This window comes from Zootoca vivipara, chromosome 13 (genome assembly GCF_965207765.1).
Source record: "Zootoca vivipara chromosome 13, rZooViv2.hap1.1, whole genome shotgun sequence".
Classification (NCBI taxonomy): Eukaryota; Metazoa; Chordata; class Lepidosauria; order Squamata; family Lacertidae; genus Zootoca; species Zootoca vivipara.
Window position 1 is genome coordinate 24,997,035 of NC_142596.1, and position 72,089 is coordinate 25,069,123.

Genomic DNA, 72,089 nt, shown 5'->3' on the forward strand with positions numbered 1-72,089 from the left:
GTGAGTAGGGTGTGGCTCAGGGGTAAAGCACCTGCTTTGCCTGCAGGTTCAATACCTGGCACCTGCAGTTCAACTAATTTTTGTCCACTTTGGAGATGTCTCTATTGGGTGTGATCCACACTCAGTTCTGGCCACTCACTGGGAGCCTGTGCTAGGAAATCCCTTGCCTGGGCAATTAGGCAACCCATTCCTCATGCACACCCTCTTTTGCTTCCTATTCAAACAAGGCTTCCCACCTGCTCTTTGAGTTTCCCCAAATACATCCCTTTCTTTCCTCAGGATCAGTGTAACCCTTTAGGAATTCCCTGGATGTAGCCATAAACTACACCCTCACTCTTCAACTACTGTAATCCCAACCTCCTTAACCAACACTTTCAGCTACCTGCATAGCCGTACAGACTTGGAAGGGGAGAGAAAGTGCTTCTTGTTAGTCAATGTGCTTCCATAATCCTTCAAACCCAAATCTGTGATGCAGAAGAGGAAAGAACCAAAATACCATTCCATCATCATCTTCATCTCCACAGATGTTTGTTGAAATTTCCAATCGATACCAAGAATAGAAGGGAGGCCGCCCACTCAGTTAACGACGATATGTTTATTGGACAGAGCTGTATTATTTACCCATCTGTTCCAGCAGAATTAACAAGATTATTACCATTATTTGGAGGAATAGATGTGTCACCTTATATTGCGTAACTCTGATGTTTACTTTCAAGTACACATTCTAGAATGAGTCTGCCAAGCCAGCAAATGGGGTAATTTGCCAAATTAGCAGAAGATCAGACAAATTTGGCCTTCTTTTGTCAGCTGGGATGCAGGTGCACAGAAGTTATCCTTCCAAGAGGATATAGCCATAGCAAGTTTTGCTGATATTAACTGTCCCAGTTCCCCTGAGCAAAACGGGTAAACATCCAAAGCTATAGCACCAAAAAATATACAGTCCTATCTCGGGTTAAGTACGCTTCAGGTTGAGTAACCTATTAAGTACTTAACCTGAGGTACCACTGTACATTGATTATTACCTTCATTTTATGGATCAATGGTCTCATTAGACAGTAAAATTCATGTTAAATTGCTGTTTTAGAGGTTGTTTTTCCATCGTCTGGAACGGATTAATCCACTTTCCATTACTTTCAATGGGAAAGTTCGCTTCAGGTTAAGTACCGACTTCCGGAACCAATTAAGTACTTAACCTGAGGTACCACTGTATTTGAAAAAACCTTAAATATATGCCCCATTTGACTGTTCCTTTAAAGAGGAAAGAGAATGGTTTTAAAGCATCTTTTACTCTTGTTTCATACACAAGCTTCCTGAGAATAATGTTGTGGTTTGTTTGTTTTTTTTAAAGAAAGTGGGCTCCTAAAGTGGTAGAGCAGAACAAGGGAAGAGTGTAACCTTGCTGTGACTTGAGTTTCTTATGTAAAACACAATAACCAGTACGTGAGCTGCACGATGATGGAGCTCAGCGGTGACTCAGCACTTGTTTCGTATGCAGGAAGTCCCACGTTCAGTCCCTGGGGTCACCACTTAAAGAGACTTCAAACTGCAGAGACAGAGGTAGACCTTGGGGAGCCACTGCCAGTCTAGAAATGGAGAGGAAGATGGCCAGTGGTCCATCCAAAGGATAGGACCTATTCTCAACACTATCAGTTATTAGAATTCTGGTACAGATATCCATCTATCTATCTATCTATCTATCTATCTATCTATCTATCTATCTATCTATCTATCATCTATCTATCCATGTTGTGCTAGGTGGCTCTTCATCTGACCCAGCAAGGAATTCCTTAGCTTATTATGTTATTCAGAGCATACCCTCTTTAAAGAAATTAATGCCTTAAGAGTTACGCCTCAACATTAATCATCCTCCTTATAAGGACATCTTATTTGTAATCAAATAATTAAATACCATGTTCTTCATGAACAAAATGATGCCCTAACAACAACAACAAAATAAACGCACAAATCATAAAACAAGTATACTCAGCTGTTTCATAAAACTTAATGTACACCAGGGGACCACAGAAGTTCAGATATGCTAGGATTTAAAAAATGTTAGGCTGTGCCATGTTGAAGTCCCTGGCGGTAAATGACAATGGACTAGCCCAACCTTCCCACGAAGGCCATAATGGCTGGAGCTGATGGGGCACTGTGGCCCCAAATATCCAGAGAGTACCAAGCAGGTCAAAGGCTTAACTGGGGGGGGGGCAAGAGTCTGCCTGTATATTCAGGAGGCCCAGGACCAAAACGAGGCAAATTCAAATAGGTACTGGGGCACAACGGCCCTGAGAGATCCCACTACTAACTCCTGCTAACATTACTAAATAATAATAATATTTATTTCTTTTTAAAAAATGAACTTTGGGTTTGCCTCTAAGGCAGGCACCCCCAAACTTGGCCCTCCAGATGTTTTGGGACTACAACTCCCATCATCCCAAGCCAACAGGACCAGTGGCCAGGGATGATGGGAACTGTAGTCCCAAAACATCTGGGGGGCCGAGTTTGGGAATGCCTGCTCTAAGGTCTTAGAAATTGTCCTTGAGGATGAAAGCATCAGTGGCATTCATACTTACACATACACACACCACTCTGGAATGACTCAACCTTCAAAGCTGTTGGGGTATGGGACAAATCCAATATGATATCCAGAAGCCATTAGATGCTATAGTGCTAGGGGACAGGGTGGGGAATATAATGTTAATTAAAAACTCAGAGTAGGCATCAGGAGTGGGAGGCAGTCCCATAGGACAGCAGTTTGCCATGGGCCGCCTGAGCCCTGGAACCAACCCCAGTGCAAGGCATGGCTTTGCTTGCAATGGTTAAAAAGAAGAAGGAAACAGCAAGATAGCATGAAGCCAGGAGGAGAGAGAAGCTCTGCAATGCTTACCAGTAACAATGGCATAGACGTCAAACCAGAAAGGGTCCTCAACACTTGCACGACCACATTCCGTTCAGCAACCACCACAGCTTTTATATCTGGGTGCCAAGGCGGGTGGATGGAGAGAAGAATCACATTCCCATTCCCCCCCATATAGCAGAAAGAACCAGTAATGGGGAAATGGAATAACCTCCCTACAGAAGCACAACCTCAACGGAAGATGCTTATATGCTTGGACAGCGAGCAACACATGAGTCATAGTGCACTTATGACATTATCAAAACAAACTGACCAAAATAAATAAACAACAGGATAAAAACAGTAACAGATTTGCTGCTTCGTTGGCATTGTTCTCATCTCAGGATAGACAGGTGAAACCAAAAGATTTACCATAAGGTACTGTCCTCTTGGGACGTCTATGTAGGAAGGTTATGGAGAATCAAGGCTGTTTTTCTACTCACCGCTGGAACAATCTGGGCCCCCCCATCCAGGTTCACAGTGACACGTGTCGGGAGAAACACACCTTCCGTGGACACATTCTTCTGTGCAGAGAGCTGGAAACAGGGAAGGAAATCATATACTTGTTATGTTGCAATGTTAGGGAAGCTGAGGTATGATTTGTGGACATTACCAGCAGAGATTTTTTTTACTTGTCTGCATCCTTAAGGGTTTTATAACGTATGGCAATATATTTTTCACACACACACACACACACACACACACACACACACACACACACACACAAACCAATGAACCCAAATCATCTGGGCTGAGCCTCCACAGGGCACTGAGCATGCCTTGAATGAGGACTTCACCATCTCGCCTGGCTCTGCTCAAGAGCTATTAAGGCATAATGGTTTGTTTGGATGTAATGCTAAACCATGGTTTAGTGTTACCAGAATGAGCCTTAGCCCCTCCTTACAGCTGTGCTGGAAGGGGAGGGGATGTGTAAGTCTGAGGCTCCCTGCAGCTTGTTCTAGCAATATAAAACAATGGTTTAGTGTTATGTCCGAACTAGACTATATACTGGATTCAGATACAGCAGGGAGAGGTCAAACCCTGCAGGATCTGGAAGATAGATGTTGCTTTGATCAAGATCTAAGCTCAGAGTTAACCAGATGATGTGGCATTCATACTATCAGAAGACCTAATCTCTGTGAGGATCTTGATGCAGATTTAGAGGGCATTAACCCTACCACCACCACCGTACCAATCCAGGCTGGAAGTTCCAACCTACTATTTACATTGGAGTTGTATCGTTGTGCCACCAGAAGCTTTCCCCTCCTAGTGCAATTGTGGGTGGAAGGAGACTGGGATGAATCAGAATTGCAGTCTGGGGGAGAATTAAAGGGTTAAAGCCACAAACACCCCCACCATCATTACCAGGATCCCAGTCTGAATTTGGGGGCCCACATCTGCCATTTGAAAAAGAAAGTAATTCACAAAATTGCTAAATGTGTGAACAATATTTTGTTGCTTTGGTGCAACAAAAACAGCAAAACAGTGGAGTATTGTATTCAACCAAATTTGTAAGATACAGTATCAGAAAATAAGACATTTGTTACAGTGTCATTCCCACCTCCTCCTGATTGGAGAGCTATACAGATTCATGCAAAAGAGAGTACACACACACAAACTGTTATCCAAGTCAGTTATAATGGCTGGATTTTACAGTGCAGCATCATACTCTACCTAGCACTTAAAAATCTAAGTCTTATATTGTGCTTTTCTTAGCATTTAAAGAGGTTTGCAGACTTTATCTCAATAATCCTTAAAATATCTCTTGCACGGAAACCTGGGCATTAAAAAAGAAACATAAGAATATGGGAAGCTGCCTTATACAGACTCAGACCATTGGTCCATGCAGCTCAGTATTGTCTGCACTGACTGGCAGCAGCTCTATAACCAGTCTATCAGTCCAACCCAGACATTCTGCATGCAGAGTAGATGTTCTACCATTGAGTCCCATCCCTTCCTACAGCACAAGCCAGTGGTAGACAAGAGTTGGACCCAAGCAATTATGAAGAGGAAACTGAATTCTGAAAAGTCCTGACTTTACCCGATAATCTTGAGTGGCCTCAATTATTCTCGCTGCAAAATGGAAATAGAAAGACTTACTAGGCAGAGTACGGAAGACAAATGAGCTAGAGGGTTTGAAAGATGCTTTGCACCTCTGAAGAGAAGAAGTTTTGATTAGCTGCCTACACTGAAAATGGCAGCTTTGGGTTCACTACATCAAATCTACCCTCCCACTTGAAAATGGAGTTGTAGTTAGTGCAAGTTTCTATATCTGTCCCATGAATTAGTATTTTGGTTGGAGGTGGGGGTGGAAGAGAGAGAAACAGAGAAAAGAATGTGTCCTGCTGTAATCTTTAGCATTTAATTAATTTTTCATTCTATTAACATTCCACATAATAGGATAGTGGTCCCCACGGCACTCTTCCTAATGTACTTTTGCAAACGATCTCGCCATTTAATGGAACTATAAAAATTACTTGTACCAAAAGGTCAAGCTAAAATAAAGATGAGCCTGCGCTCTTAGGCACTGCCCTATTCTGCATACTGCCAAAGACCCCAGAGGTAAAGAAAACTCTCTCTTGCAAGCTTGCAAGCAAAGGTAACATCATTTTCACCACCCAGGGCAACAGCCATTCCTTCTTGTGAGCAGACTGTTCCACCACTTTTGCATCTCTCCCCCGCCCTGCCTCATCATGACGGACCATTTCACAAGAACAATCCAGCACCTCATTGATTAGTTTATTATTAGCATTCTTGGCATGAGTGGAAGATCAGTATGGAGTTGGATTCAGCCTGGTAATAAAACGACCTACATCAAAGCCCTGCCAAAACAGCCAACTTGGTTGCAAATGCGTTTAGCATGAGATATTGGGCCGCATTCAAGGTCATGCGGCAATCGTTCCTCAGCATGGAATTTGAAAAGGAAGGGGGAGGGAGGAAGCCTACAGATGGGAGCTGGGAAAACAGATCCACTCGATGTTTATCGCTACTTGCCTTTTTTAATTGCAGTCACCAGTTTGGCTCCAGCTCAAGCCACAGCGAAACATACCGACAGACTTAATCCAACTCTTAAACACATCTTAATCTCCAACCTTCCAAAGCCTGGTGCCAATTTTCAAATCCAAAGATTGCTAAAGCAACTGCTCGGAACAGGGTTTTCTGCAGGCCTGCATGAGTAGCTAAACACTTTGGTGGTCACAGGTACGATCCCCAGCAACTTGAGGTCTGAAATTCTGGGGAGCCACTGCTAGACAATACAGACAATGATGGGTGCTTGATATGATTTGGTGGAAAGCAGCTTCCAGTGTTCATGAGAAACATCCATAGCTAAGAGCACCTGATTTGTATGCAGTAGATCCCAGGCTTAATCCCCAGGTTCTCCAGGTGGGGCTTGGAGAGGCTCCCTGCCCAATACCCCAAAGAGCAGCTGCCAGTCAGTGAGCTAGATCAGGGGTCCCCAAACTAAGGCCCGGGGGCCAGATGTGGCCCAATCACCTTCTAAATCCGCCCCGCGGATGGTCCGGGAATCAGCATGTTTTTACATGAGTAGAATGTGTCGTTTTATTTCTCTAGGTTATTTGTGGGGCCTGCCTGGTGTTTTTACATGAGTGGAATGTGTCCTTTTATTTAAAATGCATCTCTAGGTTATTTGTGGGATATAGGAATTCGTTCATATTTTTTTTCAAAATATAGTCCGGCCCCCCACAAGGTCTGAGGGACAGTGGACCGGCCCCCTACTGAAAAAGTTTGCTGACCCCTGAGCTAGATGGACTTGCTTTGAAGCAACTTCTTAAACGTGGGGGGGGGGGCTGGAGAGCCAAGTGGTGGCATCATTATTAAGTATTTATATAGAGCAGGCATCCCCAAACTGCGGCCCTCCAGATGTTTTGGCCTACAACTCCCATGATCCCTAGCTAACAGGACCAGTCATCAGGGATGATGGGAATTGTAGTCCAAAACATCTGGAGGGCCAAAGTTTGGGGATGCTTGATATAGTGCTTTAAAGTGCTTCAAATATGATTATTTATCTATTACACAATCATTCACCTGAAGGTTCTGGGATGGGTTACAGCAGGCATTCCCAAACTCTGCCCTCCAGCTGTTTTGGGACTACAATTCCCATCATCCTTGACCTCTGGTCCTGTTAGCTAGGGATGATGGGAGTTGTAGTCCCAAAACAGCTGGAGGGCAGAGTTTGGGGACACCTGGGTTACAGCATTAAGGCACAATATTAAAAGCAGTTTGAAACAACTCTATGTACATACACATACAGCTGCGTAATCATAGTAATAATACTTAGCATGGGTGCAGAACTTTTAAATGTGAAAGTACACGTTGGGGCAAAGGCTCCTGCATTGCAGGGGGTTCAACTACATGACCCTTGTGGTCTCTTCCAATGGTACAATTCTATGAGTGTATGACTGGGCTGTCAAAAAGACACACAGTTCCAAATTATGAAAGGACAGAGTGGGGAATCGAATACAGACAAAGTGTGAAGGAACCACACACGCCAATTCCCTCATGTGCATAGCTACAACGCCTTGCTAATGACAAATTAAATGAGATATGCAAATAGCACAACTTTTGGATGTGAGCACAGCCAGGGTTCTAAGCCACTGGCTGAAAGAAGCAAAGAAAGGGGGGGGGATGATGCCATTCCAGCAAAAAAGCAAATCCCCTCCCTCTTCCGCAGGGAGACAGGCTCAATCAATCCTGCTAAATCAATAAAGTTAATACAATAACATTCCCCTTTATTATTCCCAGCCTTTAATATCCGCCAAGAGATGGCCAACTTACTGGCCACACGGCCCTAAACTGCCATTAGTACACTTAGCGATGAATTACGAACGTCTTCAATGGGATAATGCAGTTAACATACCTGCTGAATCAGCACAGCATGTGACTCAAGAATCCATGTGCTTAAACCTTTTCCTCTGTTCTATTCTTCCCCTGCAGTTCACCAATATTATCATTTACAAAGTTTTTCAGTCATTTCACTTCCTTTTGGAAGCAAAGCCTCATTCCTTATCCTGTTGTGTGCATGCGTATGCCAAGAGGCCATAAACTCCTTTGCAACAACTCTCCTAACTTTACTCTCCTCCTTCCAAGCCATGAGAACAGAACAGGAAATTATTAGTTTTAAAAGGATTCATCCACCTATGGAGGTGGTGCTGATGTAGGAAGTGGTGGGTAAGGCATTTGGCCCAAGTTTGCATTTTGATACCAAATTTGTACTTCCTGAACCAAAAGACAAAATTTCTCTGAAATTTACATTTCTCCAACCAATGAACAAGGTGCACCTTGTGAAAAGTGCACAAAAAGAAGTGTATATTAGCATGCAAAAATGCAATCTGTCAGGGGAAATTGCTTGCAAAAGTGCATATACTAGACAAAGTTGTGTATAAATTGCAAGAAATATGCACACAAATTATTATGGATGATATGTGGGTGGAATGCGCTGGATTATGGAGAAAGCTAGAGAGTTCCAGAAAAACGTCTACTTCTGCTTCATTGACTATGCAAAAGCCTTTGACTGTGTCGACCACAGCAAACTATGGCAAGTTCTTAAAGAAATGGGAGTGCCTGATCACCTCATCTGTCTCCTGAGAAATCTCTATGTGGGACAAGAAGCTACAGTTAGAACTGGATATGGAACAACTGAGTGGTTCAAAATTGGGAAAGGAGTACGACAAGGTTGTATATTGTCTCCCTGCTTATTTAACTTATATGCAGAATTCATCATGCGAAAGGCTGGACTAGATGAATCCCAAGCCGGAATTAAGATTGCCGGAAGAAATATCAACAACCTCAGATATGCAGATGACACAACCTTGATGGCAGAAAGCGAGGAGGAATTAAAGAACCTTTTAATGAGGGTGAAAGAGGAGAGCGCAAAATATGGTCTGAAGCTCAACATCAAAAAAACCAAGATCATGGCCACTGGTCCCATCACCTCCTGGCAAATAGAAGGGGAAGAAATGGAGGCAGTGAGAGATTTTACTTTCTTGGGCTCCTTGATCACTGCAGATGGTGACAGCAGTCACGAAATTAAAAGACGCCTGCTTCTTGGGAGAAAAGCAATGACAAACCTAGACAGCATCTTTAAAAGCAGAGACATCACCTTGCCGACAAAGGTCCGTATAGTTAAAGCTATGGTTTTCCCAGTAGTGATGTATGGAAGTGAGAGCTGGACCATAAAGAAGGCTGATCGCCAAAGAATTGATGCTTTTGAATTATGGTGCTGGAGGAGACTCTTGAGAGTCCCATGGACTGCTAGAAGATCAAACCTATCCGTTCTGAAGGAAATCAGCCCTGAGTGCTCCCTGGAAGGACAGATCGTGAAGCTGAGGCTCCAATACTTTGGCCACCTCATGAGAAGAGAAGAAACCTTGGAAAAGACCCTGATGTTGGGAAAGATTGAGGGCACTAGGAGAAGGGGACGACAGAGGACAAGATGGTTGGACGGTGTTCTCGAAGCTACGAACATGAGTTTGGCCAGGCTGCGGGAGGCAGTGCAGGACAGGGGTGCCTGGCGTGCTGTGGTCCATGGGGTCACGAAGAGTCGGACACGACTAAACGACTAAACAACAACAACATGTGGGTGGAAATGAGTACCAGTACAAATTTAAATGCAGACTTTAAAAAGAATTGCAAGTATTTGCAGATACGGCGCAAACTAAATTTAAAATTTTAAAAAGATGAAACTTGGAGAAAGCAATATTGACATACTCGTCCCTCTCCCTACCCCATCCTGGTGTCCTCTACAGTGGTACCTCAGGTTACAAACGCTTCAGGTTACAAACTCCGCTAACGCAGAAATAGTACCTCAGGTTAAGAACTTTGCTTCAGGATGAGAACAGAAATCTTGCTCTGGCAGCGCGGCAGCAGCAGAAGGCCCCATTAGCTAAAGAGGTACCTCAGGTTAAGAACAGTTTCAGGTTAAGACGGACCTCCAGAATGAATCAAGTTCTTAACCAGAGGTACCACTGTATATGCTTTAGACTACAGCTAATAGCCCCCTTCTGTATATGCTTTAGACTACAGCCACGCCCCCTTCTAAGATTACACAATCATGCTATTATTAAACAACTGGTGTCATTGAGCCCGTTAAATAAATGGGCGCTAGAACATATGTGAGAGGAGTGGCGGGGCCTTCTCTCCCTCTCTGCGCTCAGCCGTGGGGCGCGCCAGGAACGCAAGTAAACAAACTCGCTCTCCCGTCGTGCCCCGCGGCCGAGCGCAGAGGGGGGGGAGGCCGCGGCCGCGGCGCTCCTCTCAAGGGCCAGGGAGGGTTGTGAGGAGGAGGAGGAGGAGGAGGCAGCGGCAGACCAAGATGGAGCTCCCGCTACAAAAAAGCCAGGATTTCGAGGGGTCTGTCGGTGGGAGGAGAAAGAAGAAGAGGACGGGGGAAGTATGGAGGATGGGGGGGGAGGGAAGGAGGACTCCGGTCCCCGAGGCTCCGTTTGCAACCAGGCCCCTTTGTAGGAAGCAGGCGTCCCCCTCAACACGCTTCCGTGGCTGTCCGCGCTCTCTCTGCCCTCTCAGGAAAGGTAGGCCTGAGGGCTGGGAAGGGAGGGAGAAGCTCGAGCGGATCCGGCTGCCGCCGCCGCCTAACACTTCATTCGGCCGCCGCCATCTTGTCTGTCTCTCTCTTGCTCTCGTGCGCTCCAAGTGTCTCTGCGTTCCAAGTCCCAAAGGCTGCCTGTGGGGCACATGCGCAGTAGCGCAAACCCAGGGACACAGGGACTGGATGCACTTGGACTTTATTATATAGGATGGTAATAATTAGGGATATATTGCAATGGTCAGTGCAGATCTCCATGTGCTGCCTTTCAGCTAGAAGTACTCTTATTTGGGCACATATGTAGGCAAATGATTTGGGGTGCTCCAGTACCTTCCCTTTGAAGTGACTTAATTTGCCTTTTGCTTGAGGTTCCATTGTACGTAACAAAACTTGCACACCATTCTCTTGAAACAGAAGCACCTTGCATTTTCATTATTCCAAAATGCTTAGCTTTGGGGCATACAGAACAATTCACCCTTAATGTTCTTCCTATGTGCCTTCTCCAGATTGACCCTAGGAGCTAACCCTCAATCACTGACTCACCTCCTTTGACTGACTGGTTCCACTCATAACAAAGGGCAGGGCCGTCTTAAGCCTATCCAGTGCCATGGTTCAGAGATCCCTCCGGTGCCCAACCCCCCCCTTTCCCAGCCAGAAAGCCGGAGCCACGTGCTGCCCTGGGGGCGCACACGCTTCGTTTGAGCAACTGCGCCTCACGCACCTCCGAGGCGCTGCTCCCCCCCGAGCTGCTATGCCGTGCCTTCTGCTTCTCGCCCGCCGCAGGCAGGACCGGTGACGGCAAGTCCGGACTCGCGCTCCACCAGGCAGGGCCAGGCACGGCGGGCCGCCGGAGGGGGCGGCCTGATGGGCGGGGACGCTGTCAGCTGTGCTCCACCTCTGCCTCTGCCTGCTCAGACGAAGCGGTTGTGCGGCGCTCCCGCCAGGGAGCCCTGGCTGCCGCGCCGACGGCAGGCTCACGGATGGCTTCCCTGCAACGGGGCCTGCAGCCCGAGAAGTGGCGGGCGAGGGTGGCGCTGCCGGCGGGGCTTGAGGGCAGCTCCTCCGACAGGGAGGAGGCCCCAGGCACAGTGTGGCATGGCGAAGGTGCCCTCCAGAACTTCGTGCCGTGGCGCCTTGCACCAGTAGCCTCAATGGCTAAGACGCCCCTGACAAAGGGTGAGAAGACTTCTTCTCAGTGGCTAAAAAGCTCCCCTTTCATGCTGATTGGGTGGCACTAGGGATGCTATGGGGAGGGACTCTGCTGGGACCCTGCTGCAAAATTAGTAACCAGTCTTTGTCCGCCCCCTGAAGCCTCACAACCCTGAACCACTATAACTCTGACTGCAATTCTAACCAGCCCCAGCCAGCACAACTGCTCTACACATAGCCACATCAAGTAGACTATTGGAGGACCTCAAGGATGGTCAGCTACCCCTGAGCTCTGGTGCTTCCCCACTGTCTACCCACAATGAAATATAAGCACTCTGGGCATGGCCTATATCACTCTGGGCATGGCCTATAGCACAGATCTCTCATCTCACACAACATGTTGGTGCCCACCATTCTGCACCTCCCTCCTGAACAGAAGGGCCGTAGCTCAGGGGCAGAGCACCTACTTGGCATGCAGAAGGGTCAACCCTGAGCATCTCCAGGTAGGGCTGGGAAAAGGCTCCTGTTGGAAAACCTGGAGAGCTGATGCCAGTCAGTGTAAACAATATCAAGCTAGATGGACCAATGTTCTGACTCAGTTCAGGCAGCCTCCTCTTGTGTTCCTAGTACTTAGAATAATATCACAGAGACTGTCCAGTCCTGAGATCCTCAGCTTCCTTCCATCCTTCTTTCTCATGGGCATCATAGATTCAACATATGGAAGACATCCAAAAAAAGCAGGCATATTTAACACATAGCAACACTCTCAGAACACACAGAGTTATGTTCCAGATGGGAGACGAAAGAGGCATTGCTCTTATCAAGTACAGAGAGGGCCATACGGAACCCTTCACCTGGTGTGGGCAGCTGTTGCTAGCAAATTTTAACAGGAGCTATTTTTAAATGCACATCCTTACTTTTGGCTCCCAAGAAGGTGCCAATGCGTTTTCTCTTGGCCATAATGCATCACTGGGACAACACAGAGACTGTTTAGCAGCCCAGAGCTGGCTTGATTTAAAAAGGCGATAAGTGGAATGAAGTGGGGCCTTGCCAAAATAAAGTGGGCTATTAACCAAATGAGAGATTGTAACACAGACCACTTAAGAGTCTTCTCTTTCAGTCCTAGGAAGACATGTGGTCCTGAGACCTTTGCACCAACCAGTGAGATGTTTTGCAGGATAAAGAAAAAGGCCACTCGCAAAGGCCCCTCGGTCACCTCAAAAGTAAAGCAAGCGCCACAAAACCCTTCAACATACATACGCATGGGAATCTCACCAAAATTTCCTCTCCCCTTTGATCAATAAATGGCTGGGGGAAAATACAGGAGAATTTGCTGGCATAACCTGACACCCAAACATCTGGAGGGCCCCAGCTTTGGAAAGCCTGCAACATGTATGCCTTGTGACCAGACCTCGTTCCACAACAGATTATTTAGCTGGGAAATGGCCCCATTTACTCTCCGGAAGTTTAAATCACAAGAACAATCCTCCACTCAGTTCTCTGCAACTGCTGAAGCTCCAGACAAGCTCCAAAAGACTCAATTAACATCTGGGAGTTTAATTAGGTTGTGACCAATGAGCCAGCTTTGTCGTCGTAGGCTTTTATTTATCGGGATTCTTCAAAGGCACTTCCAGCCCTCTTGTTGCGATATTGATTCATTTTCATTTCTGTTAAAAACTGGATGGTGGGGAGTGGGGGGGGGACAGCTCTGAGCAGCTGCCCCTCTGGAATCAATGAGGGAATGTTTGGGAGAGATTTGTTCTTTTTTAGCCTCCCTGAAGTTCAGGGCTATTGTATGGCTGGTGAAAGCGGGTGGAGAACAAGGGGACAGGTTTAAAGAGGGGCACAGCTGGTCGGGAATACAAAAGGACAAAGTGGGAAAGATGGTATCTCAGAATTTGACCGCGCACATCGAGCCTTTTTTAAAAAAGGTCATCTTGATTTAGGCAGCTCCTGTGTTTTCTTTTTCTTCTTTTTTGTTAAGAGAGGATGACAAAGAAGTTTGCCGGAACAGAAAAGCAGAAATAAATCTATTACGGTTGAGAGAGATGGACAGAGGGAAAGGGGTAGTGGGTGGTAAGAATAACCCCACCTTTAATTGTAAGCATGTGTTTTATTTCTCACAGTGCCATTTCTGCTTCACGTGACCTTATTGATCTCTGAGATGTCAACATGGTTGCCTATACCCTTGCAGACTAGCAATGAGGCCTGCAGGATCTCTTGGGGGAAACGAGGGGGGCGGGAACAGACCCTGAGCACACAGAATGGAAGAAAGCTGAACCTATACAGTCATACCTCGGTTTAAGTACGCCTCGGTTTGAGTATTTTCAGTTTAAGTACTCCACAGACCAGTCTGGAACGGATTAATCCACTTTCCATTACTTTCAATGGGAAAGTTCACTTCAGGTTAAGTACTCCACGGACCGTCTGGAACGGATTAATCCACTTTCCATTACTTTCAATGGGAAAGTTCGCTTCAGGTTAAGTACGCTTCAGGTTAAGTACAGACTTCCGGAACCAATTGTGTTTGTATACCGAGGTACCACTGTACAGAGCCCGGACACAGAGCCTTTATTCCACCTTTAGTGCCAAACTGCAGGATCAGGAGCATCCTTAAAGTTACAAGAGCTTGACTCTGATGTAACAGGGATGGGGAACCTGAGACCCCCTCTCCCTGGTTCATTTGGACTCCAGCTTCAATCAGGCCAACCTAGGGTGGCCAACGATTAGGGGTGGTGACAGCTGTAGTCTAGCAACATTTGGAAGGACAGAGATTCCCTGCCTTTGGAGTTTTAAAAATGCAGACACCAGCATGTCAACACTTCCTCTCCCAAAAGACTCCCAGAGCAGATTACAATGACAGCTCTTGCCTTTAGGATTACAATTTAAAAGACAACGCAAAAGCAAAAGAGATGGGGAAGAAAGGGGGAGGGGAGAGCAAACCCCAGTTATCTGTTCTCAGTTAAAAAGAGTTATTTCTAGCAAGGAGGGTCCAGGATATCTTAAGGACTGCTTGATCTCTCATATACATGCCCAATTAACGGGAGTCTCTGTTGGCAGTCCTTCATGGCTCAGATGCACTGCTCATAACTACCAGAAGCCATGCATTCAGTGCAGTGGTCCCAAGCCTGTGAATTGAGACTAGACAGGCACACTCTTTGCTGAACCTCAGGTACATGGCTCAGATTTTCTTGTTCCAGTAAGCATTTTAAGGTAGTGTTTGGTTTAATTGTTGTTGTTTCTTAATTGTCCCATTTGCTGTGGTCTGCTTTCATGTACATCACTTAGAAATGCAAATAATTAAGCAATAAAGAATTGTTTTAAAACAAACAGTATGGCTCAACTAGAGTAGACAGTTCCATTCCACTGACTAAGCCTGATGGGAATTGTAGTTCAAAACATCGGAAGGACACAAAGTTGAATAAAGCAAGCACACACAAAACTGACCAATTTCAGATTTGGTGTGCAGCCGTCTCCCACATCCCCATGTTCTTAGATCTGTGAGTCTCCAGTCTGCTTTAGCCTTGAGATCATTTTGTGCACCTGCCTAAGCAGTCCAGGTATTTTTATTTTTATTTTATTTTATTTTGCATGTGAGGAATGCTTCCAAATAATGAAATGTCTTGTTTCTGTTAATTTAAATAGCATTGCTGGCAAGACACGAGTGCTGATTGGCACACCCAGACGCATTCTGCACAAAGGCAACCGATGCAAACTTTTAATGGGCACTTCTCCAGGAGGTTTTAAAAAAGACATTACACAGTGAAACGTGTTTAAATTGCTAAAATGCTGGAAGTTTTCAACGTTCTCCTTACGATCAAAGATGTGTGTTGTTGCTTTTTGCCCCTTTCCCAAATGTTTTCTAACAGGATTGTGGGGTGGAAATAAGATACAGAGAATTCAAAAAACGCTGAGCTGGCATTTCTCGCATCCAGGCAGTTTTTACACACTGATCAGGGAAGGTTCAGTCTTATTTCGCTTTCCAAATCAGAAGACCGCTTGACCGTCCCTGTTGCTGTATTATACCAACCTATTCCCCAAACAGCCAGAAAATTAAATTTGTGCAGATGGTGGGAGGCTTGTGGAATGGTTATTTCGACAGTCCAGCTGTTTAACAATTAGGCCATATGGCTTCATTGAGAGAGCCTCCCGTTGGGATTTTTTAAAAACCCAAATAATGCATTACTTACGCCACCTTGTCTACTTCAGGTAGCGAAGAGTGAGGTGTAAATGCACTACAGCAATGCTGACTGGCAACGCAGAGGACCCAGGGTCCCAGACCAGAATCACACCGGGGGGGGGGGTGTTGCTTAGGAAATTCAACAACAGAATCAGGATCTGTAAACATTGCAATGTAAAATACTCCTCTCTGTGCCGTGTTCCAAGCACCACCTTGGTTTTCTACATTTTAAATTTATTACTTAGAATAATAGAATCACAGAATTGTAGAGCTGGAAGGGGCCACAGGGGTCATCTAATCCAACCCCTTGCAATGCAGGAATCTTGTTGCCCAACGTGGAGTTTGAACCCACAACCCTAAGATTACGAGTCTCATGCTCTGCTGACTGAGCCTATCCCTACCAACATCTATTATTATTATTATTATTATTATTATTATTATTATTATTATTATTATTACACTTTATTACCATCCCCTCATCCTAAGGTCCCAGGATGGGTTACAACAATTAAAAACACAATATTATGCATTATATTATATTATATTAAAACTACAAAAATAAAGTGGATCCTAAAAATATATATCTCGAGCATCAAAAGTCAGAGGGAATAGGTGTGTCTTCAGTATTTGCCGAAAGCAGAATAATGAAGGTGTCTTTTCCCCCTCTCTCTTTGTGTGTGCTTTTTAATGAATTCTATGTGATTTTGTGTGAATGTGTTGATATTATAGTGCATTTTTTATTACTTATGCTGATGTTTTAAAATATGTCATAAGTCGCTTGGAGGCCTTTGTCTAACACATGACTAATAAATCTAATAAATAAAATATTATTATTATTATTATTATTATTATTATTATTATTATTATTAGCCCACTACCTCCTTTAATTTTGCAGAAGTGTTTCCTAACAAGCCATCCCCTCCTCCTTTGGTGCCTAGATCATTGCCACTCCTGTTGTCCAACACAAACTCAGCTACCAGTTCTCTGCAGATGCTTTATATAAACCTGATAGGGTGCAAAGATTGAAAAGGACAGGATTAACAAAGGCTTGGTCATCAGAACAAAAAGAGATCCATTTAATAAATTGGAGGCTCTTTCCTCCCTTTTTTCCCCCCTTTCTTTCTTTCGTCTTTACAAAAAAAGAAGGAGGAGATCTTCAATTAGTGTCTCTGCTCAGAGGGCAACACAGGACAAAAGAGCTCCAGGATGTGGGTTTTTTTAAGCATCAAGGAAGAAATCAAAAAGCTACCCTGAGCTCTAATCTAGTCTAAATAATTTTAAAAGCCTTTAAAAAGAGGACAATTGTTATGTACTGGAGGCGGGGAATGGGTTGGGGGAGATTTTTCTGCAATTTATGCATTTGCTTTGCCAAAAGGCTTACCTTTGCAAACTGAATACACTAAATCAGGTTTGTGGGCAAATTAATGGCCTGTTGTGTGTGGTTTGTTTTCAAATACAACTCTGGACAACTTCACAGTGAAGGACTGCTGCTTAGTGGCACAGCATGCAGGAGGTTCAATCCCTGGCATCTCCAGGTGGGGCTGGTAAAGACCCCAGTTTGAAGCTCTGAAGAGCAGCTGCCAACCAGTGTGTAGACAGTGCTGAGATAGATGGACCAGTATAAGGCAGTTTCCTGTGTTACTAGAGAAAGTATAATCATGGGGAGCTGGAGAACAGGAGGAGAGACATAGCTCATTCTTTCCAGAAAACAGAGTCCCTCCTGAGCAGCCAGCAGTGTTCAGAGGGATGTACAGAATATGGTTACGTGAGCAAAGCGGCCTCGCCCCAGTATACTCAAAAGCGTGTCTCCACCCCCATTGTTCAGCCTGGACACTGAGGTCCAGCTCCAAGGGCCTTCTGGTGGTTCCCTCGCTCCAAGAAGTGAAGTTACAGGGAACCAGGCAGAGGGCCTTCTCGGTAGTGGCACCTGCCCTGGGGAATGCCCTCCCATCAGACATCCAGAAGATAAAGAACTATACAACTTTTAGAAGACATCTGAAGGTAACCCTGTATCAGGAAGATTTTAATGTTTGACATTTTATTATGTTTTTATATGTGCTGGACAGTGTTCTCGAGGCTACGAACATGGGTTTGACCAAACTGCGGGAGGCAGTGCAAGACAGGAGTGCCTGGCGTGCTATGGTCCATGGGGTCATGAAGAGTCGGACACGACTAAACGACTAAACAACAACATGTGCTGGAAGCCACCCAGAGAGGCTGGGGAAACCCAGCCAGAAGGGCAGGGTATAATTAATAAAATAATAATAATAATAATAATCATCATCATCATCATCATCAAAGCAAGCGTTCCAGTACATATTCTACATTTGAAGAACTAAGTGACATCTAGGGTTACCACCCATGGTGGCATCAGGATGTGGAAAACTAACCTGCTGTAAAATAAAAAAATTCCTTCAGTAGCACCTTAAAGACCAACTAAGTTTTTATTTTGGTATGAGCTTTCGTGTGCATGCACACTTCTTCAGATACAGTGAAATCGAAGTCCCCAGGCACTTATGTAGAGAAGGGGTGGGGAGGGGTGGGGAGGGGAGGGGAGGGGGGATCACTCAGAAGGGTGGTGGAAGTGGGTGATTGACTGACTGATAGCTGTTGATGACCGAAAACGACTGCAAATGGTTTTGCATGAAAAAGCAAGGGTTGAGATGGCTGAAGATCGCTTATCATGTATAATGAGATAAGAATCCGATATCTCTGTTCAAACCAGGTCCCTCCATGGTTTTAACCTGCTGTAGACTCTGCCAGGCTCACCTGCACAGGCTCTGCCACCTTATCATAGGCTGGTGGTTGATCAGGCTCTACAGGTATGATCTCTGGATGATTTGCAAGAGACCAGTGAGGACCCCTGACACCTAATTCTTTTACGCCAGCAACAAAGTCCATCCACACCAGACATTTAAAGGACAAGAGCCTGCAGGATCAGTCTAGTGGCCCATCTACACTGTCATCCTGTTCTCACAGTGCCCCACCAGATGCCTGTAGGAAACCAAGGAGCAGAACATGAGCACAAGAGCCCTCTCCTCTCCTCTGGTTTCCAGCAAGTGGTATTCAGAAGCATCGCTGCCTCCAACTGTGGAGACAGAGTATAGCCATTATGGCTCGTAGCTTTTAAAGCACTATGATACCACCTTAACAACCGTGACTTCCTCCAAAGAATCCTGGGGACTGTAGTTTGTTATGGGTGATGGAAGATGTCAGGAGACCTCCTACAGGAGTTGACTTTTGTGTGAAAAGAGAGGTTATGAAAATGAGACCATTTTGGTGTTGTATGGTCTCTATTTGTTTTTATTATATATTTATTGATATCCTGCTTTTTACCCTGACAAGGAATCAATTCAACTTACATATGAAACAGGAAGAGCTAAAAACAGAGGGGGGGGAGTCTTCTTGGTAGTGGCGCCCGCCCTGTGGAACGCCCTCCCATCAGATGTCAAGGAAATAAACAACTATCTGACTTTTAGAAGACATCTGAAGGCAGCCCTGTTTAGGGACGTTTTTAATGTTTGAAGTTTTATTCTGTTTTTAGTGTTCTGTTGGGAGCCACCCGGAGTGGTGGAGGAAGAAGAAGAAGAAGAAGAAGAGGAAGAAGAAGAAGAAGAAGAAGAAGAAGAAGAAGAAGAAGAAGAAGAAGAAGAAGAAGAAGAAGAAGAAGAAGAGGAAGAAGAAGAAGAAGAACGTAATAATTAAGAAAAACAATTAAAGATCCCTCTCAGATCTTTTAAAACATACAAATAATTACAATAAATACAGCACAGCACCAGCCCTTTCATTTAAAGCAGTCAGGTCTCAAAAGCCTCTAGAATAAGCTTTATAAATAAAACTACTGCACTGCATAAGCTCCCCAAAGACGCATGCCTTTATGTGGTGAGGCTGCATTATCGATATGTAACTCCTATTTCCAAAATGTCCCTTCACGGAAACTATTTTATCATGCTGTCTGCAAAACTGTACTGAGCCTGCTGTTTATTTTATTCTAACTGCAATAATGTGCTCCACACAGTTGTGGCAGTTTTGTTTCTTTAGCCTTTGTATGCTGTTTCTGAAAATCCACTACACACATCATATATATTTTTAAGCTGCTGCTTTGTTATCATTTCCAATCAAAATTCTGCTTTCCATCTCTGAATTGCTATTAATGTAGAGGAGGAACGTAGAGAGGCAGGTGCAGTGGGGTTGCCTGCCTCCCCAGCACCACCAACAGTACTTTCAAGAGGCCATTAAAATCATATCATCATGGAATTGTAGAGTTGGAAGGAACCCCAAGGATCCTCGACCCAGGCATCCCCAACCTTCGGCCCTCCAGATGTTTTGGACTACAATTCCCATCATCCTTGACCACTGGTCCTGTTAGCTAGGGATCATGGGAGTTGTAGGCCAAAACATCTGGAGGGCTGCAGGTTGGGGGATGCCTGCTCTAGCCTTACTTCCTGCACTGTCCCCCATCCCATTTGAAACCATACTGGACCCTGCTTAGTTTGCAAATGTGCCTGCACACCACTCACATGAGGTGGAACAGTTGCGGAAAGCTTAAGTCTCCATCCCACTTACCCACTACAGACTAGTTCTACTCCTGCCAGTGACAGATTTTGGTCTTTCAAATTTCAGTGGTGCCCTGTGCAAGCCCAAAATTTGACACACTCTCGCACACACGCCTCTGGCCTTCTGCTCAATTTACTAGATCATAGTTGAGATGCCCTGCACCCCTTAGGCTCAGCGCCCAATGCAGTGGAACTGGACATGCTGCCCTAAATTCACCTCTGCCCGTGCTCAGCCCCAATAGCTACAGCTAAGCCAAGAAAGGTGTTAGCAGAGCCTACCATGCAGCCCACTATGTCACATTTAATTGGTTATTACAGACATCCATGAGCAGAGATGAATCCAGGACCCTTTTATCTTACTGTATCCAAGGAGCACAATAATCAATACTTTCTAGAGGGATAATCAATAAGCATCTATCACAGAACTATGGTCCCTAAGGTCCCCTGGAGGGAGAGGTTGTCTAATCCCCACCTCTGTTGCATACCCAACTCAGAGGCTCAACAGCCAGCAAGCAATATTCCCCTGCAGCCCTTGTCTTCCCAGTGAAATCATAAGGACTAGCTGCTCACCAAATTATTCGGTGCTTCCTCCAAAGGATAGATTGTCCTGCCAAACAGCATCAGTCTTCACAGACATCCAAATACTGTACCTAAGTGCCCAATTATCAAATGCATGGCAGCAAAGATCAACTCAAGCATTCGTCCAAAACATGACTCCTTAATTCCGGATATTCTCTGACATGCAAACTGGAATTGTTAAAGAGCGAAAAGTCAGCCAAAATAATTCATCCCCACCCCCCCACCCCGCTTCGACTATTTGGTCAATAGTGTGAGTGACAAAGCTGCGATTTCATGCTTGGTGATTACTTGAGATCTCCCATTCGAGACAAAAGGGGGGGGTATCAAACTTCTTTAGTTCCTAGTTTCACATCTCTTGTGTCCAAGCTACCAAAGCACTTTCATTCACTGAACTCCTTTCACCTCTAGCCACCAACTTCCATCCATCATGTCGTAGTAAAATGAGATTGATGGTCTCCCTGTAATGGGGCAGGGGGAGCACTCATCCATAATGGAAGAGTCCTGTCCCAGGAAGGGAACCTCCAGCACGGCCACAGAGACAGCTGAAATACAGCCAAGCCCAACAGGAGCAAAGGAATGTGGGGTGGTTGCAAAGAGGTTGCAGCATTCGGCTATGATCTCAAAAGCTTTGCTTTTAAATCTTTCAGGGCTTCACACCAGGCAGCATGTCCTCCAGCCCAGTCAGGTAAGAGGGTGAGTGTTTGTGTGTGTGTGTGTGTCTATGTCTGCCAGTGGGGACGGAACCTAATCGACAAGAACTAAAAGCTCAAAAGCAATACAGGAAAAAATACACGCAGCAGCCAAGAGCAACCAGACGCAGAATGTGCTTAAATTGAAATAAAAACTTAGGCCTTCCCACCATCCCAGTACCATGCTGTGAAGGAAGATAGAATTTAAAACATGTGTGCAACGCCTGGTAAAATTCTAAAAGCCAGAGGGTTATCCAAGAATTTCCAGTAGTACAAACAGTTACTTCCTCCCAGTTACTTCCAAAATACAGAATTAATTGTATCTTAAAGAAATATTGTGTAGGTTTGCGGACAGAGAGAGAAGGTTGCACTCTCTATCTCTCAGAAAGAACACCAGGGCAAGGAGGGAAGGCAACAACCTGGCCTCTTCCATCAACCAGATAAGGTCAGCTGTCAGAAATAGCATGGCCCTGAGTGCCAGTCGCTGGGAACCACAGGTGGGAAGAATGCGATTGCACTCCAGTTGTGCTTATGGATTTCCCACTGGGGCATCTGGTTGGCCATTGTGAGAACAGGATGCTGAACTAGGTGGCCCATTCTCCTGGTCCAGCAGGCTCTTCTTAGTTGCTCCAGTGCTTGCTTTCCTTTTCCCTCCCCAGTCGTTTTTCCTTTCCTATCATGTCTGTTAGATAATGAGCCTGCTGATAGGGCCTGTCTTATATGTACAGCCCTTAAGAAATATTAGGCACTTTATAAGCGTTGAATAATAATCTTTCCCCCCACTCTGGTCAGAATATACAGCCTTCACTATAAAGAACAGACACAGAGGCCTGCTTTTTGTAGAGCACAAATGAAAAAAGGGGTAAGATTAGGAGACCACAGCAAGGAATCCTGACTTTGTGCTACCAGAAAGAAAACTATGAATAGAGATTTTATTATTATTATTATTATTATTATTATTATTATTATTATTATTATAAAGAAACAGCAGCTTGGTCCTCACTCATCCAAATGTGTTGCACTTAATTAGAAAGCAATCTTTTAAAAAAAACTTTTACAAGAAAGCAGGGCTACTATTAATGAAAGAAGAACCAATTAGCCTTTAATCTAAAACTTCAAAAAAATGGAAACTTTTTTAAAAAAATAAGCGCTTTTGATCATTTTATGCTCCATGAGATTTGGTCTCCCCTCGTCACACACTATTAACTCCATTTAGCGCCAACAAAAGTGGCTTTACAAGGTCAAGTGAAGGAAGAACGCCCAATCCGACGAATGGCCACCTTACAATAGAACGCCTCTTCCAGACTTCAGCTGTGTATTTAATTTGCATGATTTCAACCATACACAGTTGAAAGCCGGTTGGTTGAAATTCTGCAAGCAAGGCAGAAAGCTCAAAAGCTCTTTCCAGGTGGGAAAAGACTGGCTTTTAAACTCTGTGTATTGCTAGGGTGCCAAGGCCTGTTCAACGCACCAAATCCGGAAGGTTAGGGAAGTTCGTGCAGGGGCAGTTTGGATATATGCGTTTTTGTGTATACACTGAATTCTTGGAACCAAAGTGCCATGTAGAGTGGTGGAGGGAGGGAGGAAGGTAGACAGACAGGCCGGTGATGGAGGAGGAGGAGGAGAGCAGATCCGACTCCAATGGCATCAGAGGAAGTCACTGGTGATGAAGAGCAAACTTTTTTAGTTTCTGGTCCATGGTCTCTCCCAGCTTTGGAGGTGCTGATACAACTTCTTGCCAAGGGTGCAAGGGAGCCTAGGTAAGCCTCTAGGCTTAATCCCTGTCTTCTCCAAATTAAAGAGGGCCTCAGAACTGGGGAGGCCTTCAGCTGAGGTCCCAGAGAGCTGCCACCACCACCCATAAGAGGAAACACTGGCAGCAAAATCTGCTTCTCATATATACAGGAAATGACTGGTACTTGGTGGGGTGGGGACAGAAGAGATTAAAAGGACCTTTCTGGGTATGAACTTGCAACTGAACATCCACTGGCAGAGAAAAGACTTTGCTCCATCCAGAATAAAGGGTTTTGTTTATCTCATTTTATTGCAGGAATCAACATTGTGTTTACACATCAGAGATGAGGAGCGAAGCAGTTGGCTTTTCAGAATTCCAACCTGTATGACAATGAGATTTTAGAGACTTTGCATCCATAAACCATGAGGGCTAGAATCTTTCCCGTAAAAAATAATACTGACACTTTAAGAACGCGACTTTAAAAAAGCAACAAGACAAAGTCACAGGAGTTGGCAACCCAGAGAATTTAAAATTACTGTGTGCATGTAGTTAGCGATATAATTAGCCACATAACTCAAGCGTGCAACCGCTGTCCGACTGACTTTGCTACATTTAAGTGAACCGTTTCCGGCATGAAACATCCATCATTCCTTATCAGGAAAACAGGCCTGGGAATTGTGGCAGCATAACCAACTATTAATTCTATGAAAAGCAATTTTCAAACTACATTTTAATGTGCTATTTACAGGAGGCTCTCTCTGTAATACTTGCAATTCCCTGGGATGCAAATTTCACACTTGTTATTTCAAGCAGGGCCCAAAAATATTAAAATGAAATCAGTATCTTCCGAGGTAACACAGTGAAATAACCAGGCAGCTCAGCCTTTCCCATTCCGGTGCCCTCCAGATATTTTGGACTTCAAATTCCCATCAGCCCTGGCTAGAGCTGTGTGGCTTGTTGTCAGTGAGGATTTATCACCAAAGAACCCACACAAATTGTATCTACAGACAGCACCAAAGTGAAGACCTGGAGCGCCAAGGAACCACTCACAACTCACCAGCCCATCCGGGGAATAAAGACTCCCCATTTCCATCTCTTTCCCCAATCTGTAAGGGCCAATGCACACATTTGCCATTCATGCTTCAGAGGTGACCGACGTAGATCCCAGACCACTCCAATGGCAGGTTCATCTACTGGGATGCCTGCCTTCAAAGCCACCACCAGGTCTAGAACTGCAGGCACAACTCTGAAAATCCCTTGAAATTCTTGGTTGTCACACCAAGAACTTTCAAGCACACTATATGTAAAGCTGCCCTTGGGCCTGATCCAGTGGCTTCAGCTGGTGCAAAATGCTGCGGTCAGACTGCTGGTGGAGAAAGACTAGCACCAGCACACCACTCCTGTGCTTAAAGGTTTGCACTGGCTGACCATACACTACCAAGCCAGGTTCAAGGCTCTTGTATTAATTTACAAGGCCCTCAACAACTTGGATCCAGGATACCTTAAGGACCACATCACTCCCTTCTATCCCTGCCTGATCACTGTGGTCTTTGGGGGAGTCACTGTCAATGGTCCCCCGTGGTTCAGATGCATGACTCATTCATATCCACCAGGAACCCTGTGATCAGTATTATGAGCTCACTTTTATGGAACTCCTTTCCAGTTGAACAGAAAGGCCTCTCTTCCTGTTGAACTTAAACCGAGTACATTTTTCAAAAAATTATTATTTCAGCAGCTATTTTGACTGAACTCTGATTTTATATAGTTTTAACTCATTTTTAAAATCTTTACTGCAATGAATTACTTGTACACAACTTAAAGGTTTTTTATAATTAAGCAGTATATATATTGCTGAAATAAGTAGGTGAGCTGGATATCCAGACTCAGTTGGGTTTGGGCAGGTCAGCATCATAGGGAGCTGTCCAGAGTCCTGAAAGTACTCTCGGCTGACAAGCTCAGTTTCCTGCTTCCTTCCACTACTCCAAGTGAGTTACCCCAGACCTTGCACTGCAGAAAGAAGAGATGGTGCGCAATGCCAGTCTCCCTTCCCTGCTGCCCAGTACTGCTGGCCTGCTGGTACCAGCACAAACTCCCTGCCTGCACAGGAATGCAAGCTCTAATTAAAATTTCAATTCACACATCTAGAAAGCTGGGCAGCAACTGTATCAAATGGTCCAGTGCCAGCACCACACCCCTACCAACCCAGCAAAACTCATGTACATACGGATGCAGAAGTCTCCGCTCTCGTAATATCCTGGGCAGCATTGCGATCGTCGCCGATACATAGTCCTCAGTCCCCTCCGATACGCTGTCTTATAACTTATTCTAAATTGTGAGATAGAAAGAACACATTGGAAATCAATGCTCACACTCAGAATACTATTTGCACTGTGTTACTGCCTGGAGGGTATGTTCAATAATTACTTTCAAATGTTTTTTTATATATATATATATACGTGTGTGTGTGTGTGTGTGTGTGTGTGTGTGTGTGATCAATACAAATTTCGAACTCTACAGTTCAGTTCATACTCTAAAACAATCTTCTCTCCGTCTCTCTCTGTGGAAATAAGAATGTCAAAATCCATTCCCTGTCTCTAAAAAGGAACAGGAGTGAAATTTGGTTCTGTCCACATTTTAATGTGAACCTGCCTGCTTTGCACTTCCTGAACTCATCTGGGAACCGATATTTCAACTTCAAATTAAATATATTGCTGCTACAATGCAGAAAACGAGTCTGTTCTATATCACAGATAATCCATGAAAGTATACTCATTGTTTGATGACTGCAATTATCAAGTGATGGCTTCAATTTGAACAGACATTCTTGCTGTAGCATCTCAAAGCACCAAGTTTTTTTACTGGAGTCAATGGTTCACAGCTGCAGTCGTCCAACGAGTATACTTCATTAGTAGTAAAAAAAAACTAAGTTATGTATGCACATATGTGATTCAGGTCTCAGTTACACAGGAAGAGCCTCAGTGTATCAGGCCAATGGCCCATCCAGTCTAGCATCCTGTTCTCCCAGTGACCAACCAGATGCCTCTGGGAAAATCACCGCATCCAAGTCAGCAAATGTCACCACATCTTACTGTAGCAACTCCCAAAGTTTAACTCGTGGTGTGTGAAGTATTGCTTCATTTGTCTACCCTAAATCTCCCAACATTCAGTGTCACTAGATGGCCCTTGGTTCCAGGATAAAACCTTCCCTGTCCACTTTCTTAATCACCATGCATCATTTTAAACAACTCTCTCATTTCTCTCCCCACACCCCTTCTTTACTAGCCTTTTTTTTTCTAAACTAAAAACCCTCAAATGTAACTTTTCATCACAGGGGGAGATGCTCTTTTGAGTTCTTCTTTTCTGCACTTTCCCCCCCCCCCCCATGATATTTACATTTCATTCCTTCTGAATTGGGTCACTTAAGTTTAAATCAGAATTCTGCACACTTTTGTTCCAAAAAAAGGTAAAAAATAAAATAAAAACACACCAAATTAATTGCAGATTTACAATACCAAATTGGTCATGTTTTTCAACAAAAAAGAAAAAGGAACAAAGAGCAGGTTCTCTTGGGGAAAAAATCCATTTCAGCCTCTTTAATTTTGCAGGAGGATTCTAGCAAAGAGAGGTCTATATTTATCCTCAGCATCTTGAGAGCATCACCGAGGCTTAGATAAAAAGAAGGCAATGTGGAGAAGATGAAACGGTAGAGGGAGATTGAAATATCTTCCGATCGCCACTTACCTGTGTCGAGTGCACTTGAACCAGTTCAGGATATCCGTGCATCTCGTGTAATAGATCTGATCAAAGGGATGCGAGTATGATTCCTGAACAGTCACGGCATAGCTGGAAGCAGACAATGAAAGGGGGAGAAAAGGTGGGTCATTAGCCTGTAAAAGCTCTCCCTACCCCCCTCTCTCGCTCATGTATTAAAGCTCCTGCTCTCTGCAACATGTGAAGGTTACAAGTCACAGCAAATCACTCTGGCCTTCCAAGGTCTCCCACAGACCCAGCATGTATTTGTTTGGAGTATTTATCCCTTTTTTAATTTGCATTTTCAAAAACAGGAACAGAAGGCATACTTAACCACGCTCCCCCGTCCCACTTAAAACTTTGTACCAAATACAGCATGTATACATATACCATATATGACTTTTCTTCCACCCTTTTCCTGGCTTCTTTGCTTTTCTACTGCTCCGTGTAATCCACATCTTTTTAACCATCCAGTTTGTTATTTATTAAAAACCTCTATCTCTTTCAACTCTGCTGGATTTACTCGAGACCTGCTAGGCTATGTATTTGCTTATACTGACTCTTAAAATATTCAATAAGCATGATCCGTTCTTCCTTGTATTCCTTATCTTCGTTTTCTCTTATACTGTTTGCCAGACCCGCCAGTTCAACATATTTGAACATTTTACACTGCCATTCTTCCTTAGTGGGTACTAGACTTGTTCTCCACCTTTGTGCCAATAAGGTCAGAGCTGCGGCAGTGGCGTATAGTAATAAACGCTTTTGGTTTTGGGGGGGGGGGGACCTGTGTTGTTAACGTCCCCAAGAGGAAAATCTCAGGTGTTTGGGGGGGGATATTTTTTAAAAAATATATTTTTAAATTCATTATATAGAGTTTCCCAAAATTCCTTAATTACAGTACTTTACAGGACCAACACATTTATCCACTGCCCTTCCCCAAAATCAATTTCAGGGGGGTTTAAAACAATCTAAAAGAATGAGCACACAGTTAAAATTCGAAACACAGCAAAACAAATCAGCAATACAACAGCAATTAACAAAGAACCAAGAGAACAATGTCTTTCTGGACAAAAGAAACAGTTTGCCTGTTGTGTAAAAGAGATTAAAGTTGGGACCAAGGAAGGCTCCTTGGGGAAGGCATTCCTTAACTGGGAGGACACAGGTAGAAAAGCCTTATCTCTGGCTGACTCTTGTCTTGTTTCTGTTGGCCCTAGAATTACAGGCAGGTTGAAATGAGGCTCACCTTCAGGTACTGAGGTCCCAAGCAGATAGCATCAATGCTTGGTGCAATTCATCAGAGGCAAGGGGCAGGGGACAGAGTGTGTGTGCTTGTCCGTGTGTGTAAGATAGCAACGGCTTTCTAGATTAAACAAGAATGGTCCACCTAGCCCTGCACCCAGTCTCCAGCTGTGAACAGTCAAATGCCTTTGGAAAGCTAAGGAGCAGCAACAACCCACATTCATTCAAATTTAGACTGTACTCTGTGGGGCACAGCACCCTCTATTTTCCTCATGTTGCTCTGTAAAGTGCATTTTAGAACTGTATAAATATACACATCTCACATTTTCCAAGGAGAAGGAGAGGACTTCCCCAAATCAAATGGCCTGCTTTAATTGTTTTAGGTTCTCTGAGGCACCAAACAATGGTCAACCACCCGCACAGGTAAGGGTTTTTAAAAAGTTGATACTGAGATAATTGGTCCAATAGTAGATGAAAGCAGATGAAAGCTAGATAGATGCTCACATTGGCCAAAGCTTTTTCAGATCATGAAATAAGTGAAATGGAGTGGCTGGCTGCAGAGGAGTGGTTGGAGGCTGGGGGAAGACAGCTCAGAGCCAGGGGACTGGTGGTCGGACGATGAAGAGTGGTAAGAGGGAGAAAACTGGGAGGAGGAAGCTGAAGAGGAAACAGGATTTAGTGAGCAGGAAGAGGCTGCAGCAGAGAGCAGTCCAGAATCAGAGACAGAAACGGAGGCTTGGAGAGGAGGGAGGTCAGGAGATTGAGATGTGGCAGGCTACTGAAGAAGCCAGGGGGTATTCTGCTCCTCCTGCGACAAGCCCTTCTCCCTTCTGGTCTTCCAGAACATGCAGAGAAATGAAGTGGGCAGAGCAAAGGGAGACAAGATGAAGGAGCCTTATGCTGCTGGGGAAAGAACTGGGGGAGGAGACTTAGGGAGCGGTGGGAAAGCAGGGTCCTTCAGTCTTAACAACTGCCTCATTGGGACAAGACCTCCTGGGAAGTGTTACTGTGATCACCAGCCCTGACTTCACTGACACCAGGTGTATTATTGCTGACCTGCCCCTGACTCTGGCTCCTGATGCATTACTTCTCATATTAGCTGCAGTAGATTGCCAGAAAGGCCACCTTTAATTTAAAGAAATCACTCCATTTCTAAGTACCGTAGGAAGGACCCTGGTGGGCTGTTAGCACCAGTTCAAAAACATTTTTTTTGCAACCATACCTTCAGTCACCTTGCTTTTGGTGAAGATGGGCATGCCTGCCCCACTGGATCAATGTGTTTCGTTGCTGCTTAAAGTTTTACTTGCTTTAACATAACTTGTTACTATGTTTATTATATTGTCGCCACTCAGGTATTATTTCTAAATGAATGATAATGAATAACAAATAAATACTGAGACATCAGAACCAAAACAGCAGCCCCCACCCCACCAAAAACAATGTGTGTCCTTAATTTGCAGGCCTGCAGGCTGAAACTGGCCACCATCCAGTTAAACCAGTATTCATTTCTGAGCTTACTGCTGGGTACAAACTGTGGAAGTGGGGGCTGTGTTGGGGGAGACATCAGGTTCCAAGTCTGGACAAACTGCCCTCATGATGTGGAACACTGAAAGAGCAGGCAAGTGATTTTCAAAGCTTTGTCTCTGACACGGAGTTTCTGAACCAAGAAAAAAGAAAATCTTGTAAAGAGCAATGGAAAAATGTAAACTGATTGAAGCTTGCCACCATTAATAAAAAAGAAAGAAAGAGGAATCGGGGAAAAGTTCTATGCCCTCACATAAAACCATATCAGATATTCTTCCTCCTGGGACTGTTCAGCTTTTACTTGTGTACAAAAAAGGCTAATTAAAAGCACATATTAACATAATGCTGTCGAGGCTTCCCGGCACTTCATTCTGATGATGAAGGCACAAGCGCCGCAAAATGATGGGGCACACCAATCAAACACAAGGCTTTTTTATATTAGAAACAGGAAAGAGGTCTCTGGGGCTTGATTTTTCACTTTTGCTCATTTTAAACAGAACCTATTTTAATCCAAGATAATTTGTAGCAGAAATTAACCAGTAATTGAGAACCATAAATTGTGAGTTAAGCAGCGGGTTCTCTGTTTGTTTGTTTATTCCCTGAAAAACTTTAGCATTGCGTTAACCAATAAAATGGGAGGGGTAGCCAATGCCACGGTAGACAAAATTGGTATTCAGTATAATCTTAACAGACTGGAGAACTAGGCCAAAGCTAACAAAATGACTTTCAATAGGGACAAATGTAAGGGTCTACACTTAGGCAGGAAGAACCAGTTGCACAAATATGAGATGGGAGACACCTGGATTGCCAGTAGTACATATGAAAAGGATCTAGGAATCTTAGTGGACTACAAGCTTAACATGAGTTAACAGTGTGATGCAGCAGCAGCAAAAAAAAAAAAAAAGGCTAATGTTATTCTAGGCTGCATCAACAGAAGTATAGCGTCCCAATCAAAGGAAGTAATAGGCCTGCTCTGTTCTTCCTTGGTCAGACCACACCTGAAATACTGTGTCCAAATCTGGGCGCCACCATTTTAAAATGATATTGACAAGCTGGAACATGTGTAGAGGAGGGGACCGAGATAGTCGAAGGTCTGGAAACCATGCCTTATGAGGAACGGATGAGGTTGGATGGCCATGTGTCATGGATGCTTTAATTGAGATTCCTGCATTGCAGGGGGTTGAACTAGATGACCCTTGGGATCCCTTCCAACGCTACAATTCTATGCTTCTATTAGTCTAACCTAAGCCCATTGCATGTGGGTATAGCAAGCACTCAATCATGGGTCTGTTACATCCCGGGTTTTTAAAGAACATGCAAAAAACCTGCATTTAAGTTGTACACATTTCCCTATACACTTTGGCCATAAAATGCACATTTTTTTCCTAAGCTTTCCAAATCTTTTCAATACAGAGAAGTGCAAATTCCAAAGGGGAAGTGCATTGGTTCGCACGTTGTTTCAGGAACTGTGAGTTAGAGAGTTTCATGCTGAAATGTATTTCTCCCCCACCCCTACTGGAAAACCTGTGTGTGTGCAGGAGTATACTTTGGGCACGGGGCTTTGAGCACCTGGTTTTGTCAGCCAACAAAATGTCAGCTCCTGAGAGCTGACCTCTCTTTTGTCTGCACAGGGCAATGAGATATCCGGCAAGAAAATATGCCAAAGCAGAACGTATTTAGACTACTCTTTTATTAACATAAACCCCCTCGTCATCTTGATTATTATTTTATGATCCTGTTTGCTCCTCTTGACCTCACCCTAACTCAATCTCTTTGGGCTGATTTATTACCATCTAAGTATCACAGTCATCTTGGCCGGGGCAGCCAATCAATTCTGGTATTTAATTTTTGTTTCTCCTTGATTGGGTCTCTGGGTTGCTGACTCCCTTCACACAAAATCAATATTGTATTCCTGGGCTTGAAATGTACTTTGCCGTGCAACTGCAAACAATACCAAATCACAGGCTCCATCTCCACCCACGTTTGCCCTCAAAGCCTGTTGTGCTGCGTGATCAACATCCTTAAAAAAAAAGAAATGCGCACACACAACATCTTAATAAATCTAAGCATAATGAACTTCAGAATGCCACTAAGAGCTGTTTATGTTACTTAAAAAAGATTCATATTCATTATAGCATAAGGTGAGACACATTTTAAAGAGCCTGTTCTTGGACAAAACAAGCAAGGCTGTGCTTAGCTTAGAGCTTTACAGCAGAAAAGTGGCAAGTTGCTTTATACAGTGGTACCTCGACTTACGAAGACGATCCGTTCCACAGTCGTCTTCGTAAGTCGAGGTTTTGGTTGTCGAAGCATGCTGTCAGCACATGCGCCAACCATGCATGCCGCTCTGTGCAGGCGCAGAACGCGCACGGCGAAAAGACTTCCAGGGTTGTCGACTTCAGAAGTCGAAACCTTTGGAAGTCGAAGCATTCAGTTGTCGAGGTATGACTGTACAGAGTCAGACAAATGGCCCATTTGGCTCATTGTTGTCTACACTGACTGGCAGCAACTATCCATGGTTTCAGGCAAAGGTCAATTCCCAGCTCCACCTGGAAATGCCAGGCACTGAAACTGGGACTTTCACGCAAAGCCCTTCCCGAAGCAGAGATTTCAAAGGTGACAAATCACAGTCAGGTAGTTTGCCCTGCAACATCTAAAGGTTCCCCGGGTTTGGATGAAGAAAAGGAGATGGATGCCTCATATTCCTGCCCTTTTGGAAGTTATGACCACAAGAGCAGCAACCTTAGCTTAACAAGTCAGTAATGTTTGGCACAAGTCATTTAGGGTATTCAGAAATGTTACCTCTTTGTCATGACTGGAACACTTATGTAGCTGGTCTATAGGAGGATAGTTGAAGTCACCCACAATGATAGCAGTTCTTTGACTGCATTCCTCATATCAAGATCTCCATGAGCATTTTGACCAGGGGGACAATAGCACAACCACAGCAGGGGAAATGAGACTCCTCTGAAGGCAGGTAGTGCACACACAAGAGAGAACTCAAAGTAAACACCTCCGGGCATGCCTCCAATCTTGCAGCACTGTTCATAAGAGGACACTGTTCTACAATAGAAGATCTGCTCTCAAGGTCCTCCTCAAAAATGAGGTGAATTGTGACTGAGAAGGGGATCCTCAACTGTGGGTCTGTGGAATTCTTTGCCCAAAGAAGGCTCAGTGTGTCTTGTCAGCATTTTTATTCCAGTTTTGTATCGAACTATGTTGAGAACTGTTCTATAAATAAAGTGGTATACAGAGGTTTTTTAATCTGCGAGGGAGCAACATTTTACCTTTCCCAATGGCTGCAAACATTTGGGTCATCTGGATTTAAGGAGATGGTGGTTTTCAGAAGGAGAGACAGGGCGAGGACTTTGAGATTCCACCACAGGAGGAGGCAGAACATCATCGCTGCTTCTAAGCAAAGGAGAAAAAAGCATTAAGACAAACAATTGCTTCTTAGTATCATAATTAACCAGTTATAGCTTCTGGTACATTTTATACCAGTCTGGTGTAGTGGTTAGAGTGTTGGAGTTGGACCTGGGAGACCTTGGGCTGGTCACCATCTCTTGGCCCAAAAGATGTGCTACCCATCACGTCAGGAATCAAAGCTTTAAACAAAAGAAAACAGAAAACTGAAGGCAAAAGCATCTGTTGGCATTAATTTTCTCCATTAGCAATGTGTTCTTTCCGCGATTCCTATACTCATTTTTTTTAAAAAAAGATTATTTTTTAAAAAATATTTCCTTAAAGTGAACCACTGAGACATTATAATAGCTTACTTCTACACTTACCCAAGACAGAAACCACCTCTTGTTAATTTTAAAGGAGTTTGCAAATGTCAAGTGCAAGGCTGCCAAATCTGCCTCCAAAACATGGCTACTGCAGATTATGATTGATTGACAGAAAATCAATTGAATTTTCAGGTCTTATTATGGAGTTCGGAGAAGAAATCCATTTGCTTTTGAGGCACCATTTTAGAAACTTCTCGTTCTACCTAAAGCTTTAAGGGCTATGATATACCTGAGAGAGAGACTTCAGCTCCCTACCATTGCAATTAAGGATGGTTGAATCTGCCAGTTACGAGTTGCCCTCCATTTCTCATTTCCCCCTATGTTTTAAGTTCAGGTTGCTACATTTCCCCCATTAGCTTGCAATTAAAAAAGAATACTATTTTTTCCTCCTATTATACACATTTTTGTATGCAGTTTTCCCTTATGCAAGTTAAAGTTATATTCACATATATACATGCACTTTATGAACACTTTCCCCTGATATACACATTGTTGGTTGAAGAACTACACTGCAAAATTTCAGAGAAATGCAAATTTTGAAGGATGGTGTGGTGCTTGGGGTATTAGTGTGAATTAGGTAGGCTCACATCAAAACAAGAACTGGGTCTCTCCCTTTTCTGTAGTCATTCACTCCCTGGGATCTCGATAACGTTCTACATTCACGAAATACAAATGCCAAACGCATGGTTGATGGTGGCTCTGAGGGATAGAGTTTCCCTCCTTCTGGAGGACAAACCAGAGTCAGAGCCTCACGGGTTTTTGCAGGGGATGTATGCAACCCTTTAGGGTACAGTACTTACACATCTTTGGTAAGTACACATCTTCCTTAGAGCAATTCCCCTATGAGGAATGACTGTAGCACTTGGGAATTTTTAGTGCAGAGAAAAAGCAAGGAACGGGTGATATGGCAGAGGTCTATACAATTATGTGTGGCATGGAGAAAGCGGATAGAGAAGGAATTGAGATTGTCCATATTTAATTAGTAGTTTGCACTAAGAGTCTTGCTGCACATTTTTTGTAACATCTGTTGTTGTTTTACTTTTCTATATGCTGCTTAGAATTTGGGCTTGCCGAGCAGAAGGTTGACGGTTCAAATCCGCACAACGGGGTGAGCTCCTGTTGCTCTGTCCCAGTTCCTGCCAACCTAGCGGTTCGAAAGCATGCCATTGCAAGTAGATAAATAAGTACGGTACCACTGTGGTGGGAAGGTAAACAGTGTTTCCATGCGCTCTGGCACTTATCACGGTCCTCCATGTGCCAGAAACGGTTTAGTCATGCTGGCCACATGACCCGGAAACCTGTCTGTGGACAAACGCCAGCTCCCTTGGCCTGAAAGTGAGATGAGTGCCGCAACCCCATAGTCGCCTTTGACTGGACTTAACCGTCCAGGGGTCCTTTACCCTTTTTTACCTTTTATAGAAATAGTCTAAATAAATAAATAAATATATTCACCATAGAAAAGCATTGTATTACTTCCACATGCCTTCCACAACTTGCCACCCTCCAGATGTCTTAGCCTACATCTCCAATCAGCCAAAGCCAACATAATGCTGAGGTTGATGCAAGTTGGAGTCCAAAACATTTGCAGGGCACCAGGTCAACAAAGGCAGCTGGAGGAGCTAGCCGAAAAAGGCACCAAACTTATGTTTTCAGGCCAGATACCATCTCAGCAATGCAAAAATGGCACCAAGAAATATCTAAAATAATTAAAACACCTGTTCATGCTTCCCCTCAGTTTTATTTGTTGAACATGTGGACTAACCAAAGGCCTTAAAAAAAAAAACCCCAAAGATCTTCTTACATGGAAGCTGGTAGCTGCCAGGATCATAGTGCAACGTTAGTGGAAAACACTACATAATTTGAATATTTCCCTATGGACTCCTGCCATTGCAGGAAAAAATAACACATAACTACATGCTTCCAAGGAAACTACATGCTTCCAAGGAAAAAGAGGGCCCTGAACATTTCAATTCTGTTCGGTGGGATTTTATTTCTTCTGTTTCAGATATGGATATGCAACAATCACTCCCAGAGTGATGTCAAAAAACATGGTTGTCTCGAGTTAATGTCAGGTGTAATTATTCCTCATGCTTATAATGCTATAGGAGCTGCCTTGTTTGGGGTATGCTAAGTTGATCAGTTATGAAATATTAAAATCAATAACAAAGTAAGGCAAAAATGACCAAGTCTCTCTTTGTCAAGACACTTCAGAAAGCTAAAATCCAGAGCAGCTGCCATTTCACACACAAAGCAATAATATTTGTCGAGGCACTTCCAAAAGCTGAAATCCAAAGCGCAATTCATGCACAAAGCACTTTGTATCAAGAAGAGGCATGGGCAATAAAATAAAATAAAATCAATCCTAAGGGAGGGAAGGAAAGGAGGGTAACTTAGCAGAAATGTTAAGGAACACTAAGATTAGTGGGTTAGTGGAGGGAAGGTATTTTCATCCCATTATGATGAAACTGGTAATGAATGACTTGGTGTCAATGGGAAAGCTGACGTAATAAAATTAAAAGAGAGAGAAAGGAGGCCTAATCATTTGGAAGTGACGTGATGGATAATGGGAACATGCAACCTAATCAGCTATAATTAACAAAAACACATCATGTTGTGAAAGTTTTTTTTCCTCAGAACAAGATTTTTCTCTCAGGCACTGCTTCACTCTAGTCCATCCTTTGGCCCAGTTTTGACCCAAAGTGGTCAACCTCTTGTCAGGCTGTTGTCACTTCAGATGGCGGGCTGGGGTGAAAAAGACTTCACACAAAAAGATTAATTGGATATAGAAAACTAGAATGTTAGGGTTTTCCATGGGCCACAGCCTAGCCACCTCCCTAAGGTTTACCACCTCAGTGAAAACAAGGCCTTGTTCCCCCCTGAATCACGGCTGAAATCTGACTGTGCCTTAGTTTGTTTCACTTTATTTATATATTCAAAATTTTGTGGTTTATTTTACTCCGCTATTCAGTAGAAAATGTCATTGAAAAAACCCAATCCCTGCTGTTGGACTTAAAATCTAAAAGACATGACACAAAAGGGAAAGGATTCACAGAGAAAAAGGGTAGAAATAAACAGCGAACTCAGGCGCTAGTTCATTAGTATAGTGTTATTGTAATGCCCACCTGAAATGGAAAGACCTGTCAAATATGCCTGAAGTGAGCTCTATTTATGTTGGTTAACTGAAACAAAACAAAACAAAACAAAAAGTTGAATTTGTAAGTTTTTAACAGTCTCACCTCAGTGTGCTGTAAATCCCTTGTGGCTATGAATCCATCAAGTATTCAGAGTTCATTGGCAAGAGAAAGAACCACTCTGCAGGCTTTTCAGGCGTCCTTCAGAAACTGCAGAGAGAGAAATCACAGCTGAACAAAGGGAAGGAAAAGAAGTGAATTAAAAAATAGATGTACATCGGTGTCTTGACGGTGGAAATCCATACTTGCAAATATTTGCTCAAGTAATGCCAGAGTGAAATTGTGCTGGATGTACCAGCGGCCAGATGACCAAAAAGAGGATTTTTCAAATGCAAAAGCTAATCAGCATTTCCTATCACATTCAGGTTAAATATTTAACAAGTGGGGGAGTAAGGAATGGGGAATAAAGGTAGGAAAAAAGAATAAGGAAGATCAGGACAGAGAGATTTAGGACCCTCTCCAAACTGGGGGGAGGCTGTTGAAGGAAATTCTGCAACATGTCATTAATGTAATACCGTAATACTGCATTAGTTATGGTTTATACTGGACTGTCCACACATCATTCTGCTTTATTAGATGTTTTGCCATGCTTTCCCAGTGCAATTACATTACTGCTGTCTGGCGGGACACTTCCGGGCTGCTGCACAACAAAAGCAGAACAAAAAATAAACCAGAACATTTTGTGGTATAAGAAGTTAAAAGATTTCAGCAAGAAATTATGGGACATGCAGCAATTGGAAATGACGCAGTTCGCAATATGTCTGCCCCAGAACTTTTGCAGGCACGAACAGTGTTGAAATTGGGATAGTGTGGGAACTTCCCAGTACCATTGCAAGCACAAATCATCATGAATGCATACTGAAAGAGACATCTGGAAGAGCCCTATATAGACTGAAGAATGACTTTACAGTTTAGGTTGAAAGAAGCAATGGTGAGCCACATTTCCAGTTATTTCTTCCTTTCAAACCAACTTTCCGCACAGAACTAGGATATATTAGTCATTGCAGAATGGAGAAGGGGGACTATACACATAAAGCAAAGAGCTGACTGTTTGGGGATCTTTGCAGCCCACCCAAGGACTACAGGATTGCATAGACGAGTTCCCCATCCCCACATTCTGTTCTCATTTCAATCCCACCAGAGATGGGTTAGACTAGACCACATGGCTCTCAATGAAAATCAACCAGTTAACTTTCCAGCCTCCTAGACCTTCAGCTAATTAAATAATAAATGGCCTTTTAAACTGTGGGGCAGTATTGGTTTTGTTTGTTACTATGTTGTGCGTTTTAGTTTTTTATATCGTAAACTGCTCTGTAATCCTCAGATGAAGGGCAATACAGAAAGTTAATACATAGTGTGTATTTCTCCTAATATTTGTATGCCATTTTCCCTAATATGCACAGGTTTGCAAAACCATTTTGCCCAGCACATAACAAATTTTTGTATGTTGTTTTCACTAATATATACATTCATATGAACACTTATCCCCAGTCTATGCATTTTTGTACTTGGCTAGAGAACTGCACTGCAAAATTTGGAGATGTGTGAATTTCAGAAGACAGCTGCGTTTTGGTTCGTATGTTGTTTCAGAAGGCACAAATTAGGCGAAATATCTCCCTTGTCCCATCATATGTCAGCCTAAAAGCAAAGGAGCTGCTCTCCTGCACGTTCCAACAATAACTCAATTGCACAACAATATCTGGTTAGTCCTTTCCCTTGTGCAATATTCCACCAGCACAACCCATATACTGCTAAGTGACTTTAACTTAGAGCTCATCCAGACCTCCGTTTGTCCCGTGCCTGGACATCACAGGTCCGAGCAGTTTTGTCTTTGCCCTAACGCCTTCCCTTGGAAAACCTACTCTTTGGCAATAAATCAGAACAAATGGCAAACCTTGGAAAACCTATATGCTGTTTGCTCCAATTCAGTGCTAAACCATCGGTTTTCCTGGGGGGAAGCAGAGGAGCAAACAAAGTACGGACAAGCCCTTAGTTTCATTGGGTTGTATCCAATGTAGTACAGTATACTAAGAAGTTTGGAAGCTAAAGAACAGGGAATACACATGATAAATAAATATTTAAATAAATATTTAAAAAGTAGTTACTTGTTTTAAAACCGCAGGTAGGCAAGAAAAGCAAGTGGAGAAAAAGGACACAGTGAATTAAAACCCAACTTTTGGCTGCCGATCCACAGCAGTCCCTGTGTTCAGATGCTTGCATGATTCAGTAGGAGATGCATATTTCTACTTATCCCAAAAATGTCAAAGGATACTGGGGGAATATGTAAGTCTGGAGGATGTGTGCGTAGACACTGCATTAAAGAAGTAAAAATTAGTATTTTTCTTCCCTGACTTTTAATGCTAATTAATTCATTTGACTCTTCAAGAGGAACTCCCAAGATCGTAATTTAAATCAGATCAAAATTTCTGGTATTAAGCACTAAATTCCCAAAGACATTTTATGAAAATGGATCAGGAATGTGAGATTCTTTCAGATGGAACGGGAGACATAATCCTCCTCCTTGCCCAATTTCAAAGAAATTGCTGCTGCAGAAACAGAGTACAGGTGCACCGAGTTGTCCATGGAGGAAAGAATACATTAAAACCAAACTCAAGCTCGGAGACTAATGACCAAGAAAACCACAGAGTTGTGCAAGAGAGTCTTAAATACTCATCCTCTCTCAAGGTTTCTGTATATGAGATAATGAACCACCAAATCACAGCACAGCTTACTGCTCACTAATGACCTCTTTCCTCAACCAGAGGCTGGGAGGGTTTCCTACAGCAACCCAGGGCTGTCTTTGAACTTTCACTTTAACCCCATTTACTCAAAACAACATTAGTGTGAACTGGCTCTCTTCAAAAGGGAGACAAGCTGGATTCTGTTATTATGAGACTCCTAAGATGAGTGAGTCGTGATCAGAACCATCAAAACCAATCAAAACAAACAAGTGGGAGCACACACATTTTGCACGTATATTGTTCGATTGGAATTTTTTATACGAGCGCTAAACAGGGGGAAATTTAAAACATTTTTTAAAATGAGCATGCTGAGAAAACCCGAAGTGCTTGATCCTGGAAAAAGTATTCTGCAGGGGTAGCATGGGAAAGGAGATGGAAGCAGACCGTCCCCAATGACACTCACAGAAAAGCACATAGAAGTCAGTTCAGGAACTATTTCAAGACCAGTTCAGAAAAGGGACAAATTTTTCTTCGGGTTTGTTGCGGATTGACATTTGTCACAATTCAGCAGGCTTTCCCAGGGAAAGCAGAGCAACAACAAAAAAACCCACCTTTCTCAGACCCATGATAACAGAGCAATGCAAAATACTAGAAATCACAGGGCAAACAAAACTGTGGATGGACCAACATGGGTATTTTTGCACCTACTTTTAAGTCTGTGGGATAAGTTATAATACTATTTAAATGGAGGACCACATTCCCTCCTGTGCAACCTTCTACGGGGCACATGCTATCAGCGGGTGGGGCCAGCAGCAGAAGTGGGCTTAGCAATTAATGCCAAGTTTAGCTTTTACAGTAGCCTTGTTCACACACACACACACACACACACACACACACACACACACACACACACACCTAGGCAAGCAGGAAGCACTATCAGAGTTCAAGGACACATTCCAGCCAAGCACAAGCACTCAAGGAGGGTGCAAAGCAGGGCTGATGAGGGGCATGCCATGGAGAACAGGTGGTGTGGCCAGAGAGGTGTGGCCTAGGGAGAGCCCTGAGGGCCTGTCAGGAGTCCAGGTTCCCAGCTTGATAACACAGTAAGTTTAGGTAATTAAAAAGGAGGATTTATTGCAAAAACAAACAGATAGCTCCGGACCCTCTAACAAAGCCTCCGGCATCATTACTCAAGATGACCCTTCTGAAGATTCCTTCCAGTGTCTACAGAATATACTGAACTGATGCCCCTAGCATCTCTTGTTTATCTAGAAGCCCTCCCATTCACTGACTCCTCGGACTTATTGGATTAGATCCAACCTCTTCCTTTTCTGACGAACTGTCTCCTTGTCTATTCATGCCTATTTGAGCTTCCGGCGAGCTTTGGCTGTGTTCTAGCCTGCTCTCAGCTCCTATCTTATCAGCCCACCCATCAAGGTCAGGAAGAGCCGGATTCTACAGCTGCCGGCTCTCCCCTGCCTGACTAACAACAAAGCCTCCCTGTTCCTGGCTGCTTTCTGCATTTGGCTGCAAACCTTGGAGCTGGCTCATTCCTGACAGGGCCAGACAGAGAGTCCTGGAGAGCCTGAGGGTACCTATACCTGATTAGGCAAGCCACTGATGAAAGCTCCGGTGTTGAACTGGCTCCAGTTGTTACCTCTGGATCACACTGAAGCTTTTGAATTTTGACATTCATTGTCAACACCTTATGGCGGTCTCCCCTTTCCAAGAACCAGCCTTTAATTTTCATAAGCTACTCCAGGGATGCAATGTCAGATAGAAACACAACCGGATCCGACACCTATTGCAATTTAATTTTGCATAATTTCACTCATCTTTCATCTCCAGTAACGTCTAACTCATTTATTATCCATTGTTTGTCCCAAAGGCGGGGCTTCTTTCCAGGAAATTATTAGCGAAAGCACCTAGTTTTCCAGTAACAGGGCAGGGTGACAACAATCCATCAGAAAAATTGGTGGGCAAGCTCCTTCGAATTAATATGTCAAAAACATCAAGAAGCAGTTAGAGTAGTGAAAGACGCAGAGTGACCTAAACCATTCCCAGTGAATGCTAAAGCCTGAGCCTTTGTTTTGCAGCTGGATCACTGAGATCATCCAGAGGGGTGCTGTTACTTGTACCACATGTTACAGAGGACCTACTGGCTTTCACTAGAAGATGGGCATTTAGTGCTGCAGAGATTCAGCAGGCACCCTCCCTTGCTATTTCTGCTATCAGATGCTGCAGGCTGCTTAAGTAATCTTACTATATTTATAGAATTGAAAATGTGGATTTTTGTATGTTGTTAAATTTTGGATATTGAAATGTAAAATGTACTCGGAGTCGAGAGTGAATTTCATGCTCTTTATTCAGCTCATAGTCATCAAGGAGAAGAGGAGAAGAAAGATTGGCTCTTTTCCCAAAACCATCTACTTATATACATTATTTACACAATGGGCCTTGCGTGATTGGCTACTTCAGGGCTACACCTGTGGGCCAATTATATTGTGGATTGACTTCTGCCTGCAGCCTGATTGGCTGCTCCTACAGGCCAATCAGGTAGCAGATTCACTTCTGCCAGCCGCCTGATTGGCTGCTCCAGCAGGCCAATCAGGTTGCGGATTCACTTCCACCTGGAGTTGGATTGGGTAGCTCCCGCTGATTCTGAATCCTATTGTTCTAGGATTCAGCTCAGTACATAACAGATATGCTATGTCATTATGTCATACCGGTATGTCATTGCTCTGTTACGTTATCATGTAATTGTTTTGTAGTGTTTGTTTGAAATGCATCCTTGTTTCTTTGCTGTAAGCCGCTTTGAGCATTTTCTGTGCACACGTGTGTGTGTGTGTGTGTGTGTGTGTGTGTGTGTGTGTGTGTGTGTGTAAAAGTGGGATACAAATAAAATGAATGAATGAATCCTTGCTAGCTACTGACTTTTGGGTGTCTCTTGGAGACCTTTTCATAAGGACAGGGCAATGCACTTCTTTAGGGTTTTTATTCCTTGGATCAGACACTCAGTTTAAATCATGTTCTACTGTTTCTATGAGGATGGGCCATAGCTCTGTGGTGGAGCGCATGCTGTGCATGCAGAAGATCCCAAGTTCAATCCCCAGCAGCATCTCCAGGTACGGCTAGGAGAGACCCCTGCCTGAAACCCTGGAGAGCCACTGCCAGTCAGTGTAGACAATACTGAACTAGAGGGACCAATGCTCTGACTCAGCATAAGGCAGCTTCATGTGTTCCTATGCAGTCTGATATTTTATTGCAGGCACGTCCAACAGGTAGATTGTGATCACTGGACATCTGTGGTAGATCACTGGTAGATCACTGGCTCCCCCCCAAAAAGCTAAACAACTTTGGCTCCTCCCTAAAAACAACTTTGACCTGAACCCCTAAAAAACGAACCTTCATCCTTCCTAAAAAAAGCTCAACAACCTTGACCTCAACCCCAAAAAGGGGGTAGATCACTGCCAGTTTTTAACTGTGTGAGTAGATCGCAGTCTCTTGGGAGTTGGCCACCCCTGTTTTATTGCATATACTCTGCTCTGCACGACTGTGTTTTATTGTATGAACTGGTGGTATATAACCTGGCATCCCTAATGTGTTGTTCATGGATACCAATGTGCCCTCTGGTGCCTGTCAAGGGCTCCTGCCCCTCCTATTTATTTAGGTTGAGGGTTGTGGTTTTGTGCCCATGGTTATTTTGTTGAGGGGGTGCCTGTTTTTAGGACATGTTGCCTGTGGTTTTTGGTTTGTTTTTAAATCTGTGCTTGTTTGTGGGGGGAAGTGTTTTGCTTATTTTCTGTGGGATTTGGGGGGGGGGAGTCTTAGAAGTGTCCAGTTTTCTTCTGTGAAATGGGAAAGTGCCGGGGGGAGGGGGGGAGAGAGAATAACTCCTACAATTTTCCACAATGACCCCTTGTTGCAGCATCTCTCTGAGGCATTGTGGGAAATCCATAGGGGAACTCCTAGGTACTTTTCAAAGGGAAGCACAGATCACAGGGTGATAATTCTACTGCTGCTCCCAGGCTGGCCCTGACCTCTCCTGTAGGAGAAATACATCCAATATTCTGCTGAATGTGAATTATATTAATCAAATATGTTCCCGTTTCCCTCACAAGGAGTTCTAACCTTAAAAATAAACCAGGGCAGTTAGCAGCAAGTCAGCTGGCACAAAAATCAGCCTGGTCCAATCTAAAACAGGACAGGTTGCCACCCTACTGGTTTTTATTATTTCTGGATTTATGATCTCAATGCTTCCGTTTGCACTGCGTTTTCAAACTGCCAGCAGACCTTCTCCCCTAAGGCAGTATGTTTTAATCCCCCGCCAGCTCCCCAAAGCATCTCCTGCCTGGCAAAACCTTGGCATGAAACCATCTTTACAACTGCCCTGCAGATATATTTCAAAAGCAAACGGCCGCACAGCATGGGATTCATTCCAGGTGACTTCCAATTCCCGGTGGGTGTGTTCAGATTTAATTACGGTGGTCCTTGGAGGGTTCAGGAGCCGTCTGCAGGCTCGGAGTGACAACTCTTAGCATCTGCTAGGCCTCCTGGGACACCATCTGTGTTGTGCAGAAAGAGGGTCAAGAACTTATAAATACGACTGACTCTTCCCCTTGACTTGACAACATTTTTGCCCATATTTTTCAGGAAAGGGTTGATAAGTCCTAGATTCATATAATGGCACAAATTTAGATTTTTAAAAATTGTATAAACTAACCTATACATGTTGTTGTTTAGTCATTTAGTCGTGTCCGACTCTTCATAACCCCATGGACCAGAGCACGCCAGGCATTCCTGTCTTCCACTGCCTCCCGCAGTTTGGTCAGACTCATGTTGGTAGCTTCGAGAACACTGTCCAACCATCTTGTCCTCTGTCCTCCCCTTCTCCTTGTGCCCTCAATCTTTCCCAACATCAGGGTCTTTTCCAGGGAGTCTTCTCTTCTCATGAGGTGGCCAAAGTATTGGAGCCTCAGCTTCACGATCTGTCCTTCCAGTGAGCACTCAGGGCTGATTTCCTTAAGAATGGATAGGTTTGATCTTCTTGCAGTCCATGGGACTCTCAAGAGTCAACTCCAGCACCATAATTCAAAAGCATCAATTCTTCGGCGATCAGCCTTCTTTATGGTCCAGCTCTCACTTCCATACATCACTACCGGGAAAACCATAGCTTTAACTATACGGACCTTTGTCGGCAAGGTGATGTCTCTGCTTTTTAAGATGCTAGGTTTGTCATTGCTTTTCTCCCAAGAAGCAGGCGTCTTTTAATTTCGTGACTGCTGCCACCATCTGTAGTGATATGGAACCCAAGAAAGTAAAATCTCTCACTGCCTCCATTTCTTCTCCTTCTGTTTGCCAGGAGGTGATGGGACCAGTGGCCATGATCTTAGTTTTTTAGCTTCAGACCATATTTTGCACTCTCCTCTTTCACCCTCATTAAAAGGTTCTTTAATTCTTTCTCACTTTATGCCATCAAAGTTGTGTCATCAGCATATCTGAGGTTGTTGATATTTCTTCTGGAAATCTTAATTCCGGCTTGGGATTCATCCAGTCCAGCCTTTCACATGATGAATTCTGCATATAAGTTAAATAAGCAGGGAGACAATATACAGCCTTGTCGTACTCCTTTCCCACTTTTGAACCAATCAGTTATTCCATATCCAGTTCTAACTGTAGCTTCTTGTCCCACATAGAGATTTCTCAGGAGACAGATGAGGTGATCAGGCACTCCCATTTCTTTAAGAACTTGCCAACACAGTCAAATGCTTTTGCGTAGTCAATGAAGCAGAAATAGATGTTTTTCTGGAACTCTCTAGCTTTCTCCATAATCCAGCGCATGTTTGCAATTTGGTCTCTGGTCCTCTGCCTCTTCAAAATCCAGCTTGCACATCCAGGAGTTTTCAGTCTACATACTGCTTAAGCCTGCCTTGTAGAATTTTAAGCATAACCTTGCTAGCATGTGAAATGAGCGCAATTGTGCGGTAGTTGGAGCATTCTTTGGGACTGCCCTTCTTTGGGATTGGGACGCAAACTGGTCTTCTCCAATCCTCTGGCCATTGCTGAGTTTTCCAAACTTGCTGGCATATTGGGTGTAGCACCTTAACAGCATCATCTTTTAAAATTTTAATCAGTTCAGCGGAATATCATCACTTCCACTGGCCTTGTTACCTATATATAAAGGTAAAGGGACCCCTGAACATTAGGTCCAGTCGTGACCGACTCTGGGGTTGCGGCGCCCATCTCGTGTTATTGGCCAAGGGAGCCGGCGTACAGCTTTCAGGACATGTGGCCAGCATGACAAAGCCACTTCTGGTGAACCAGAGCAGCACACGGAAACGCCATTTGCCTTCCCGCTGTAGCAGTACCTATTTATCTACTTGCACCTTGACATGCTTTCGAACTACTAGGTTGGCAGGAGCTGGGACCGAGCAACGGGAGCTCACGCCGTCACGGGGATTCAAAACGCCGACCTTCTGATCAGCAAGCCCTAGGCTCTGTGGTTTAACCCACAGCAGGCGCAAATTTATGACCTCTCAGAGGGAAAGTCACTCTGTAAGCAAAATAAAAGCAAACACTTAAGAAAAAGAGGGGAAGAGGGGGGTGAACAGGGCCCTGTTGCAAAACACATCAAGACTGTTGGACCAGACGCTAACATTAGCCCTGCTAGGTGGAATATCAGCAGATCTCAGTAGCAAGAAGGTCTCCAGACTTATCAGCCTTCAAAACAAGGTAGAACTTGATTTGACTTCCTCGAAAGCCTATACTGCCATTACAGGTGCAAGTGGGATGGTCCTTCCTTCCCACCACCACCACCCTCCAAGTTTCATTTCTCCCCTAAGAGATTCCCTGCACACCAAATAGCTGCAGGCTTGGACTGCACTTTCCCCTTGACATGCTACTTTCCTACACAAAGGGAATCTTCTCTTCCATGGGTGTTCCAATTGCCTGATGGTGGGCAGCGAAAATGTGTTCAAAGTTGTCTTGAGGGATCATTCATTGTGCAATACGAACACTCGGTGCTAAAAACCATTGTTTAATGCAGGAGTAGACTACAACACCCATCATCCTTGCCTACTGGGCCATGCAGGTTCTGCTTTGGAACCTCTCCTTGGCATCTGGTTGGCCACTGTGAGAACAGGATGCTGGACTAGATGCCCCCCCCTTTGATCTGATCCATCAGAATCTTCTTATGTTCTTATGCTGGCTGGGACTGAGTTGTAACCCCACGACATCTAGGGAGGCAGTGTGCAAGACCTTGTATATAAGGCTGCAATTCTACAGAGGCTTATCTAGCAGTAAAAACCACCTTCACTTCCATGCAAACATTCACAGGGGCAGACAGCACAAGATTTTAAAAATTAATATCGTTCTCAGCCCTCCCTCCCACCTCCCTCTTCTGTCTGGGCTTCGGATAAATTCCTCTCTGCTGCACTGCCTTAGAAAAGGGTCGTTCCTTCTGCCAAGCTGAAAAAGCAACCAGGGTCATATGCCAAGCTTGTGCTTTGTCATCCGCCCAGCTCTCGTCCATAAAACACACTAAAGACTAACTGTCCTCCTTCAAGAGAAAGAAACATTCGTTAAAAAGGGAAAAGGGAAAGAAGCAACCTCTGGGCACTTTCCCTTCAGTTCGCCTCTCACATCAATAATGGCCCTAAGAAGGAAAATGGAAATGAAACTGTGAAGAGATGCAGCTTGGAATTTCTCTAGGTTTCTGTTGGTTTGGGGGCAGGAAGATTGCTTTGGAAAAAAGTCAAGGGCCAGAAAACACAGCAACACACACATTAACTTTTGATCATGTTCCCAGACCATAAAGCAGCCTCCTTCAGCCTGCTTTATTTATTTCATTAAGGCATTTCCATACCATGTGGCCATTCACATTTCTAAGCTCATAGAAACAAACCCTACAAACAATGTAACAATCAAACAAATTACCATGAAACCAAACACTACCTTGAAGTGCCTACCACTTACCTCCAGGTGTTTTCGACTACAAACTCCCATCATCCTTGACCATTGGCCATGCTGGCTGGAGCTGATGGGAGATAGATTCAAATAACAGCTGGAGGGTGCCACGTTAGCTATCCAGAAATATCTACTCTTGGGGGGGGGGATGATTCCGGAATGGATGGACTTTTAGTCTAACCCAGAAAAATAAAAATAAAATTTTTCATCTCTTTCTACATCGCTGGGTGGGGGACCTGTGGCTCTCTAGATGCTCATGGTCCAGTGGCCAGGGATGATGGCAGAAAAGGCTGGAAAGTCACAGGTTGCCCACCTCTGTTCTACACATTCCAAAAGGATATTTGGCAGGATCTGGCAATCTGTTGGCTTAGATAATCAGCACGCAATAGTTGTATTTACAATAAGATTTATTGTATACAGTCATTAACCTCAGAGCTGCTCACACTAGGGACCGTCCATCAAGATGAAGTTGAGGAATCTGAGCTCAAATTGCGGCTCCAACAGGAAACACGAAAGTGCCCCCCCTTCTTCTTCGATTGACACCTTTCCTTGACCTTTGTTCCTCTGCGAGCCCTGGGACTCTCGGGTTCATCTCCCACCTCTTCCTTTGACAAAGCGTTCCCCCTCCCCTGTGAGGTGACTAACGGCTGCTCCTCAGAGAACTGGCCTCCGTCCAGCCCACTCTTGCTGTACTGATAATGTACAGTCTCTCCTCCTTGTGAGAAGGGGGGTGGGTTGTAGCCCACTGCCTTTGGCTGGCTGAGAAAGTGGCAAGTCTCTTTCTTCCTCATCTGACTGACTATCTCTCCACTCAGACTGCTCATCTTGACTGTATTCTAAGAAAGCACGAAGTCTGCCGCTTCCAGTTCTGCTTTCTTAGAATACTGAGGTCCACCAAATGCACTTCACATGAAAGGACTTGGTGCTTTTGAGCAGTTTCTGTGCACAGAGATTTTGTTTTGAGTGTGAGCACTGAGCTGAGCTCTTAGTGCCTCCTCACACAAAAATCCATTCCTGTTTACCTCAAGCCCTCTTCATTTCAGCAGGCTCCAAACATGAAAGTTCTCCTCTGCAACGATTCAGAGAAATCTGACTGCAATATTCCCCCAAAACTGTTTCCTGTGGGGATGGAGGGTGGAAAGCACAAGTAAATAAACTGGGGGCAAATTGGCTCTCTCAATCATGCCAGTCAGAAGCAAACTGATCATTAGTTCATTTCAGATTTGCCAACTTTGCCCTGAGGCACTCTTGAAAAATACTCTCTGGGTGCTAAAAATGTACTGTAGCTATATAAGAGCACCGTTGGTTCAAAGAAGATAGGCTCAAACGAGATAGACCTCACCTGGAGTACTGTGTCCAGTTCTGGGCACCACAGTTCAAGAAGGATACTGATAAGCTGGAACGTGTCCAGAAGAGGGCAACCAAAATGGTCAAAGGCCTGGAAACGATGCCTTATGAGGAACGGCTTAGGGAGCTGGGTATGTTTAGCCTGGAGAAGAGAAGGTTAAGGGGTGATATGATAACCATGTTCAAATATATAAAAGGATGTCATATAGAGGAGGGAGAAAGGTTGTTTTCTGCTGCTCCAGAGAAGCGGACACGGAGCAACGGATTCAAACTACAAGAAAGAAAATTCCACCTAAAGATTAGGAAGAACTTCCTGACAGTAAGAGCTGTTCGGCAGTGGAATTTGCTGCCAAGGAGTGTGGTGGAGTCTCCTTCTTTGGAGGTCTTTAAGCAGAGGCTTGACAGCCATCTGTCAGGAATGCTTTGATGGTGTTTCCTGCTTGGCAGGGGGTTGGACTGGATGGCCCTTGTGGTCTCTTCCAACTCTATGATTCTATGATTCTATGATTCTATGAAATGGACAGAAACTGAAAGACGGCCTCAGCAGAAACCCAGTAAATAGCTAGATTTCTTTTCCATAGGTCTCCATGTGATTGTGACCTGTAACCTGAAGATGGTCTTTTTTCACTTCCAGTGTTAATAAGTAAGGTTGAATGACGATGTTATTTTGTGAACTGAAGTTGCTTGGTTGGTTGATTTCCTGCAGCAACTCCCCAATCAGAAAAAGTTGCGACATTGGGGGCTTTTTAGTTTAGAGAAAAGGTGAATAAGAGATGCATGGCATGGAGAAAGTGTACAGAGGAAAGTTTTTTCTCTTTCTCTCATAACATTAGAACTCAAAGGCAACTGATGAAGCTGGATGTTGGAAGATTCAGGACAGAACAAAACAATATGATCATAGAATTGTAGAGTTGGAAGGGATCCCAAGGGTCATGTAGTCCAACCCCCAGCAATGCAGGAATCTCAGCAGGGCCGGCTCTAAGGCAAGGCTGGGTGGCGCAATGCACCAGGGCGCCGGGCCGCCAAGGGAGGGGGTGCTACGCAGCTGTGCCCGCGGCAGCCGCACTGCGCCCGCCAGACAGCCACGCTGGGAAACGGGGCGGGGCGGGAGCCGCCGGAGGGGTCTTCGCACCACGGCACCAGGACGCCAGATACGCTTAAGACGGCCCTGAATATCAGTTAAAGCAGCCATGGCAGGTGACCATCCAACCTCTGCTTAAAAGCCTTCAATGAAGAAGAAATCCACAACCTCCAAGGGAAACTGTTCCACTGTCAAACAGCTTCTATTGTAAGAAAATTCTTCCTGGTGTTTAGTCAGAATCTCCTTCATTGTAACTTGAATCCACTGATTTGGGTCCTGCCCTCCAGAGCTGGAGAAAACAAGCTTGCTCCATCTTCCATGTGAGAGCCCTTTAGACATTTGAAGATGGCTATCATATCTCCTCTCACTCTCCTCCTCCTCCTCTCACTCTCCAGTGACAATCGCCAACTTGGATGGCTTTAAACAAAGCTTAGACCAAGTCATGGAGGATAAGGCTGTCAATGGCTAAGCACCAGAATAGCTATGTTCTACCTCCAACATCAGAGTCAATATGCCTCTGAAAGCCAGTTCCTGGAAATGGCAGGTGGGGAGAGATGCTGTTGTGCTCACGTTCTGCTTGTGGGCTTCCCATGGGCATCTGGTTAGCTACTGTGTGACAGAGTACTAAGTATCTCCAATATCACAAGGCAGCATACCTCTGACCACCTATCGCTTGGAAACACAAAAGTGCAGGAGGCTATTGCCTTCATTTCCTGCTTGTAGGCTTCCCATTGGGGCATTTAGTTGGCCAGTGTGAGAACAGGGCTCCTCTTCAGTTATTAGGTGATATTATACCAATTTTTTATAGGGGACGCGGGTGGCGCTGTGGTCTAAACCACAGAGCCTAGGGCTTGCCAATCAGAAGGTTGGCGGTTCAAATCCCTGCAACAGGGTGAGCGCCTGTTGTTCAGTCCCAGCTCCTGCCAACCTAGCAGTTCAAAAGCATGTCGAAGTGCAAGTAGATAAATAGATACCACTCCGTCGGGAAGGTAAACGGCATTTCCGTGCACTGCTCTGGTTCGCCAGAAGCGGCTTAGTCATGCTGGCCACATGACCCAGAAGCTGTAAAGCGAGATGAGCGCTGCAACCCCAGAGTCGGTCACGACTGGACCTAATGGTCAGGGGTCCCTTTACCTTTACTATACCCATTTTTTATATTTGTTAGGTGCCTTGGAAAGCTCCATGACATAAAAATTTTTTAAAGGAAAATAACACAAATCCCTTCATTTCCTTAGAAAACATAAAATACATTTATCAAGAGGCAGGATCTCCGGTCACAAATGTTGCATTGCTGACTATGCCCCTGGGTAGTTTGGACAGTGATGAGGGGAAGCCCCAAAAAGCTTCCATTTGCAAAGGAACTGCAGAAGACCCAGAGCCCAATGTTAGTACAGAATCTAACATCTTAGATTTTATTTTTAATGATAACCTCTGGCTGCAAAGACAGACTGGGAAGTGTGCTGGCTTTGGAATGCCTGGCAAGGCTTGGAGAGGCATTGATTTCAATGGCTCTACCCTGAGCAGGGCTAACACTGGATACCAGCCATGGTTAGCCCAAGGGGCTAGATAAAACTGCTCTTCCTTCTGCCATCCTTAGGTCGTGAAGCTAGTGCCCTGTTGCCCATTTACCTCTCAACTTTGCATGATGAATCTCTCCCCTGCTTTCCAAGTAGCAAAGTCAAGCAGAAAGCAGGGTAATTAGTGACAGATGGAAAATTGGAGATCAAGTGGTAGGTAAAGAGGAACAAAATACCTTTGCCTTGCAGTTTAAATAGATGTTTTGGGTAGCTTTCCCCCCCCCCCTTAATACCATGAAGAAGGTGCAAATTCAGTGTCACGGAACGGCACAGTTAATTAGACACACACCGTTTCAAAATGCAGCTTTTGTGTTCGTAAGTAAAGCAATTAAGGCAGGGAGTGGGGGAAAGAGAATAGCATTTGTAATTATGCTATTGATCTTATACCCTTTCCTACTTCGCTATGAAAACATTCTTCACGTGATAAAGAAGAATCATCATTAATGTCTCTTACAACGCTTCAGGGTTTAGTGTGTGTAACAGTTTTCCCATTCTGCTTCCTTCTCTCTTCCTCCCTAAGCCCTCACTGAGAACTTTCAGAAACCGAAAAAGTATTGTGAACTTTAGGAATTTCATAGCTCAGAGCTGAGGGGAGCTTGGGGGAAAAGGTGTATTAGAGCAGTCTGCTAATTAAAAGGAAGAGTTGCTTTACACATTTCTGCTGCACAAATGCATCCCGCCTAGAGATCTGAAACATTCCCCCCCCCCCAGGGCTGTTAAAAAACAACAACCCAGAAGTGAAACAAACAGGGGAGGCAAATCCCAAAACTCTTGCCTCTTTCATCTGGCACCAGACAGAACTCACTCTTTTCAGGTTTCAAAGTCCGTTAAAACATCACCTTTTGAAAGGAGACACTCAATTAGCCTCAGATCTGATTTATGTAAGAGTTGCAAGAAAATGCCAGCAAATGTTCGTGTTCAAAGCACCCACAGCAGACTCTATGAAGTCCACTTCGTATCACTTATAATTAAAGTTTCCAAACTATGAAAAAAGATCCAACATCATAATTAGTAACCGTGCGCTTATTTCTCAATTTCTGCTACAACAGACATTTACTTTGATCTGCATAAGTTGACTGATCATTAATGACACCTAATGTTAATTAATGACAGCGCACACGGTAAAAGGGTCCATAGAGAATGAGCTAATTGCGCTTCATTTTTTTTAAAGCACTTGTAATTTAGGAATTATTTCAGTAACCATTATTTAGGAAGACAACTGCAGCAGCCAAAGGTCTTCAAGGATCACTCTCGGCAATGCGATCTGCCGTTCGTTTCTTTTTCTTTTTCTTATTCAGCAGGGAGGTATACAGAATCAGATGTAATTTATGGGGAATATCTTTTGAGACAAAAGTATCCTGTCTGGCAGGGTAGAAAGAGAGTGGGATTTATTAGCCAAGCATTGCATAAGGCAAGTCTTTAACTTAAGACACCTTCCTTTAATGAAAGGAAGGCTTTTCAGATTTGTTTTTCAGATCTGAGTTTTACATAACTGGATAGTCAGTCATCCACTCAAAAACTCCACATTTTTTATACCTCTCACAGGGGTTGAGACTGTACAGTGGTACCTCGCTAGACGAATGCCTCACAAGACGAAAAACTCGCAAAATGAAAGCGTTTTGTGATTTCAATGGAGACTCTCAAGACGAAGTCTCCTATAGCGTGCTTCGCAAGATGAATTTTTTCGTCCCATACGGTGCCTCGCAAGGCGAAATTTTTTTCCCCGTCTTGCGAGGCACCCTTTGGGAAACCACACTTCAATGTGTTCCTATGGGAGCCGCTTCGCAAAACGAATTTTTCGCTATACGAAGCGACTTGCAGGACGGATTAAATTCGTCTAGCGAGGCACCACTGTATTTTGTCCTTTGCTACAACAGTGGTGAAATGTGAACCAAGGTCCAAGGTGTCATGTCCTCGGCCCTCTTTAGTGACCTGCACATTGCCCAAAAGAGAAAGTATCAGAAAATGTGCATTCTCCACAGAAATGGCACTGCCATCTGAAGGGGTACAGACAACGGTCTCCAAGGTAGAGTTCAGATATGCAGGCCACTTCAGTGAACAACGTGAACTCTTTGGACTACCCCTGTACTTACCCAATTGTCTCAGGTTTCCTTCCCCGCCACAGGTTCCTCATCCCTGCATTCTGACTTTAAACATTTCACTCCCTGTTCCTCCAGCTTGCTTTACTTCATCCCCAAGGTGATGAAGACTTCTGCAGAGCTCTGAAGCCTGCTCACCATTTTGTGACATATTTGTTGGCCTACTGTGGATTTTGGAATGTCCTCCTCCTACGCCAACTTTGTGCGATGTGCCACTTCCAGTGTGAGCACATTAAAAATATGCAACCAGCCAATTATTATCCCAGGCTAAGCCAAGCACCAGTTGGAACAGGATGAGCAGGGGGGACATGTCGGAAGCTAACAACAGTTTTAAACCTTAATAAAAGAAAAGGCACAATATCATAACTGTCAGAGCAATTTTCCACATCAGTAACCTAATGCTCAAATAGATGCATATTTTTGCAAGCAAACTCCCCCCTGCTGCATACCTGTTCTGCTCGGGAGCACCTATTCCAAGACACATTAAAAAAAATGTTTGGCTTACAAACATTACAAATGTAAGGAAGACCTTTCATTGCCTACAGACAGCCACCCAATCTTAAACAACTCATCACCCACAATAATACAACCACCAGACTTAACATGGACACTGTTACCAGAGCCTGCAATAAACCCAGATGCCAACTTTGCTGCCACATACACCCAGACAACACCATTACTGGCCCCAACAACATACAACATACCATCTCAGGACTATTTAATTGCTCATCTTCTAACATTGTGTATGCCATCAAATGCCAACAGTGCCCTTCAGCTCTCTACACTGGACAAACAGGCCAAACCCTACACCAAAGGATAAATGGACATAAATCTGACATCAGGAATCACAAGACAGAGAAACCAGTAGGAGAACACTTCAATCTCCCAGGACATTCTATACAAGATCTCAAAGCAGCTGTTTTATTACAGAAAAATTTCAGAAACAGACTGGAAAGAGAAGTTGCTGAATTGGAACTCATTAGCAAGCTTAAAACCATGGAGCCACCTGGAATGAACAGAGACATAAGATTCTTATCTCATTATACATGATCAAGCTTTCCTTAGCACCTCAGCCCTTGCCACTCCTATCAGCCCATCACCCATTCCCATCACCCCCACCCCCCACCCTCCGAATATACATAAGGGTCTGGTTACTTCTGTTTCAGTGTATCTGATGAAGTGTGCATGCACACGAAAGCTCATAGCAAAATAAAAAATTAGTTGGTCTTTGAGGTGCTACTGAAGGAATTTTTTTATTTGGCTTACAAATGTTTGGCCAATTTGGTGAAAGCTGGAATAAAATAGATGCTACTATAGGGAACAAAGAAACACACATTCGCACACTGATTGGCTCAAATTCTGGTTTCATTTTCTGTAAACATCTGGGCTGTAACTCATTGCCAGTTTTACCGCCACCTTAACATTAATGCAGCCTCCAACTCAACATCATAAAGACGGAGTTATTAACTTTAATTTGCTCAGGCTGTATTTCTCTTTTGCACAAGGGGATAAATCTCAGGCGTCCATTACCAGGCAGTGTTAAAAAACCAGAAGATAATATTTTCACACCATAACCACTTCCAAGAAAATGTGAGTGCTCATTTTTGCCTTTCGATGCAATTTAGACAGTATACAAGTCTATAAACCAGCCTTTCCCCTAGAGACCTCCAGGTGGTTTTCAAAAATTATACTGAAAGCTAATAATCAATGTATTGATGATCAATGGCAACTCCTGCACACACAAAAAACACACCACCATCCTAATCATTGTATCTTCATTTCAATCCCAAAGCATACATGTTGGTAAATAAATATCAGATCAGAGGATTCGTTAACAAGCAAATTAATACGTGATTAAAGTCCTCCTATGGACATCTCAGAGCTCTGTCAGCGTTTGAGGGCACGCTCCCTGATTAGGGTTATTTTGGGAATTTTTAACTGTGACTGTCGTTTCACTGTTGTCTGTTGCCTCTCAAGAAATGGGAGGGAGGAAAGGGGAGGAATAGGCAATTTGTCTGAGGCAATATTGCAAGTTTGTAGCAGAGGCTGTCACAGAAGCGGATATATCCCAGATCAAATGTTTTACTTCTATGAACACTCTGTGGAACATTCCCATAATCCATGTCTGTTTGATGTTGTTATTTACAGTAGTCTTGTTACACAAAAGCCTCCAAGCAATTTGCAACACGTCTAAAACCATGAACATTGATTACATAGGCACAGACACATTCATACAAAAGCACACGCCATTCGTAAATACAGTATATACACAGAACATATATACAGAACAACCCCTACCCCATAACAGTCACAGGAAATCATACAAAGTCATCACCGTCAATAGATGTCAGTGTAGGTGCCAGGTGGGCCTCACGTCGGAGACCATTCCATGGATAGGAAGCCACAACCGAAAAGGCCTCCTTTTCCTGGCCACCACCTCTCCCTCTTTGAGCTTCCCTCAAAGAAAGGGCCTGAGGAATGTTTACTCTGTAGCTGCACCATAGATTGTGGCTTGCAAATAGTATGAAATCACTACTACCCACACAGAGAACTTTCCTACCACCCAGTCACCTGCAAGAAAGAGTCTGAATGTGTGTGCCTATGTGGCAGGCAAATGAGAATTGTTCCTCGCTTCCAGACATGGGTATCTGGATGGGTAGGGACACGAGAACATCAGAAAAACCCTGCCGGATGAGACAGAAGGCCCATCTAGTCCAGCATCCTGTTCGCACAGTGGCCAACCGGATGTCCCAACGGGTGGACCTGAGCACAACAGCACTCTCTCCTCCTGCAGTTTCCAGCAATTGTTATTCGGAAAGGATTACTGCCTGTGGCCATCGAAGCAGAGCATAGTATTCATGGCTAGTACCCATTGATGGCCTTCTCCTCCACGAACTTTTCCAATCCTCTTTTGAAAACCATCCAAGTTGGTAGCAGTCACTGCTTCCTGTGGGAGGCAGCAGCACCGTTAAACTATGTGCTGCATGGAGAAGTATTTTCTTTTATCTGTTCCGAATCTTCCAACGCTACGTTTCATTTGAGGTCGTTTAGCTATCCCTTAAGAGCCATTGTCAGGACTCGTTCTTGTCTTCCTCCTCCCACTGGGAAGCCTTCCCCAGCTTATTTCCCCCTTGCGATTACAATCACTACTTGAGCATTTAAAGGGAAACCTGGGCAGATTTCTACAAGCGTACTGGCGCTAGCGGGAGTCGTAGTGCTTAAGGCACCGTGGGAGGAATGCCCCCCCTCCCTTCTTCTGCCTGCCACTTGTTTCTCTGTGCAACAGATTGCCTTTCCACTGTACAAGAGAGCATGTTCAAGCTTGTACACATCAGTTGCGCTGATGAAGGAACAGCCAGCAGGGAATTTGGTAAAACCGTTAAATTCATGTTGCCTGCGAGGCCAAGCAGAGCCAAACCCCGCATCTCCCCCTTGCTCCGGGAGAGGGGGAAATGCAGCAACGCCACCACAGCCTCTCGCAAGCTGCTCCATTAACGCTGCTGCTTTCAAACCGATCATCATCTCAAACAAACCACACGTGTAAAACTTTGTGAAGTTTAAAAGGACAACGCAGCCACCGAAGGGCTAGGGGAAACCGACACAACCCTGTTTAGCTTTAGCTAGTGGCGCCCGCCCTGTGGAACGCCCTCCCATCGGAGGTCAAGGAGATAAACAACTACCTGACATTTAGAAAACACCTAAAGGCAGCCCTGTTTAGGGAAGTTTTTAATCTGTGGTATTTTAATGTATTTTGGTATTTGTTGGAAGCCGCCAGATGGGTGGGGTATAAATAATAAATAATAATAATAAGGTGGCCAACAGTTCTTCTGATGGGTCTCGTGTGTCTTACATGCCAAACTCATATGGAGAGAATAAGCGGGTGAGGTTTTGCTATCATCGCATCTCCTGGAAAGCTTCCTTGCTGAATTTCTGTGGTCAGTGCTGCAGACTGGGACCAGTTCTGTGCGTCCATGTGATGTGGGGGGGAACGATCCCAGCTAGGGGGGCCCTGTTCCAGAAACCCAACATACAGCTTTGCAGCATCTAATTTCATTCAAGAGGAGCTGGGTACGAAGAGTGCCGCTGCATTTATTAAAGTGATTAATAATTATGTTTAGGGACAGCTCTGCTTTCCGTTGCCGTCAGCGGCTGTAGTGCAGAAATCTTAATTTCGCTAAAAAAATCCATACGTTAAAGTAACGTGCACTGCACACTCCACGCTAGGCTCCCCTGGAAGCCACAGGCGTACCTGCACTATTCCAATTCTCCGCTGCACCAAAGTCTGGACGACGTCACCTCCACAAAGTGTAAATTGGCCAGAATACGTCTTATTGCATCAAGGGTTTAACTCAGAAGCTAGCGACATCCTTTTCCATAGCAAAGATTAAAACTTTGCCTAAGCAAAGCAGATCCTCCTTCTTCACACGGTCCTCCATCAGTATGAGGCGGATTCAGAGTGAAGAATCCGTTTTTGAATTACAGGACATCTTCTAAGCCACCACTTTTAGAGCAGCTTCCTCAGCCTGAGGGCCATGTTCTCATCTGGGGAACCTTCTGAAGGTCAAATGCAAATTTTACCTTACTCCAATAGGCTAGTTTCCACTCACATTCCTCCCTATCCTCCATCCAGGCAGCCAGGGGGCCCTATCAGAGTTCAAGGACATAGTCCAGGCAGGCAAAAACCCTCAACGTGGGTGTGGAGCAAGGCTGGTTAGCATAGGAGCCAACTCCTGGGGGCCGAGATCCCTTAAGCCCCCCCCCCAAATATTTTAGGGGGCCAGGCCCACATAAAGTTGATGGACATTGCCATTTAAATGGTGTGTGTGCTCCACATCTTGTAATCAATTATGCAATGCAGTGGTTACCTGCCCCCCCCCAATATTTTCTTAAAATTGGCAATCCTGCCGGTGAGGGGCATGGCCTGAGACGCGTTTGCCTAGGGAGAATCCCAAGTAGAGATGGGGAGGGAGGAAATTCAATTCAGTTTGCATTTAAAGGCAAACCTCCCTAATTTGCACTTTCTGAAACAATACTTGAAATTGAACCACAGCTATCCTTCAGAATCCAGGCTTCTCTTGACTTTGCAGTGCAGTTCTCCAGCTGCACAATGTAACAAAAATGTCGGGGTCAAGTGTGCATAGAAATGCATGTATTACTAGCCTTCAAGAATGTATCATATGCAAGGGAAAGTTGCTTTGCAAGAAATGCTTGTATTAGGCAAACTTGCATTAAAAATGTGCCTATTAGGGAGAAATTTTCACAAGAATGCCAGCAAATTTTCTTGAGGACTCTGATTTGGAAATGTGGAGGACGGAACTTAAGAATGGGGGGGAAATGCGGAAATGAGAGACACCAGAATTGAGAGATTCATCCCTCCATAGTCCCGAGAAGCCAGATAGAGAGGACTGGAGAGCCAGATTCAGTGAACTCCCACCCACCCCCCACCAGCCCTGATGTTTCCAACCCCACTATTAAAAAAATAACAGCAATATTTCTGAGGTGAGTGGATTCACACATCACACAAACACAGTGACTAGCTCCCACAATAACAATATTCAGCGTGACTCAGTCAGAATCCTGCTAAGATAAATAAAGCTGATTAGCTCCAAGACAAAAACTGCCCTCCTGATGATGCCCGAATAATGAACGCCTGAGCCTTGCTGATTTTCCAGCACTCAGCCCGTCAGCAAGTCAAAAGATAACTATGTTTATACCATCCAGCAGGGTGGATGACGAAAAGAAAAAGTGTTGATATAGTTGTCTCTCTGACAACCCCTTGACATGCCTTTGCTGGCAGTTTTAATCAACTCCCAGCTGAGCCCGAGAAATTGGAGGGAGCAATAGTGACCTTTTAGATGAATTTATAGCTGGAGCAAACAGAAGCCTGACATGGCAGGGAATTCCATCCCCTCCTTCAATAGATGTTGGGTGTTTAGAGAGAAGGCGGCCTTTAAGTGCTCTGGGCACAATCGGCCCACCCATGAGGCAAACTGAGGCAATTGCCTCAGGTGGCCGAATCCACAGGGGCAGCAGATTCTGATGTCAAACTTTCTTCCTTGCTTGTTCCCGTTGTAGATCTTCACTCACCCCTCCTTTCCTGGCAGGGAGTGGGGAGCCATTTTGGGGTGTGCCTCAGGTGCCTGGGTGTATTGGGCCGGCCCTGGCTTTGGGCACTTCTCGGAAATCCTAATGACGCCTCTCTAAGGTAGGATCAGGGTGACCATCGCTCGCCTTGCAAATGGAGGTCCAAAGGCTGAGGAAATTGCAAATGACCTGAGGTATCATTTATTTCAAGAATGCATTTATTTATTTAAAGCATTTCTAAAGTGCTTAATCGTTGTTGCTGTTGTTTTTTAAAAAAACCTACGTAGTGGTGCAACATAAGGTAGACTAATCAAAACAAAAATACGACACAAATTTCCTGGAAAACAGTAGTATAGACAGGGTCTGATCTTACGGGTCAGGGAAAGTCTGGGTAAAAAGTGTGCATATAAATGTATGTGTTTGTGAAAATAGCACACAAAAATTCATTGCAGTAGGGAAATTGCTTTGCAAAAATGCATGTGTTAGGCAAAATTGCATAAATACATGTAGCTATCAGGAGAAAATATCACTAAAATACCAATGAATTCTTATAAGGTCTTTTTTAAAAAAAAACACAAAAAGATATGCAAATGTGAAGAACTGAACTCAAGAATGGAACAAAAGAGAAAAGGAGAGAAATTGAAATATTCACCCATCCCTCATTCTCACAACTTAATTTTTGTAGTGACTGTGGCTTGCGGTTTAGAATTGCTTATTGTTTTAGTTACTCCCGGTTTGTAATTGGGTTCGTTGTTTTAATGATTGGTGCCACCCACTGAGAGCTCATTTGACACAGAGTAGGCTATAAATATATTAATAAACACTTAGATTATGATCAAGGACTTCCTTGCTGCTATGCTACATCACCTCACTTTAAAGAAAAGTTTTCACTGCTTCATGCTAATACCTTATAAGGCACTGAGCAGCAAAAGCAAAGAGGGCATGTGATTTAGACCCTGCCCCACAGAGCTTACAATCTATAAATTTATTCATTAATGGGCATTAGCAAGCATGTTATGATAGGACAGAAAAACTGAACAGAGCCATTTTTAAAAACCAATGTGTACATTCTATCTGTATCTGACTTGATATTTAAACATGCAACTCTGTTGAAATGCAAAAAATCCAGAGTACAGTGGTATCTTGGTTCTCGAGTTTAATCCGTTCCGGAAAATCATTGGACTGAAACCTGAAACTGTTCAAAACTGGCTTCCAATTGGCTGCAGGAGCTTCCTACACTCAATCGGAAGCCATGGAAGCTGCGTCGGATGTTCGGCTTCCGAAAAACGTTCACAAACTGAAACACTTGCTTCTGGGTTTGCAGTGTTCGGGAGCCAATTTGTTTGGGAGCCAGGCCGTTCGACAACCAAGGCACCACTGAACCACTCCGGAGAAAAGTCTTGCTCAATCAAAGGCAACAGTTGTGTGAGTAGTGTCCAGCCCCCATCACCCCACAGACAGGGTTCATTTCTTATGAAAAACCAATTTCAAGGAGCAAGCAACCTCCACATTATATTTACACATTATGATGGGGTGTTTTTTTTGGGGGGGGGAGCCCTCAAGAATACATGAAGAGCCAGCTTCCGTTTAGAGACAAGAGCACCTATCTTTTCCAAAGGAAAAGATTTAGAATACATCTAATATGCCCTTAAGTATCATTGCAATGAATTAATTCTTATTTACAGCACTTGCTCCTCCAAGCTCCTCTCACACTGTACAAGCGTCAACAAAGCACCAATGGCACCAGCACCAAACTTGCCCGCATGTTAGCAACAAATAAGCAGTGATCAGTGGGCAATGATCAATCAAGACAGCAATCAATAGCTCCTTAGAGTCAGAAATAAGTTATCCTAGTCAATACCAGCATAGTCTTGGATTGAATGTTTGAGAAGAATTCACCCACGGCCTGCATCAACTGAAGCCCCCAAGATCCAAAGGGGTTTTCTGCCCCCGCCCCCATCTAGGCCCTTCTGCAAACATCCCCATGACCTGCTCTCATTCATTCATTTAATCCAGGCATAGGCAAACTCCAGCCCTCCAGATGTTTTGGAACTACAATTCCCATCACCCCTAGCTAACAGGACCAGTGATCAGGGGTGATGGGAACTGTAGTCTCAAAACATCTGGAGGGCCTGAGATTGCCTATGCCTGATTTAATCTGTATACTGCCCTTCATCCATAGATCTCAGAGTGGTTCACATAAAAACACAGCACACATAACAGAAAAATGTGAACAAATCAAACCCAAAACCCTCCCTTCCACAACACAATCCCCCCCTTCCTCCATATAAAGCTATCCAGACCATAAGATCATCTTCAGTGACCCTTCTTTGTGTGCCTCCCTTGTGAAAGGTCAGGAGGGTGGCAACACTAGAACGTGCCTTTACTGCAGTGGCTCCCCATTTGTGGAATGCTCTCCCCGGGGAGGTTTGCCTGGCGCCTTCATTAGATGCCAAGCAAAAACATTCCTCTTTAACCAATCCTTTGGCTGATTGACATCCTAAGCCCTTTGAAAATGTGGGGGGGGGGGTGTTATTGGGTTGTATATTACATTCATTCATTCATTCATTGGTTTTTTTTCTATTGTGATTTTATGTTGTGAACTGCCCTGATACCTACAGGTATAGGTATTCAAATTTAATAAATAAATAATAAGCACATTTTAAAAGGTATCAGGTGTTACTTTCGTCAAGCCACAGGGACCACCCCCTCTCATAAAAAAGAGGCATTAGTCCTATTGGAGCCAGCTGCCCCCTCCCTGCTAGTTTGTATCAGCCAAGAGGGGCAAGATTCCAAAACGCAGGTGGTCAGCCTGACTGATCTCTACAAACAAATGGCGACAGGCATCCAGATGTTTAGGGGCTGCATGTAGATTCTCAGTCATGAACGAGCATCAGGAAGAGCCCCCAACTTAAGAAGATGTTAGGGGGAAAGTGCAAGGTGCAAATAAAATGTTTACGTTAGGAGAATAAAGTACCATTCTGCACTATGGCTCCAATAGGATTGGGCAAATTCATGGAGGATGAGGCTATCAATAGCTACTGTTGTTCAGGGGCTGCTTGTGGGTCTCCCATGGGCTTCTGGGTGGCCACTGAGAGGACAGGTTGCTGGTCAAGTTGGGCACCTGGCCTGATCCAGCAGGCTCATTTTATGTTCTCCAATACACTCCTCGAGTTCGAGGAGGAGGAGTTGGAGCATCTCTTGCACAACTGGTCCTGCCTCCTCAGGGCACCTTCCCCATCCTGTCTGAAGCCCTGAATATCTACTCTCTCTCTCTCTCTCTCTCTCTCTCTCTCTCTCTCTCTCTCTCTCTCTCTCTCTCTCTCTGCAGCCCACCGCAGAAGACATGATCCCCATTTCTCCGGCTGCCAATATTTATGAATGTGTAACGCCAAGTACAAGGACATTTTAGGGGCAGCCTATTTTTCCATGGAAATTTCATTTTCCCTCACTGTTTGGAATGAAGGCCATTATTACCAATTAACCTGCTGTGAACCCATATCACTGGCTGAATTGAACATAATTATTCATTCATAGTAATAGCTAAAGCAAATCCCAGCATCTCAGTTCACTTCAGCTTCCCCTTAGGGAAAGCTTTCAAAGAGGCCATGTCCTTGGTTAGGGTTTTTATGCCCAAACCTTTCTCCCCTGCCCCCACCCCCCCAAAACCATTTTCCTATCCAGGGGTGAGTGACAGGCAGGGCAGGAGTCAACACCTTAAAATAGAACGGGAAACGCAAAATTGGGCAATCTCCTATTTGCCTAAGAGGGACCACCCCTCCCTCGCTGGAAGCTTTGAGTTGCATTCAATGCTGAATCTACTCTGAATACACCCATTGATGTCATTGGAAATGGCTAGCATATATACATTATTAATTTCAATAGGTCTACTCTGAGTGGAGTCCCTAAGATGGTTGGTTTATGCCTTGTACGCCTCCTTCGGGCAACTCATGCAGCCAAGCTGGTGCCAAATGTATTGCTCTGCTTCCCTTTGGACCACATCAGCAAGTCCATGACTGGGGTCCCGTAATCTGGACAGCCCAGAACCTCCATACACACTGCCCAGGCTTGGTCTCCTGGGAAGCCGCTTCGGTGCTTCTGATACAGAGGTTTGACTTCACCCCTGGAGGCACACTCCACTGTCTCTTGAGAAAGACGGATGCCAGCTATTCGGAGTAGGACTAACATTAGACATAACCCTCTTCTCTGCAGGGTTGGTTTGGACAATTGTCCTTATATTCTGCACAACGCAACACCAGTCTGCAAAAAGGTTGTGGGTATATTTGCATTTATTTCATCTGCTTTCCCCCCCCCCCGCCCCATCTGCTTAAATTTATAATCTGTACCTTGGGTCCAAAAGGACCATCAAGGTAACTAAGAAGCAAAAGCAACAAAGAATTAGAAAACACAAAACAAAGAGTAAAACCTTGTAGGAAGAGCCTACTAGATCAGGCCCATCCAGTCCAGCATCCCATTCTCATGGAAACCCACAAGCACTGTCTCCTCCTCTGGTTTCTGGCAACTGGTATTGAGAAGCATTACTGCCCCCAACTGTGGAGGCAAAGCACAGTGATTGATCATGGTTAGTAGCCATCAATAGCCCTCGCCCTCCATGAATTTGTCTAATCTTCTCTTAAAATCATCTAGGTTGGTGACCATCACTGCCACAGTTTAACCGAAGGACTGGCAACTTGCTTTTCGAAAAGACAAAGCAGGAAGCAGAGCTGTTCCAAATGTCCTATGATTCTAGTCGTGCGCACTGGCACCAAACACCCATTCTTTGGTCAGTACTCCTGTTCCATCACTATCATCCTCCAACAGTATGGGACCAGGAGTCTGTGCATTGATGAGGAGGACAGTTCAGTCCATGGCAAGCCTACGCAAATTCTGCCTTTGTACTAATTTGTGTGTGCATTTCTCCCAATGCACACACTTCTGTCTGCAGCTTTGCCACCCTGGGATCCTTCAGGAGGAAGTGGAATATAAATCAAATAAATAGCAATAATGGAACATGCATTTCTGCTAGCTGATTTCCAGTAACAGAATGCATTTTTATGTACTCTAAGCTGAAAGGACTTCTCACCCCATCCCTCATTTGAAGTGTTTATTTGGCATCTAGCAAATGCCTTATCCCTGCTCCCTGCCACCCACCCAGCCACCTACACAAAATTCAACAGCTGCATATGCCAGACAAGTTGCCTCAATCTTTTTTTCTTAAAGAATTAGTTGTCTTTCTGTTGCCATTCAATCAGATGAGCCAAAGCTTTCCGGGGAAGAGAGACATGAATCACAGTTAGAACTTATTTCAGGTTGTCAAAGGAAGTACATCGACCAAAAATTTAAAATATTTATCCAGAAGGAAACTTAAATTCCATTCTGTTCAGATTCCAGCCCCGAAAACAGAACTCCACTATCACTGGAAAGTATGGTGTGAAAAGAGATTACCAGCCCTCTTCCAAAGGAAGCAAAGCAGAAAGGAGGACGGCAGAATGAAGACAGAATTTCTCTCTCACAGAGGGAACATATGTTGAAGATGATTAAAAGGACTACTTCCCCTCTTCGTTCTCTTAGAAACAGATGACTTTCATACGACAATTAAGTATAAAAAATGATGCACCATATATTGAGCTGAGAATGAAAGCTGGGTGGATAGTGTCATATATCATTTAGCCACCAGGTGGTAGTAGACTTAGTTGTACTTGGGCAGAAGGAGCAGAGTCAGCTACTGGAGACAATACAGTGGTGCCTCGCTAGACGAATGCCCTGCTTAACGAAATTTCCGCTATACGAATAGGTTTTGCGATCGGAGGTTGCCTCGCAAGACGAGGTTTTTTATCGCCGCCGCTTCGTCTTGCTCCAATCACAAAACCCACAGGGCATTCCTCTAGCAAAAGGGGAAGGCAGCTGTCAGCGCCTCTCAGCTGATCTTCCTTTGCCTTCTTCCTGAGCTGCAGCTCGTTCCCCTTTGTGTTCCGCTGGTCTCTGCCGGTGAGGGGCAACCGGCAGAGACCAGCGGAACACAAAGGCTGTAGCGTGAGAAGAAGGGGGGGAGAAGTGGATTCGCTGGCCGCCTCCCCCAAGCCAAGGGGAAGGCAGGCGGCAAAACGTCCCCCCATCGGCGCACTTCGCCTCCGGGTGACGGAGGCGAAGCGCGCCGATGGGGGGACGTTTTGCCGCCTGCCTTCCCCTTGGCTTGGGGGAGGCAGCCAGCAAAAACCAAGCCTTCCCCGAGCCAAGAGAACAAGTGCCGCCGCTGCCACCAGTTCCCCCCGAGCCCATAGGAACGCATTAATTTACTTTTAATGCATTCCTATGGGAAACGGTGCCTCGCTAGACGAAATTTTCGTAGGACGAATTGAGTCCTGGAACGAATTAATTTTGTCTAGCGAGGCACCACTGTAAAGTCCTTGGACAGCTGCCTGCCTGGCGTGTCCTCTAAGCCAGACATGTTTGCTAGTAGCCTCTATCTACTACATTTCATAGAAGGTATTTAGAGACTAAGGCTAGACCTAACTCACTCATTCTTGCTCATTTCAAGAACAAGAACTTAGTTGACTACCACCCAAATTGTATATATATTAGTGAACATCCAAAAATGCATTAGATTAAGCAAAACTGCCTTTCAAAAATGGGTCTATTAGGCAAAACTGAATTAAAAAAATAATTCAGAGAAACTAAACTGCTGATGAATTTCAATGATGCATTTTTAAAAAAATGCAACCTGATGTGGAAATGTGGAGAATCGACACCGAGAGAAACCAAAATTGAGAGACTCACCCATTTACGGTAGTTATTTATCTATATCCCACCTTTCCCCCAGAACCTGAACTCAAGTTGTGTAGAGACTCACTCCCATCCAACAACCCTTACAGCTGGGCAGTAAGTACTGCTGCAATCTCAGGCAAGAAGAATTAAGAACCCAGTGAGTGACACCGGCAATCAACCTTCTGCTCACTCCACCCTGGTGCTCATCACCAGGCAGGCAGGAGCTTTGATGTCCCCATTTTATTATGACTCAGGAAGAATTACAAGAGCCTCACTCTTGGTAACCGTGGAGTTTCTGCATAGATTAGAAAGGACAATATTCTACACAGCCAATTAAGATCTTATCATATTAATTGAACTGCCATTAGCACATCACCACAAGCCATGCCGAGTAATCACTGCGGGCAGGCACGGGCAAAAGAGCCTCTCTCACCAATGCAAAGAGCCAGCAGGGCACCTAGCAGGGCTGGGGGGGGGGGGGCGGACGGACAGGACCAAGGATGAAGGGAAGAACTCCCACAATGTTTGAGCCCCAAACAGAGCAGGCTGAGATATTCCAGCCACGGTACTCAGAGCTGGAAAACACTGGCACTTGCAGCAGAAAGGCAGAGGTCTGCCAATACAGTCACCAAGTGGCTGACCGTGGAAAATTATTCCTGACAATAAGAACATAAGGAGGGCCTGCAGGATCAGGCCCATGGCCCATCTAGTCCAAGAGACCCACAAGCAGGACCAGCGCTCAACTGCACTCTGCCCACCTGTGATTCGCAGCAGCTGATATTCAGAGCAGCATTCAGAATTCACTTTGCACCTGGCTATTGTCCACTTGCAACCAAGTGAAGATGCCCAGGTGCCAGGATGGTGTCTCTACCACCTGGAGGTGCATGCTTGGGGATCCTTGGATCTTGCCTGTTTTCACACGCTAGCAACACATCCCATGGAATACTCTCCATTATATTTTATCTGCACAATCAGAAGGAATTTCAGGAACCAAAAGATTCTCAACATTCTTAACCTAGCTCAAGGTTGTCATCTGAACTAGCCAGACGTTTAACTGAGAATTGTTCACAGAAAAATAAGACTTCCGAGCCATCTAGCCCCAAAATGGCAACTAGGCGTAAAGAAGCTGGTAAAATGTGGGCTAGACAATGCTACCATTCCGTGGATTTGTAACTGGCTGGCTGACCGAACCCAAAGGGTGCTCATCAATGGCTCCTCTTCATCCTGGAGAGTAGTGACTAGTGGGGTGCCACAGGGTTCTGTCTTGGGCCCAGTCTTATTCCACATCTTTATCAATGACTTGGATGATGGGCTTGAGGGCATCCTGAGCAAGTTTGCAGATGACACCAAATTGGGAAAGGTGGCTAATACCCCAGAGGACAGGATCACACTTCAAAATGACCTTAACAGATTAGACAACTGGGCCAAAGCAAACAAGATGAATTTTAACAAGGAGAAATGTAAAGTACTACACTTGGGCAATAATAATAAATGAAAGGCACAAATACAGGATGCGAGACACCTGGCTTGAGAGCAGTACATGTGAAAAGGATCTAGGAGTCTTGGTAGACCACAGACTTGACATGAGTCAGCAGTGTGATGCAGCAGCTAAAAAAGCCAATGCAATTCTGGGCTGCATCAATAGGAGTATAGCATCTAGATCAGGCATGTCAAACCTGCGGCCCTCCAGATGTTTTGGACTACAATTTCCATCTTCCCCAACCACTGGTCCTGCTAGCTAGGGATCATGGGAGTTGTAGGCCAAAACATCTGGAGGGCCGCAGGTTTGACATGCCTGATCTAGATCTAGGGAAGTAATAGTACCACTGTATTCTGCTCTGGTCAGACCTCACCTGGAGTACTGTGTCCAGTTCTGGGCACCACAGTTCAAGAAGGATACTGACAAGCTGGAACGGGTCCAGAAGAGGGCAACCAAAATGGTCAAAGGCCTGGAAACGATGCCTTATGAGGAACGGCTTAGGGAGCTGGGTATGTTTAGCCTGGAGAAGAGAAGGTTAAGGGGTGATATGATAGCCATGTTCAAATATATAAAAGGATGTCATATAGAGGAGGGAGAAAGGTTGTTTTCTGCTGCTCCAGAGAAGCAGACACGGAGCAATGGATTCAAACCACAAGAAAGAAGATTCCACCTAAACATTAGGAAGAACTTCCTGACAGTAAGGGCTATTCGACAGTGGAATTTGCTGCCAAGGAGTGTGGTGGAGTCTCCTCCTTTGGAGGTCTTTAAGCGGGGGCTTGACAGGCATATGTCAAGAATGCTTTGATGGTGTTTCCTGCTTGGCAGGGGGTTGGACTGGATGGCCCTTGTGGTCTCTTCCAACTCTATGATTCTATGATTCATTTTGGTGGCTGTAATCCTGGTTTAAGGAGCCATTTGGCGCCCAGTTTATATGTATATCTGAGTTTGTAACAGTGATTCAGAGGCATAATGCCTCTGTCAGTGGAGGCAGAGCACAGCCATCACAGCTAACAACCACTGATCGCTTTCTCTTCCATGAATTGTCCAGTCTTTTAAAGCCATCCAAGTTGGTAGCCAATGCTATAAGAAACTTTCCGCTGAAATCTTGCACCTCGCCATGCCACAGATAATCCGGGTGTTCCCCCACACACACACACTTTTGTTGAGCTATAGCATAAAAGTGCCCCTGTGGACAGCAATCAGGCGTTAGCATTGCAGAAGCATCGCAGAACAACTAATAAAGCAGAATGAAGTGCAGAAGGTCATATATAAATCCAGCACTAATACGCTATTATTGTGCCCATAACATGCTGCAGAAGACACCAGCAAAATAGCAGCAGCCTGGAGGGTCCCACAGGCAGGAACTGCTGACACCCAGTGTGTTTGCTTAAAGCTCCTTGAACTAATAAGCTGGGAATGATCAGAAACACAAGAGGAGCGGCTGGCAGAAAATGGGTGGGGGAAGAAACTCTCTTGCACCAATTGTTTGGGGTAGCAGATGCAAATACTTCTGCTAGCTCTCTCATATGCACATTATATTTTCATTAAGGCACATCCTAACAGATGACAAGAACATTAATAAGATTTACTAGTGACGAATCTGAATGGCTCCCCCACCCCCGACACTCAAAGCATGGAAAGCCAAGAAATCTGGAGTGCTGTAATGAATTTTGCCAGCTTAATGAAAGCAATTAAGGTAATCAACGAGATAGCAGTGGGGCAAGGCGCATAGATCAGTGGGATGCTGAAGGATGCCTACCTTCCCATAAGAACCACCCTAAGTCAGTCCCGGCCCTGAGCTGGGGCAGCATGGGGACTAAGAGCACAGCTCCAATTGCAAGGCGCTCTCTGGAATACTGAGTCGGCAATACCAGTCTACCTTCCCAGATTGTTCTCATACTTCCTAAATACTAATGTGCTTAATCTCAGGGTTGTGGGTTCTAGTCCCACGTTGGGAAGAAGATTCCTGCATTGCAGGGGGTTGGACTAGATGACTCTTGGGGTCCCTTCCAACTCTAAGATTCTCTGATTCTCTTATTCAACATAGGCAAAGGGCCGTAGCTTAGCAGCAGAACATCAGCTTTGCATGCAGATGGTCCATGTTTTGATCCCTGGCATCTCCAGGTACGGCTAGAATTGTCCCATATCTGAAACCCTGGAGAGCCGCTGCCGGACAGTATAAACCAATGTTTTCCAAACTTGGGCCCCCAGCTGTTTTTGGACTGCAGTTCCCATCATCCCCAACCACTGGTCCTGATAGCTAGGCATCACGGGAGTTGTAGTCCAACAACAGCCAGAGACCCAAGCTTGGGAAACCCTGGTGTAGAAAACACTGAGCTAGATTGACCAGTGGTCTGGATCTGTATAAGGCAGCTTCCTCTGTTCCTTTCATCACCTATTAGTCATGAGGTTGCAAGAGGATGGGGCTGTGGGCTCAGTGGCAGAGCATCTGCTTTGCACGCAGAAAGTCCCTGGTTCAATCCTCAGCATCTCCAAATAGAAGACCCTGGATTGCCGCTGCAGTTGAATAGACGATACTCAACTAGATGTACCCAAGGATCTGACTTGGAATAAGGCAGCTTCCTCTGTTCCTAACATAGCTAATCACCCCCCACGTGGCCCATGTGCTAGTACTTCCCACGCAAACCCCGAGTGAGCAAGTTCCTAGAGTTCTGGCTGCTCCTGGTAACAGATGCAGCTCCAGAAAAAGTTGAATGACTCATTTCCATGCAGAGATGCCCACGGGATGGCTTTTTGAGCCATCTGGGAGCGCAGATGTGTCGGGGAAAGGCCCGCTAAAAATCATACGCTCCTGGGCTTACTTTCAAGCTGCAAGCCTGGCACAACACCTGAGCCTTTGCAGCAGGGATGGGAAAACTGTGGCCCTGCAGGTACAGCTGGACTCCAACTTTTCCAGCATCCCTGAAAACTGGTCACTCTGGTTGGGTCGGGGTGGGAGAATGATAGTAGCTGAGAGTCAAGCAACATTTGGAGGGATGAAGGTCCTTCCCCCCCCCCCAAGCCTGCTCTGCTACAGCACCCACATCTGTGGTGGTTGGAGTGGGCGGGAGTTGCTGTCCAAAACATCTGGAAGGCACCAAGCCAGCAAAGGCTGCTTTAAAAGCAGGCCCTCCAAGTGTCCCTGTTTCCCATGGACAGTCCCAGATTTACAAAAGCACTCCTGTTTTCTGATTTGACCCCGGAACGTCCCACTTTTCCTTAGGACGTCCCTGTTTTCATCAGATTTATGGTGGAGGGTATGGTAACATAGAATCATAGATCTGGAAGGAACCTCAAGGGTCATCCAGCCCAACCCCCTGCAAGGCAGGAATATAGGACATCTGAGAAATGTTGGAGGGTATGGGGTTATCTGACCCCCAGTCAAGAACATATGACCTTTAGAACACATTTGAAGGTAGCCCTGTATAGTTTTTTAATGTTTTATTATGTTTTTATACATGTTGGAAGCCGGTGAAAGTGGCTGGAGAAACCCAGTCAGATGGGCGTGGTATTATTATTATTATTATTATTATTATTATTATTATTATTATTATAACAGGACATTCCTATTTTCATCACAGAAATGTTGGAGGGTATGTAAAAATCAACACCCCCCCACACACACACACACTCCAGAAAAAGCAGTAAGCACACAGTCCCTGTGCCTCCAACGGGTTAAACCACAGAGCCTAGGGCTTGCCGATCAGAAGGTCGGCGGTTTGAATCCCCGCGACAGGGTGAACTCCCGTTGCTCGGTCCTTGCTCCTGCCAACCTAGCAGATCGAAAGCACGTCAAAGTGCAAGTAGATAAATAGGTACCGCTCTGGCGGGAAGGTAAATGGCGTTTCCGTGCACTGCTCTGGTTTGCCAGAAGCGGCTTTGTCATGCTGGCCACATGACCTGGAAGTTGTATGCCGGCTCCCTTGGCCAATAATGCGAGATGAGCGCACAACCCCAGAGTCGGTCACGACTGGACCTACGTAATGCTCAGGGGTCCCTGTACCCTTACATTTACCCTGTGCCTCCATGTGCAGAGATGAGGATGAATGTAAGATGCAGGAAGCTGCCATCTCTTGAGTCAGACCATTGGGTCCATCTAACTCAGTATTGCCCACACTGGCTGGCAGCATCTCTCCAGGGTTTCAGGCAGGGGTCTCTTCCAAATCCCTA

The 72,089-nt window shown here is 44.6% G+C and overlaps 1 protein-coding gene across 1 annotated transcript; it reads right to left on the reverse strand.

Moving 5' to 3' along the window:
• Nucleotides 1-3,295: 3,295 nt before the first annotated feature.
• LOC148683656 (multiple epidermal growth factor-like domains protein 11) lies at nucleotides 3,296-33,271 on the reverse strand. The gene is made up of 4 exons (XM_088657098.1): nucleotides 33,149-33,271; nucleotides 27,090-27,191; nucleotides 25,573-25,673; nucleotides 3,296-3,432 (listed from the first exon to the last, which is right to left on the reverse strand). Exons 1-4 carry the CDS (start codon nucleotides 33,262-33,264, stop codon nucleotides 3,332-3,334), a joined length of 420 nt encoding a protein of 139 aa, XP_088513224.1. The 5' UTR covers nucleotides 33,265-33,271; the 3' UTR covers nucleotides 3,296-3,331.
• Between the last annotated feature and the right edge of the window lie 38,818 nt (nucleotides 33,272-72,089).

Bases quoted from the DNA above. Each gene is read 5' to 3' on its own strand.
- LOC148683656 (XM_088657098.1), bottom strand. From the start codon at position 33,264: ATGATGTTCTGCCTCCTCCTGTGGTGGAATCTCAAAGTCCTCGCCCTG. The intron at 27,192-33,148 runs GTAAAATGTTGC...GTCTGCTTCCAG, and splicing joins GTTTGCAGCCATTGGGAAAG to CTATGCCGTGACTGTTCAGG. The intron at 25,674-27,089 runs GTAAGTGGCGAT...CTCACAATTTAG, and splicing joins TTCAAGTGCACTCGACACAG to AATAAGTTATAAGACAGCGT.